This window comes from Apodemus sylvaticus, chromosome 2, assembly GCF_947179515.1.
Source record: "Apodemus sylvaticus chromosome 2, mApoSyl1.1, whole genome shotgun sequence".
NCBI classification, from domain to species: domain Eukaryota; kingdom Metazoa; phylum Chordata; class Mammalia; order Rodentia; family Muridae; genus Apodemus; species Apodemus sylvaticus.
This window is the reverse complement of record NC_067473.1, coordinates 7,040,376-7,112,464: the sequence shown is the minus strand read 5'-3', so window position 1 is coordinate 7,112,464 and position 72,089 is coordinate 7,040,376.

Genomic DNA, 72,089 nt, shown 5'->3' with positions numbered 1-72,089 from the left:
CAAGTTTGGGAGCAGAAAATAAGCATGCCTGACACTGAGATTTGGAATAGAGGGTTGTCCTTCTTAACACTGATGAAGGATGTTTATACACACACATGTTCACACACACACACACACACACACACACACACACACACAGAGGCATGACAGTGTCTCCCAACATGTAGCACCTCAACATTTGCTGACCTTTTTCCATACCATGCAGCACCGTGACCTTTGCTATCCTATTAGCGCTCTTTCTCTTTTCTATGGAGACACCCAATAACAGTCAACTTGGAAAAGGGAGGTTTTGTTGGGCTCATAGTTTCTTGGCAGGGAAAGGATGAGAGCATGTGGTGGGATTGTGAAGTTGGAGATAGGGATGCAGAGAAAGAAGTTTTGGGCAGATGGGGGGGGTTGGGTCTAACCTAGGGACCATAAACATTATGACCCTACTTTTGCCAGCTAGGCAAAATGTCCAAAAGGTCCTACAACCCTCCAAAACAGAGCCTCACACTGAGGACCAAGTGTCCTGAGCCAATGGGAGACCATTTTCACCCAAGTTTTAATGATAAATCTTGCTCTTTTGTTTTAAGAATTGAGTAGTTCTTTCCTTTGCCTTCTAGAGAGGTGGGAGGGGTTCATGTCTTCAGCCACAGCAGCTTGATGCATCCAGAACCTGCTCACCAAATGCTAGCTGTGTTTATCACTGTCTTGGTAACAACAGGACAACTTTAGTGATCTGACACTTTAAAACTCAAGGAGAAAAAATACTCAAAAAAATTAAAGAAAAAGAGCAAAATTTATTTTAAATGCCTTCCTTGGGGATGGGCTTCTTCCTTAGCGCTATATTGCTTAACCATATCTCTAATTTCAGGCCTTGATGGTGCAGTTGTATTTACATTTCCAAATATGAGAATGTTTACAGAACTCCTTTAACTATAATGAAAGATGAAGTGGTAAGGTTATTTCTTATGTGGATGTGTGTGTAAAAAAGAGATTGCCTGTACATGGGATATGTTCTTCTAGCTGAGTTCTTCTGGCCTCAGTGGGAGAGGAAGTGCCTAGCCTCACAGAGACTTGAAGTGCCAGGGTGGAGGGGATACCTGGGGGTCCCCACCCACTCAGGGGAGAAAGGGAGGAATAGAGGGAAGGATGTGGGGGGGTTGACAGTGAGTGGAATATACGGTGAATAAAAAATGAAATTAAAAAAATTAAAGAGAGTGGGAAGGGAGAGAGGGAGACAACGTGACAGATAGAGGGAGAAGACAGGGAGAAGTAGAGAGACAGAGAGACACACAGAGAGAACTAAATAAGGGATTTCATCTTTTAACTTTAACTTACAAAATAGATAGGCTCTTATTCCTTCTCATATGTCGCTCATATTGGCCTGAATGTTTTAAACTATACATAGAAGATAAAATTTTTGCGTCTTTTGATATTATGTGCAATCTATACTACCTATTGCTTCTGTTCACAATGGCAAAATCATAGTTCCTCCCCTGTGATGGATGCAGTGGCCTCAGGGTGTTTGCCCGTGTATGGCTCGAGATTTTCTGCACTGTCATTTGAGCATCTTGTTAAAACACCTGGTTCTGGCATGTGGTGGAATTGGCATTTTGGAAGTTTATTCTAGATGAAATTTTGACCTAGTGTTCTTTATACTGTGTTTAGAAAACTAGTTCCAAACTGGCACGACGCTTCAGAAGTAAAGAAAGCTGGTGTTGTAGAAAGGCCCAGATTGAGAGCAGATTGAAGGCTGTGAAATCAGGTGTGTGCCAGGCCTGCCTTTACCCTAACAGTCTCCACCTTGGATGTATTTTGCAAATATTTCTTTCCTTAAGTATAGTACAGTCTTTGAAAAATTCTTCTAGTTTAATTTCCAAGGAAGGTTAAAACACTCCCATTGGTGTTCGGTTTAGGATTCAGTTTCTTCTGCAGCATAACTGTATCATTTTATCCACCTTCTAGATGCAGATCCTTGTGTTTTATTTGTAATCTCCACCCACCCCCACATGACACAATGTATGGCTATAAGGTATGGAAGGAGACTTGGAGGAAGGGAGGGAGCAGCCATATCGTGGTCTTTACTAGCTTCAAGGAGATCAGTCTAGTTCCCAGATCAAACCACTGAAAACTAAAGTTAGCCTTGTGGATTCGTATATCATTCTGCCTAAATCTAATCTGAACCTTCTCATCATCCACTCTACACTAAACTGTCCAAGTAAGCAGGTCTCCCAAGAAACTGACAGGTAAACACAGTCAAAGAGCTTCCCTTTACCTCACCAAGCTGTGCTATTTCTTTAAGCTATTCATGAAAAATAGAGTGCTAATGTCAAGGCATTTATTAGTGTATCTGGAGCACTCTGCTTGCTTAAAACTATTTTCTCACAGTATAGTTTTAATGGCCACATAGTCTGAAAGGTGTAAGTCATGTACCTTAAACAGGCTTTGTGCTGCCGTAGCCTGACTCCCTCTCTGTGCACGTCAGTTCCTATTAGAGCTCCTTTTTACAGTATGTGTAAAGCATCTGCTCGCTCCCTATTTAAGGTTCTAAGTATACCAGTGATTGATGTGGAACCAGAATTTATGAACTCTATTTCAAATTCAAATCATCTAGTTCTTCAAGTACTTAACATTTTTATATGCAGGGTCAAAAAATTAAATAACCCAATTGCTTCACCTCAAGCAGCCACAACGGGTAAAGCCACACGCCTCAGGCTTTGCTAGTGGTGAGCATCAGGAATTAGAAACATCACTCTGAGTCCTATCTGTCTCCTGAAAATATGGACACCAGCATTATGTAGGATATGTTAAGATAGAATTCACCTAATTAAAATGTTGCTCCAATCATTCAGATGATGCCTCTGAATCACAAAGTATTGCGCCAGGAATATAATAAAATTCCCCTTGTTCACTTAGCTTCTAAAGGTAATTTAGAAACTTAGAATCATAGTCACAACGTCCAGTCTTTGCATAATAATGCTTTCCTGCAGTAGTTTGGTAGGTGCCCACTCAAAATTACTCTTGAAGGCACACACCAAACCTAGTGATGTGGCCCCATTTGGCTAAACCCTCCTCCACTTAGGAAGACAAAAAAATGCATGTATTGACATTCAATCCTAGAATAATCACTAGTTAAGCTATTTTGCCATGCCTCCAAACACATGTTATCATCCAAGCACTTTTTTTAAAATTTATATCCTCTCCCACTTTTATACAGAGTTGAGAATAACTGCATATTCCTGATGACTTGGGCTACTATGAAGTAAGCCTTTTCTTTACAGGTCTGACAATGTAACACATTCTCCCAATGACAAGTTGTAAGTATAAATGGTTGAGATACTAGTGATCTTCCTGTTAGATACATTGTTCTTACTGTTGGTTCTAGAATTTTTACTTAATCAGACACACAGTGAACTCCTACACTTGATCTTAGCCAAAAGGCCGAGAAGCGATACGTGAGCTCCTTATTATACAAAAATGGCCATGTCAAGCCAAAGTCAAGGCTTTGGCTTTCTCCCAGTGTTTTTGTTCTGTAATAGTAAGACAGCAGTGCATCACAGTTGACTTGAAGATTGCAATTCTGTTTGTATATGGATACACTTGTGGGGAAAATCAGCCAGGAGAAATGTAGGTAATTTCTGAAGGCCAGCCCTTGACTGGAAGAGGGGTGATAAATGTGAACATGTGCTTCCTCAAAGCAAATCACAGCTGCGGGGGGCTTGAACTCTTCTCGAGTGGAAGGGTAAACCAAGAGGAAATGGCCCAAGGGTCCCCAGGCTGAGGAGGCTGTCGTTCTTTACAACTGTGATGGAATGTAATCACAGTCATCTAGAAAACATGATTTTTTAAAAACAAAACAAATATGAAATAATATGGAAAAGATCCAAGTTTAAGATGTTCTTTTAAAACTCCTCTGTACAGGAAGCAGTCTTTATCCTGTCTACTGTCATGTTGGAGTAACGGATTCTTTATTGACTACTGAGTGGAAATCGACATGCTGGGGCTAGAGCACAATAAGGAGAGCAGTATGTCTCTGTATGACTCTTTCCTCGTTGCTTAGAGCTGTGGAATGTTTGCCTACGACAATCTTTCTGAGCCGCAATAAGTTAATGGTGGGGCCAGAGGACCAGAGAAGACATTGCGTGGAAATTGTACACAAAGCATTTGCATATATGAATTTCTCTAATGAACTGTGCTTACCTTCATCTTTGAAAAAGAACTAGCATTCAGAAGTGTTTAAAAAATCATTTCCTGATTGGTGAATTGATTTCATCAAATAATGGGCTATTTTATTTAGATAAAAAATAACAGTGATCTTAGGTTAAAGATCAGTCAGTATTCCAGGTCTGTTTTACAATGGCATTTTCATACTTACTAGGACTGAACATTTTCTTAACTTATAGAGTTCTATACCAAATATAAACTTCTGAGGATGTGAATCTTTTATATCAGACAGCTACTTTGCAGTTAAACTGGTTATAGACAAATTTGGACATAGATTTTCAAGCTGACTCTACTAAATTCAAAAGACTTATGCTTAGAAAGAAAGCTGTTATGTAAGATCAGACTTTTAAATTGCTGATCAATTCTATAGACAAATAATTATTAAAACCTATTAATATTCATGTCATCATTTTTATTTAGATAATCATTAACAAACTGATTATTAGTCATTTATTGATGTATTAATGTATTATTTTATTGCACATATTAAATTATTATGTCTTTTCTATCTTGTATATGTGTATACACACACACATATATATAATTATATATATATGAAGTTGTAGTCACCTTACTTGATAGCACAATATTAAAGAACAAAACATTTAAAATGAACATAAATAAAAACAGGATTAAATGCTTCCCATCATAATCTTCTACTATTCATTTATAAAAAGACAATACACTTTGATATTTTCTTTTCAGATCAGATTCCTTTTCTTATTTTTTTCTAACTTTCTCCACTTAAGACATGCAGGCTCTTTGTAGTAAGGCTATTTGTTAAGTGTATTGAAGGATGAAAGTGTCTTCAACCAATGGCCTCTGGCTTAGATTTTTATTTTTTGCTTTTTCTATTTCGAAGCTCACCTCAAGAAAGTCTGCTTTTTAATGAGGTGCTGTCTAAATATACATCTTCTCCTATGTTTATTTCAAATGCTACATTACTAATGAAAGGAACTGAGTATGTATAGATTGGCCCTCTGGGCTGTAATCCATTCTAATCAAGTATCTTCATTGGCTTTATTTTCAAACAACAGAAATCAGACTGTCTTTAAGACACTGAAAGATAAATGAAGAAGCTTAAGCTGCTGGACCTAAGATGAGAAGTCTGGGGTTTGCTTTAGAATAGAAAGCTACCTGGTTTGAGGTACCCTACAATAGTGGTAATAATAGAAATATTTAACATTTTATATATATATATATATATATATATATATATTACATTCTGCATCTGTACTGACTGCTGTGTTTCCCTCTGGCTTCATGACTACTAAGAATTTGAAATAAACTCACATTACCTGGTGAGAGAATAGCATTTTGCAGATATTTGATTAAGAAAAATGAATAATTAAAATTAGTTTGACTTCTATTTTATATTTTAATAAGGTAACATAACTACTTAAAGTTAAATTTCTGAGGCCAACTCTCTGTCATCACTTTGGCCTCCGTTCTTGCAACTATCTCAGGAAACACATATTTTTAATACTTTTGCTTTGTAGAAAGAAACTCATAATCATGGAGATAAAATAACTTAGGTTATCTCTGATATATTTATGACGCAACTGAGTTCTACCCTTTCCCTGCTGTCTCTACTACTTCTGGTGGTTGCCTTGTGACTTCTTTTGTCACTAGTGAAGCAATGTGATCGAATATGCTGCCACTAACACTATGTCCTCCTCCCCCTTCTTTTCTTCCTCTCTTCTTCTCCCTCCTTCTTTCCCTCCTCTTTCTCCTCCCGCTTCTCTCTTTCTCCTCCTTCAGTCTTAGTTTTTGATGGTAATATAGCAACTTAAATTTTAATGTTAAGTATTTATGTCTCTAGTGGCTGAAATGTATAGTCCGAAAGACATGTGCATCCTCACATTACGAGCGAGGGAATTACAGACTGTGCCTAGTACACTCAGCATCTTTTAGTCTATGTGTTACTATACAAGAATTTTATTGAAATTCAGTTAATAGAATTTTATCTATCCTGATATCATTAAGTTATTCTTGAAAATTTATTGAATGATGATGTATCTTTATTTTTTAACATACAGTTTCTACTGAAGCTCTTTATTTGAAAGATTCTTATGGCCATCTTGCAAAAAGCAATATACAGATTCAATGCAATCCCCATCAAAATCCCAACTCAGTTCTTCATAGAGTTAGAAGGAGCAATTCTCAAATTCATCTGGAATAACAAAAAACCCAGGATAGCTAAAACATCATTGTTTTAAGTGGTAGGAGGTTTGTAGAAATGCACATAATTTTCATGTAGAGCAAAATGGAAAAATTCATAGTCTTACCTTTAAAAAGCTTTATGCTCTCACTGCTAAAATTTGTACTTTTATCCTAAAATGCAATTCTTCAATACCATGGTGCTTACTGCTGTCTCTCGTCAGCAGATGACAATTTACAACATGTAACCTCTATCCTAACGTTTACATTCTTACTTTTAAATACTTTGTCATTTTTCTACTTTGTCCAAGGAGACTACAGGTATAGTAGTTATAAAAACTATTTTATAAGTATAAACGTTTATATTTTATATTTTGTTCATATTTATATAACTATAAAAGTGAGCACAATCATATTACCAAGTAGTATAGAGATTGTACAAGAGTCTACATAAGAATATGCACCAAGCTCACCCACTGGTGACTGCATGTAGAAAAAATAACATAAATTACTATGTCTTTCTGTATTCTCAGCACAAAGCAGCATACTTCTGACATGAGGTCCATCCCTCATCATGTGTTAGTTCTTTGGTAGACACCTACTGTGTGCCACTGAGTGTCCTGTAGTTCGGTTGATTCTGGTGGAGATAAGAATCAGCACAGATGCTATGTTTACTGAACAGTCCCCTATTTTTGTTCCTCTCCACTTCAAATTCCAGTGATAAGCAGTAACCAACCAGCTTACCCACCTCTATCCAATCTGCTAGGAAGCAGACGCTCATATACCTTCCTTGGATCTCATCATTTGCTTCTCTCAGGAAAGCGCCTTATTCACAATTACTCATTATAAAAGTATTCTTCAATGAAAGATACAACTCAGAAGTACCAGGATGGAAAATACAAATACACCAAGATGTGGAGGCTCAGAGCTTGCTTGTACAGACATCTGGGGACAATGACCTCCTACCTTCCAAGGGTTCAACACACGAATGCTCTCCAGTTTACAACTCAATGTCCATTTGGTTGACTTAACCACAAATTATTATCTTGATACAGGAGTTATCCTCTTTGCAAAGATTTAATAATTTGTTGATTCTTCAAGAAACCAGTTCACATCCAGGAGCTCACCTGATATCACCTTGGGGTGGGGGAAGGGCATTCCTATTACCTACAAAGTTCAGGAGCAACAAAAGTTGGGGGAAACTTGCCACAAAGACTAGATATTGGAACAAATAATGTACTTAACACCCCAACACTCAGGAAAGCACAGCATTTTAGGTACCAGACTGGGAGCAGAGATTGAATATGTATTTCCTATTAAACCACGTCATCACAGTGAAAATCTGCTACATCATGCATTTTGGGTTTCTCTTGTTTACTATGCCAGCTTGAGTGCGCTGAACAAATTTCACAGAAGATGCTTTATCTGTAATCATAATTTTTAAAATACTTTTCTAAAAGTTATAATTTTAAAAAGTTGTTCCACCTACAGAACATTTTTCATTAAACAGCATTCTCAATTATGAGAAGATGCATTATCTGACCAATATACATGTATATATGCTATCAACTTATGGAATTGATTCATAGGGATTTTCATTACTGAAGTAATTTGTGTATAAAATAAATCAAAATATATTTTAAATGAAATGATAATGAAATCACAACACACCAAAATTTCGGAATTCAGTTAAAGTCCTAGCGTCATATATCCACATGATGTATACACACACACATATATATCCATTTGATGTATGCATATATATATATATCCACATGATGTATACATACATACATATATACATATGTGTGTTGAATGTATATGACATTTATATGCCATATTATATATTAACTTATATATAAAATATTTATATATTATATATGCATATGTATGTACTAGAAAGGAAGAAAGGGTTTGAAAAATCTGTGATTCTCTAGATTCAGAAACAAAAACACCATATGATGTCTCTTATATGTGAATCTTGGCTTCTATACTTTAGTTTTGTGTGTTTGGCTTGGTGCATCTCTGGATGCCAATAAGCTAGAAAGGCATCTTGGGAGGGAGGACTTACTTAGGGGAAGGAGGATAGTAAAATATACATATAGATAGTAGCGAAAGGGAATGCTGGGGGTGAAAGATTTCAGCAGTGAAGGAGTGGGAGGATGAGGGAGGAGAGGAAACCGAGAAGGTCAGCCATGACAGGGGTGGATGAAGAAGTAGTGAAACCCAACCACCTGGTAGCTCAGTTTAAAAATATTAAAGAGAATTAAAAGGGAGATGCTCAGCATGCCTAGATAAAACTTGCCCTAGAGCAGTGAGTTACTGGATAGAGATTCCACTGCCTGGGGGCAGTCTCCAGACACCCCAAACAGAACCATTTCTTGCCATCCTTTTGGGTTGTTTACTCACCAAAACCAGTTGTAAAGACCACAGTGCTTGTGCTTGATAGTTTTATGTCAACCTTACACAAACTGAAGTCATTTAAGTGGAGGAAACCTCAATTTAAAATATGCTTTCCTAAAATCTGGCAGCAGGCAAGCCTATAAGGCATTTTCTTAATTAGTGATTGATGGGGAGAGCCCACCCTTTTGTGGACGGTGCCATCACTGGGCTGATGGTCCTAGGTTCTGTAAGAAAGGAAATTGAACAAATCACAAAGAGCAAGCCAATAAGCAGCACCCTCCATGGCCTCTGCATCAGCCTTCAGGTTCTTGCCCTGATTGAGTTCCTGTCCTGACTTCTTCCAGTGATGGGCTATAATCTGGAAGTGTAAACAGAATACACTCTTTTCTTCCCAATGAGCTTTTAGTCATGATTACTTCATCACAGCAAAGGAAACCCTACCTAAACAGTGCTGAAGAGATTACAGACCTTGGCTATAAGATGTAAAGAAGTTTTCCCATGGAGTAAACATTATTTCTAAGGAATACTGGCTATCTGCTTGCAGGATGTATGTATATATTATTGAAAATGACAGGCAAGACAATACATAATCCTTTATGTCCAAAAGTTTACTCATGCCTTGCTCATTCTCACCCTCTCTCTCTTTCTCTCTATAATACCCACATATTAAATATATGTAAGCCATAGCATTGGTAATAACATTGGCTAGAGGTACTATGTAGTGCCATCGGACTCTCGGACATCTCTTGTAATGACTTTATATATTTATCTCTCTTTATTGTCCTTGGCAGCCCTCACTCATTTCTTCTATGACTTTGAGTAGTCTACTTATCTCCTGAAGTGAAAACTGTGCAGTATTTGTGCTTCCGTAACTGACCCAGTTCATTTAGTGTAATAACATCTGGGTTCTCTTACATTGTTATCAATGGTGGGGTTTCCTTCTTCCTTACAGCCAAATCATGTTCTTTTGGATGTACATCCACCATGGATAGAGTTTTTGTATTTTAGTTACTAGAAGTGATGTTATGGTATATGTAGGAAAGCAGACATCCCTTCAAGATCATCATTTCTATTCCTGGGGGCATACATCCAGTAGTAATTGCTGGATCAAATGTAAATTCTCTTTTAAAAAGAATTTACATTCTTTTTTTTATGTAGCAGATGTAATATTTAACATTCTAGTCTCAACAAAAGTCCTGGCTTTTTAATGTGTTCTCCCATCCTTGATGTTTTCTCAAATATTATTATTAGTCTAACCAGTATGAGGGCACACATGGGCGCATGTGCACATAAGCACTGAACTTTTTATTGGAGTTTCCTTAATGACTAACAATCTTTTGGAGGTCTTTTGCAATTAAATTATAATTATAAAAGTGTTATTTACATATTTTGGATATTAATTCCATATTTATTTAAATTCTCCTAAGAAAAGTGTAGCTTCACTGCAATTCTCCAGTTTAGTCTTTATTTCAGCATCCCAAGTGAAAGGGGTCCTCTAGCCAATGTCAGCACTCACATCTGGCTAGCAGTAACATGGAGGTATCGAAACATATTTGTTGTTGTTGTCTGGATGTTTGTTTGAATGAATAATAAATGGACTGATATGTTACATTTGTAATTTAATGGAGTGGAAAATTTACAGAGGCAATGAAAAGGCACATAACTTCTAGAAGAGAGTATCTACAAAAAGGTAGACCTCTAAAGTTTTATCAACTGTTATAAAAGTGGGGCAATTAGTATCTAAGACTCCAGATTAGTGGCCCACTGGGTAGAATCTGGGTTTTGAGGTTGATAATTCTCTGAATGTTTCTTCAACCAGATGGTTCTGCAGATGATGTACCATCTGACCAGACAACACTTAGTTATATCATTTAATTCTGTGTTTATTAAAGCTTGTTCTTTCTGGCAACATGCTGTATCTTTCTGAAGCCTTTCCTTGGCAAACTGCTCAGATTTGCATAGTGGTTGATTTTTAAAGTATGTCACTAGGATTTCCAGAAAGCACTCCAGCTTCTCCAGGCCTGTGGAGAGAGCCAAGCATTGGGCATCTGTTGCTTTGCCCCATCCATAAACACATCCATAAACACAGCTGGTTTTGATCTGGAAAACTATGCCTGAATTGCTTTGGCACTCAAAGGTAGTAAGGATCATCAATAACCTTGCAGAGAGCAGCTGAGTCCTGGATCTCCTTGACTTGTCTCAGGTGAGTGGCAATAATCTATGCCTGACAATTGATAATCATGTCAGGATTACATTTCCAGAAAACATGGTGTTGTACTGATTTCAGATGAGGTAGGATAGTGTGATTGATGGAAGCTTGGAAAATTTTGTGGTCTTGTGACCCACTGAAGAGGATAGAAAATAGACAAGATAGAGCCCTAGGTCTTTTTTCAACATGTACATGAGGTCATTATTACATATTATTACCATTCCCTAGCACATCGTGCATATTAACATTGGGAAGCACAGGTTAGACTGAATGGAGTGTCAGAAAATGAAGAAGTTAATGAGCATTATTCTCAGTACATAGATGCTTGGCTGTCAGGATCTGTGTTTGTCTGTAAACTCTGATTTTTCTTTTGCTATTAGACATATTTATTTTTTTACACGAAAATTCTTCCCATTACCACTGCCACATCTACCAACAAAGATAAAGGACACACTTCAGAAATATCCAGAGTTAAAAAGAGTTCTCTAACAGAAATCTCAGAAGACTTTAAGACAAAGAGACAAAGGCAAGACAAGTGGCTCAGATACTGTGTGTCACTAACAGGGACTCACAGTTACAAAACTTATCCTCCTAGAGCGTCTGAGTCTGGATGCCTGGAACAGGGTTAAGACAAGGGGTCTGTGATCCCCATTTCCATTTCAGAGGAAAGCTGTGTAACAATATTTTCTATAGGCTTAGGCTTTTCAAAAGCTACTTTAATAACACTTCTCAAACATTTCGCCTCCCCCCCCCACCGCCCGTTTGCAGCCCACCATCCAAAGGTAGGGGAGAAAGGATGGCAAATAGGACAACGGGATGTGGACCTGTTTAGAAGTAGTTCTTTGGGCTGATTCCAATTTCTGTTGTCAGAATACCAGCAGTCCAGTTCAAAGAGTGTCACCAAATAGGAATCAGCACCAGTGGTGTGATCCAGCAGAAACATCCAGGCCTCTGCCTGATTGGCATGAGTCAGTGAGCATGAGTGACCAGAGTCAGCCGGAATCCCAGGAGAAGTTCTCTGCTGTGCCTTTCTCAACAAAGCAAAAATCAGTGAAGATGCAGAACAGTGAAGCATTGCATGGCTGGCTAAGCAAGCACATCTTCCCTGCCTTTGGGGCCCTACTTATCCTCTCTCCAAACATTACATGGCCTCTCATGGATCTTGCTACAACAAAATGTCACATGAGTCTGTATCACATGACATGACCAGAAATTTCTCCTTCAATTTTCTAAATGCTGGTGGCTTACACTTCCTGCATGTCACCCTTGGAAGTAAGCCTGAAGATGTTTTGCAGGGGTCATAAAAATCCGAACGGTGACATTTATTTTAGATGCTGACAGTAATGGAGGAACACATAAAGAACAAGACAGAAACTCTAGTAATAAAGGGATTATTTATTGTAGCACCATCATAGACTTACTGAACCGAGACGGAGAGTAATGATACAGAATTCATCTCCTAACGTCGGTTGATCTTCACTGCACACTGTAGATTACTATATGCCACTGCCATGTGGCATGCAGGTAGATATTCTAAAACTCGATTCCATCTGGGAATTTGCCTTCCCAGATGTGGAATAACTCAAGAGTAAAGCAAGACTTGTATCACCTAAGGGGTCATTTGCAAGCAGGAGAGCAGCTGTCACATGTCTGCAGTGTCACTTGGCTATTCACTGAAGGTGTCCAAGCATGGTGACTCTAACTAGAGGCATATTCCCCTGGAAAGCAAGCAATAGCACACAGTAGGTGTGTGTGTGTGTGTGTGTGTGTGTGTGTGTACACGCGTGTGCACACATGTGTTTGTTGTCAGAAGGTTAATATACATGCCAGTTGAGCAAGCATGATGCTGTGGGTTGCTCTGAAGTCCCTTAGGCACATGTCAGAAGCTACTCTTCTGTTTTCGTTTTTTATTTTATTTATTTTTTTTATTTTTATTTTTTATTTTTTTTATTTTTTTTGGTTTTTCGAGACAGGGTTTCTCTGTGTGGTCCTGTCCTGGAACTCACTCTGTAGTCCAGGCTGGCCTCGAACTCAGAAATCTGCCTGCCTCTGCCTCCCAAGTGCTGGGTAATATTACAGGCGTGTGCCGCCGCCACCACCACCTGGCTACTCTTCTGTTTTTAGAGAAGTTTGCATATGGCTTATGTTTAAAGGAATTTAACAATGCTCTATAGAGTTTTAATGTTTTCCGCTGTGTTGCTGCCTGCCTACACTGCTTTTCTCCAATAATTCTAAGCCATTATTTCTGAGTTGCAGCAGCTGTGTTTATTGGGCTACAAATATGTAATGGCAGATCCTAATTTGAGATACTCTGAAACTTGGTTTGTGGATAATGTGGTAACATTTTGAAGGCATATTTGTCATAAGTGTGATAAAAATCTCTGTTCATTTGAATATAGTCTATTGTTAGCCATGAGTTTTATAGCATAGTCTATTTTGTGGTTGCTTCTGATGGCTGTTTTTCCTGTCTTTAATGCTTTGTCACTCAAACATGCAAAGATGTTTGTTTGCAGTTGTCTTATATGTGTATTTATTTTCAATTGCATGCAAATGTTTTATAGGAGTCAAACATGGGTTATTGTTTTGTGAGACTTAAAATAGTCAAGTTTCCAAGTCCTTGTGTCTGACATATATTTAGGAGCATGCATTCTAAAATCTGAGTCAGCCATACTTCCCTTCTTATCATATGATGAGCCATTTCACTTTCGCTTTCCTCGTCGTTTTTGGTTGTTTGCTTATTTGTTTTGGGATAGTATCTTTCTGTTATGTAACCTGCCTGTCCTGGAACTTGCTATGCAGAGCAGACTGGCATTGAGGTCACAGAGATCCTCCTGCGTCTGTGCTGGGATTAAAGGTGTAGGCTGCTGCATCCAGCACTCTTCTTGGCATAACAATATATTAAGAACATCTGCTCCTGGGGCTTTTGTGAAGTAAGGAAGTAATCCACTTATTGATGAGCCTGGGATGCAGTTCATGTTCAGTTGACTTTTATCATCCAATCTTTTTAGATATGTGAAGTCTGGAAAGGTAGTGTGTAGGAACATGGTTAACTCTCTCTTGTCTAATTACTGGATTTATGTAAAAAAAGGATAAGTGTACGTACAGATCTCTAGGCAGGTGCCTTCTTTTTTTCAATTACAACCAGCAAACTTGTGTCTAGACCAAGTTGAAGACCAGGCATTGGAAGTTCCTCTTACTCTTTCTAATATGTTTCTAAGGGGCCTTACACAGTGTGAAGCAGCTTCAGATCAGTGACAGCAGGCCAAGGCAGGGGAAGCAGGGCCACTTTCTGCACTTTGAGTCAACCTACGTGTCTTGACACAGAAGCATAAAACAGGACAGTTCATCTTCAGAAGTGTCAGAAGACACTGTTCTCATAGGAAGGCTTTTTGGTCAATGCCTTCTGAGGGACACAGAATTATTGTACAAAGCAGACACTTGTTTGAAAAAGAATGCCTCATAGATCAGTTTCTATGAGTTGTTCCTAGAGATCCTTGGGAAATAGCCCAAAACAAATGAGAAAAATATCTTTGAATTTTAGAATTCATTTTCAGTAGAAACTGACTTGAGTTTAATTGACTTGAGGAGTAAGTTCCCCATGTAATATGGAGGTAGATTCTCTGTGGGCTGAGAGGGTAAGTTCCCTGTGTGAGTTTTGCCCTTTGTGCATTTGGAATAGTGATTTACAGGATGAACTGGTATCTCAAGAGGCAAGGGGCAGGTAGAAAGCCAAAGATCCAAATGTTCCCGAAAATGATGCTTCCAGATCCTGCACAGTTGTGCATGTTCTCTCTGTCTTTATGAACCCCCCATCCAGGAAGTCTTCATCATAATCCATCTAGGTCATAACCACTGTTAGGACTGTAACACACACACACACACACACACACACACACACATACACACACGAAAAGAAAAGACTCCATCACCTACTGTCAGTCCCAAAGCAATATGCCCACTCTGATTAATTCAGTGAATTCTTTAAGGGGATTTTCAGAAACTCAGAAAACACTGCTGTGGCAGGCACAGTATTAAAGCCTGTGGCTAATTCACCTTTGATCCTGACTGAAGCCTTGCATCTTTTTTTCTATTCTATTATATGACCAAAGAGCAGATTATTTACTCAGAAGAAATGGGTACTATCTCTGAAAGTTGTGATGTTACATTATTCCTATTTAAAAAGAAAAAGTTATAACTATTCTTTGTCAGGATCATGAGAGGGGCTTAAAACACTTTACTTGTTGGTCAGCAAAAACATGTGAGGAGGCAAAGTTGTCCCTGAGAACCAGAGATTCCTTGTGGGTTGGTCTGCCAGTGCTTTTCACCACTGCTGACATTCCTTAGGGCTTTGTCCATGTGCTTCAAGTTGTACTAAGCTCTCAATAGTGTTCAGCAGAAGTGGCTACTCCTTATTCTGAAACAGGTATTACACCAAAGGCAGAAGAAGGTCCTTATATTTAGACTTCTGTGTTCCCTAAAGAGATTGTTCCCCAAAGTCCTCATCTTAGGCATTTAACTATTTCCTGTTCTCTTTGAACATTTAAATTATTTATTAAAATGTTATTTTATGTATTGTGTGTGTCTGTATCTATTGATTTAAATATACAGAAAATAAAACTATCTGAAAGCAAATGACCAGGAGTTTTATTTTTACTGGTTAGTTTTTTGTCAAAGAGGTTTGCAAAAACTAGAGAGACCCTCAGGTGAGGAACTGTCCCCATCAGAACTGGCCTCGTGGGACCTTCTCTTTATTGATGTTGGAGGACAGTCTGCTGTGAGCTGTGCCAGTTCTAGGCAGATGGTTCTGGATTGTATGAGAAATAGAAGGATTAAGCCAGTGAGTCATATTCCTCGAGTCTCTGGCCTCTGCTTTGTTTCCTATCTGCATGTTTACCTTGGCTTCCCTTGATGATAAACTATATAACCTGTAAGCTAATTAAACACTCTTCTATCCAAGTACCTGTTGGTCATTGTGTTTATCACAGCAACAGAAACAGAACTAGAGCATGCACTGTGTTAATTTGGACCGTGTGCCTTAGCACGCCTGACTCCATGTTAGAGGAACAAGGTACCATTCTCACCTAAGAGCCCAGCACATTCTGACCTAGGAGCCCTTACACCTTGCCAAAACAAGAACAAAGACCTAATCCATCATAACCCATAGTTCTGGGAAAGTCTCTAAATGTTCTAACTTAGCTTTTTAGCATCTGTAGCTCTGCTTACTGCTAACTGTTCTTGCTAATTGATGTGTGTCAACAGGATGTGTTTTTTGTGCATAAAAAGCCAAGAACAGTAAGTTACATGACTCGGGTAACTTTCTTGTATAGCATGCTGGCCAGCAAATAAAGACTTTCCATTGGCTCTAAGAGTCCACGTGTTCTCTGAAGGAGTTGCCTTTCAACAATCAAATTTTGTCAGCTTCCTTTCTCAAATATGTTATTTTTAATTTCTCTCCACTTACATAGGAAATCTTTCTTTTATGCAGTTTAAGTGAAACTAAGGTTTATTGTTAGACTTCCAAATACATTTAATGGAAAAGAATATCATTTTGAACTAAACAGTTATATGTTCAAGCTATGCTTCCCTCTTCAAACCATGTGGACACCTTCCATCTTCAACACCAGGAACATTAGAATCATGGTTTTAGCTGGTAGGCTCTGTCTTTATTTAAGGCGTGTTGATGACAGAGAAACACAGGAACACCGTTTCCTCCTTCAGCCTTTCTTCTGCATATTGCTTGCTCATTCTTGTCTGCTGTGCTAGAGTTAGAAATAACCAGAGCCAAGTTTCAAGGCCTTACCCAGTAGCAGGTTCATCTCGTTCCTTGGCAGGCACAGACAGTACTTTATACGATGACACTATAATTACCCAGTTTTGGTAAACACACATTATTTTGCCAGTGCAGAAAAATGGCTCCTTCAGCACCATTACATTGCAGTTCATCAAGTAAATAGTCATTTAGCCATTTTCATGAAAAATGTGTGTTATTTTGTTGATAGCGTGTCAATCCACTGCATTCAGCTAATTCCCTGTACTCCTTTGTAAGTGTTCTGCAGCCTCTTTTGGAAAGCCATTTCTGTACTGTATAGAAAATGTTCAATGCTCTATTTCCATGTGAAACTCAGTTGGTGTGATTGTTTTTATAGATATTTCTATTATGAACAGTCTCTCAGCATTGGAGCTAGCGGGAAACAGCACATAAACTATTAAACTGAATAGGCTTTGATGGAAACCAAAATGCTCGATTGTCTTTTAAAAATGGAGTGAAATGATTTTATGCTTAGGTTCTGGCAATATTTTTGTTTGATCATTTAAATGTGAAATAAGTTACTGACAAAATTATAAGACCCATTGAAAACGATGCTCTTAGTCTGTCCTCAGCGTCTGTAATCGGGTATGTACTCAGTACCAATGGAATTGTCTCACAAAGGTGCTCTTTGGATTAAAGCTAAGATGGTGTTTTTACATATCTTTTAAAAGGACTAATCTCCTCCAGGATGGTATTACAATTGAGGGTATTTGCTGTATCTCCCCAGAAGCAAGTGCCCAGAAGTTGACTCCTAATTCAAAGATAGAATTCCACGGAAACTTCTGTAAAGAATGCATGCTTGTTTGTTCTTATAGCGATGGATGAGGCAGAGATCTCTAACAAAGCATTACATTAGCATGTAGACGGAGTCACCACCCTCTGCCACACTGGGCCTTGATGGAAAATGTCACGTTGGTTTTGTTTCTTACCCTGGTGACACGGTGTGTATGGATGAGGGTACAATCTAAATATGTTTAATGAATCTCAGTAGGACATGAAAAGTGGTAAATTAACTGCTTCATATATATGAATTCAGGTAGCTTGTAAATCTTTTTGGCTGTAAGAGTTTGTCCTTGCCTATTTAAATATCTAAAATACCTATTGCATCCTGTGTTGCTAATCCATGTGTTGTTTACTCACAGCAGAAGCCTGGGCTGGAGAATCACTTCTCTCTGTAGCTTTCCCATCATCCTTTGAGGAGATGATTGCTCCAAACTCTACTTCCCTTCTCCAATGTCTTCTGCTAGCCTCCTATTTTTGCATACAAGTGGAAAAGAAATTTCCATCTTGTATCATCCACTTGTTGGACCATCAGAGATGTCAGCCCAAATTCTATGGTTTAGTGACACATGAGGGGGCTAATTGCCTATAGCATTCCAGCTGAGTTGTTTGGAAACAAACCTTCTGGGTTTATTTTCATAGTTTTCTGTCCCCATTTACATTAAAGTAGGCAAAAGAAAGCAGAGAAAAAATCCTTTCATGATAGATACTATAAGGCAGCTCATTATCCTCTGTGTGTGAGTGCATGTATATTGGCAGGCGCATATCAACCAGTTACAGATTGATTAAGCACAATTATTCTGTCAAGTGTACAATATATGGAAGCAATGCTGTGGTGAACATGTGTTGCTGTTGTGTGTTGTGTGTTTGGGGGTTTTGTTTGTTTGTTTCTTTGTTTTCTCCCACAACAACCTTTTCTTCTGGCTCTTAGAGTATTATATGTAAGAACTCAAACAACACAAAGAATGTTTAAGGAAGATAAAAGTGGTTAACACGTAAGTAGTATGTGGTCAAGAACAAGTAAGTAAAATAAACTCACCACTGGCACCCATCCCCCACCTCCCTCACTGTGCTGTGTTTCACTAGAGATGGCATGTGAATGCACGGTTTACAGTGGTATGTGTGATGTTTCCATGAGTGGGATCTGTCAAAGCAAGGCAGCAACTCCTGTCTGTCTGTCTGTCTGTCTGTCTGTCTTGTCTCTCCTCCAGATTTCCCTTCTTTCCTACATGCCTCTCTTTCTCCCTCCCTTTCCCACATTCTCCCTCTTTATTTTTTTAAAATCAGTTTTAAAAGTTTCACTGTATGTCAAGGAACATTTAAATTGTTTTCAAAAGTGATGGTGCTGAACAGTGAAAACTCTCACCTAATACTTTGGTTCATTTCTTCCCCTTATTTCATGAGAACACTTTCTAGACATGAAGAGACGCTTTCATTGAGTAGCTGTTTGCTGCTTCGCTTTCCTGTGGTGCTGTTGTTTACAAGAGTCAACATTTCCACGTGTCAAGCATCCATTTATATCTTTGCCCTTTAATAATATTTTGAGACTTACTCTTTTTATTTGTGTTTTAGTGAATTTTCATATTTATACTTTTTCTCCTTTGTAAAAGTTCTTTATACAGTCTATATCATCCCTATATCTGTTACATGTATTTCATGCTTTTAATGTTTTAAAATATATAGCGATTGTTGGATTCTTGATTTGAGACTTAGGTATTATGTAAAAGAAAATTGCTAGTAGACCAGTTGAACAGCAAGGTAGATGTTATTGAAGGACACCGTATTGAGGCAGACATTAGAATCAACTTGAAAAATATTTTTAAAAGCAGAACATGTTAAGCACGGGCAAGACCTGGAAAAGCCAAGCGGGGCATTGCGGGGGAGGGAGTGTTCAGTCTGAGTTGGAAGAGGGAAGGACATCAGTGTTCACTAATTGGTGCTTACTAAAATTAGGTCCCCACCCCTTGCTGTGTCCTGAGGTCACCAGGGTACTACCTTCTGATAACATTTCAATGGAATGGTGGTCGGGTCTCGAAGAAAGGCATTCCTAGATGTAGAACATTTACATCTCAAAAGAGCTCAAAAGAACATAGAATTTCTAGTTTTCTCAAGTAATAAAATGGCTATTTAGAAGGGCTGGAGAGATGGCTCAGCAGTTAAGAGGGATATGTTTCAATTCCCATCACCCACAGTGCATTTCCTGACTATCCAAAGCCCTCTCATAGTCTCCGAGGGTTCCAGGTGTGCGCTTGGTGCACAGATACACATGCGGGCAAAACACTAATACACATAAATAAAATGAAAAAAGAAAAAATAACAGGGAGGTTTAGGGATCTACGGTTAGGAAGAAAAAAGGACAGAGAGGCGTGCTAGACTGTCTTAGTGTCTCCAAAATCGAAGTCATTCTCAGGACCATGGAAGCTCATCAAAGAGAGAGACAGGGGAGGCCAAGAGGCGGGAGTGTGCAGAGTCTTAAGTCTGGGATTGATGTCACATGCTAACTGTGCTGCTGACGTGAAAGGAACAGGAAAAGGGTGGAGTGTATGTCACATAGGTAAGGACGGCAACCTTCATCTCCCTAAACCTGCCACCGGGTCAAGTGGTGAATAAGCTGACAGCCCAAGTATACACTGTCTTGGTGTTATTGGTCCTTGCTTACAAGATACGAGGATTAACATAGCACTGGCCACTCTGAATCAGAGATCCGCTAGTCCTTACATGATAATACACCCTCACCTGTCAAATGGCAGTGTAAGGAAGAGCCACATCTGAGTTCTGATTCCAGCTTGGCAGTTTATTAGTATACGAGAGAGAAACAATTTAACTTGCACTTTGGACCACTGGTCTCCCCTGTAAATCATGGATAGTAACTCCATTTAGCATTACTGGGTCAACTTAGTAAGATGGTGTATGCTAAGTATCCAGCTCAAATCTTTCACATAGAGGAAGCCCATTCTGTGTTCTTTCTCCTTCCAATCTTGAATAAACACAGCTGATCAGCTCTGCTTAAAAAGCAGGAGGAGCTGAATCTCACTGTTGCAAAGTCCTTGGAAATCCCAGTCTGTGTTCCTGGGGTCACACTGTCTGATTAGCTGTGATCAGTGAGCTAGTCTCCTCACTTTGCCTTTGACATGTGCTTTAGCCCTCCCAAGTATTTTTCCTCCGAGGTGCATTTAATTTTCATGTGCAAGTGAGATGCTGATCAAGGTATTTTACTTCATCACCAGCACCAGCATTGATTTATACACAGTCCTGCCTGGTCCCCAAAAGTCATGAAATGATTGTCTTGAGTCTGGAACACTCAAATTAGTTGTTGCACAATCAATTGAAACCTTTTTGGGTCTGACAGAGAATATACATATGGCATATGTTTCCCAACTGAACAGAATCTAAAAAGCATGAGTCAGGAAGGATTTCCACTTTCAATTCTCTCTATTTTTTTATTATTTTAAAGCAATTTTCAAATATAAATAAATTTTGATTATATTCTTCTCTCCCCCCCCAAGTAAATTCAGATCCTCTGGTTTTTATATATTTAATAAATGCCCTCTGAAGTTACTGAGAACTGGCAGCTCAAGACAATGACAAAGTACATTCCTTGTATAACCGTACAAATATTAAGAGTATTTGTAAGAAAAAATATTCAAAATGTCAGAGCAAGCTCTAGTTTCATAAATCATGGCAAGCAATTATCCAATTAGTAATTATTATACACGTTAAGTATTCATATGTTAATCTATTTAACTGATGATATAGCTTGCTTCTTTTCTCCCCGCTTCCTCCTCCCCACGTCCCTTTCACTGTGCAGCACAGCAGGAGGATGGGATGCAGGCGCTGCTCTTCTTTTCTGTGCTCATCAACATGAGCGTGGTCTGCTTTCTTTGGTTTGACTAGTAATGCCTTGCATAGGGAAATAAAGTGTTTCTGTAACTTTAACACCACAGGGATGATGAAAGAGTACTGCTAATATGTGAAACACTTACCTTTGAAGCTGTTTTGACACAGTGTGAAGTTTTATGATTTGAGGACTCAAAACTTGTGCACAGGCAGCCCTTTAACAGACTCTAATGCTCATTCCTTGCCATTCCCTGGGGAAATGGATCTGTGTATGGTTCTGCCCAGAGCTGGGCAAGAACAGCCATTTCTCTTTCTCTCTGTCTTCCCTGGAGCAAATTATAGAAAGGGTGAATCAAAATCTGGGAAATATGCACTTGTAGGCGGAGCTACCAGATGAGTTATAAGAATTGTGAGAGAAGACATTTTCTCAGGGTCCCCTTGGGTAGCCTGCCATTCATCCTTTTTCCTTTTCTTTTTTATTAGATATTTTCTTTATTTATGTTTCAAATGTTATCCCCTTTCCTGGTTTCCCCTCTGAAAACCCCCTATCACATCCCCCCTTACCAACCCATGGTCTCCTGCTTTCCTGCCCTGGCATTCCCCTACACTGGGGCACTGAGCCTTCTCAGGACCAAGGGCCTCTCATCCCTTTGATGGCCAGCAAGGCCATCCTCTGCTACATATGCAGTTGGAGCCATGGTTCCTCAATGTGCACTTTGGCTGGTGGTTTAGTCCCTGGGAGCTCTTGGGGTACTAGTTGGTTCATATTGTTGTTCCTCCCGTGGGGCTGCAAACTCCTTCAATCCTGGGCTCCTCTCTCTAGCTCCTCCATTGGGGACCTTGTACTCTGTCCAATGGTTGGCTGAGAGCACCCACCTCTGTATTTGTCAGGTAATGACAGAGCCTCTCAGGAGACAGCTATATCAGACTCGTGTCAGCAAGTGCTTGTTGGCATCCACAGTAGTGTCTGGGTTTGGTGACTGTATATGGGATGAATTCCCAGGTGGGGCAGTCTCTGGATGGTCTTTCCTTCCTTCAGTCTCTGTATCTCTTCCCATGGGTATTTTTTTTTTAAATAAAAGATGCTTAAGAATTTTGAACCAAGAAAGAGACACCTTAAATTAGTGAGAGTACTCAGTGATTTCAAGGTACCTTTCAATATGTAAACAGTATTGCGGAACAGGAGTGAGTGTTGCCAAGACTCAGTTAAAAAAAGGTGCATTGTTTTGTGCAGACTTTGAATATTCTAAGCCTGTTTTCACCCTTTGTACCCAGCTCAGTTTAACGATGTTTCTTTGTTTGTTTGTTTTAACACTGCATGCTGGTCCTAGTCTATCTTCCCAGTCAGGTTATCTTCTGTAAAGTACCGACACCCAACACTCAGACTGTATTTCTCAAATCTCATTGTCACTGGGCTCCCCATCAAACTCTGCTGATGAGAAAGCAAGTGTTGTTGGAGGATTGAGTGGTAAAGAGATGGAGACATCCAGTTTCTGAGAGATCACCATCAATGTACTCACAGCAACAACACTGTCAGCCTTAGCCAGGGAGAAAATGACCTGGCCAGCAGAGATTTTAGAAACAGGTTCCTGGAATATGACTCACCTAGCCAGGCATGACAACAATCTATACGCTACAGTTTCTGCTCCTTCACTCGAGGACAGCAAGAGTCTCCTGCAGTTACTCGCCATTACTTTATCTCATTCTCTGGCATCTTAATCACTTCCAACCCCCATACAGCCAATCCTTCACTAGCTCTTATTTTAGTGCCCAGAGTGGTTTGTTTTCCGATGAGTTGCTAATGCAATATATTTACCCCCGCAATTAAATATCATTCAATACATGATAATGTGTTTTGTGTGAATTTACCTGAAACAGCAGATTTCAACAGTAAACAAAATTAAGGTGTTAGGCATGGGACTTCATCTTAAGTCTTCTTCAGAGAAGTCAATATAATGAGAGAGAAGTTCAGGGACACTGGACTGAGATCAAAATTCTTGGCACAATCTGTAACCATGGATAATCTAGCATTCTGCTGTGGAAGATGTGGAAGGCAGGAAGAGAGTGCATGTGTTGTTTTTATGCCTGGCCCTACTCCACCCTCTTCTCGGCTGTGTCCGACACCCCTGGTGGACTAGAAAGCCAGCTGAGGGTGAAGGAACACTTAGACACAGGTGACAGTGAGGCGACGAGGGGACTAAGTGGCTAGATGCATTTCTTCTTGGTTTCCATTTGTTTTGTATTTGTTTCTGAATTTCACTATTAATTAATAGTGAAATCTTGCCTTTGAACAAAAGGTACTCCTTTAGCATACTATTTTCCAGGACAGTGTTAACCATAAAAAATTATCTTTATTATTTGACCAGATTAGAGAAAAAAAATTGTGCCAATGACATTTTACTAATATCTGAAATTTTACATTTCTTTAACTATAAGAAAAGCAAGATTGTTGGGCTATGTCGAGACATTTCTGATTTTGGTCTTTTAAGTATGTGGCTTTTGGAGATCTGCCGGTGGCCAGGGATACTTCTGAAACAAAATGGGAAATCGGGAAAGGTAAATGTGCTGTTATTGCAGTCTTCACCCTCCTCCAGGACAGGACCTTTCAGCACTGGGAACAAGGAAGTGGCTTTCTGCATGCCTCAGACACTGTGCATTCTTGCTTCCACTAGAAGTCTCCAGGTAGCCTGAGGATAGATCCCACAGCTAGCACATGGTCATTGCAGCGCCACAGCCTCGCGCATTTAGGTGCACCCCCACTTTGCTGTCAGCCATGCTCAGCCACAGTCAGTCATGGCTCAGGTTCCAGATTAACCCAATGGAAACAAACCAGTGTGTGTTTTGAAGAGTGTGTTTATTTACTTCACTGGACCAAGGCTTTCTGGATAAACATAATAGATGTTTGAACTAATTGTAATCCTAGCCTGTGGATTAAAGGGGATTTGAGTTGGAGTTGAAATCTGTTGGTGAGAATCAAGTGGAGGCAATTGCAGAAGTCTACACATGGCATTTGCCCAGATTCAGCAGCAGTGGGAGCTTAGGTTTTGATTCCATGTGTTTCTCAGGAACTGTATTTCTGATGCTTCCTTTCAATTCTCCCTGTCACTTTCGACCTCTGTCCAACATCTTCCTCACTGCAGTAACCATGTGTATTGGCTGGTTTTATGTGTCAACTTGACACAGGCTGGAGTTATCCCAGAGAAAGGAGCTTCAGCTGGGGAAGTGCCTCCATGAGATCCAGCTGTGGGGCATTTTCTCAATTAGTGATCAAGGGGGAGGGCCCCTTGTGGGTGGTTCCACCTTTGGGCTGGTGCTCTTGGGTTCTATAAAAGAACAGACTGAGCAAGCCAGGGGAAGCAAGCCAGCAAGAAACATCCCTCCATGACCTCTGCATCAGCTCCTGCCTTCCTGACCTGCTTGAGTTCCAGTCCTGGCTTCCTTTGTAAGCTCAATAAACCCTTTCCTCCCCAACTTGCTTCTTGGTCATGATGTTTGTGCAGGAATAGAAACCCTGACTAAGACACCATGATTCTCCAAGTATCTGCTTCCTCTCAGCCTCCCATTGCTGTTCCTCTCTCCCAGCATGCCCCTCCAAAGATTTTATTCTTAGACTTGTACCTGCTAAGGTCAATAGCAGTGCCTAACAGGCAGGGCAAGGACAGGGGCCTTGACTTTATGAGTTCCTGTGTTAATAAATACTACTTAAATAAAGGAGAGGGGGCCCATCTGCATCTCAATCAGTGTGACAGGGGAAGAAGGATTGTAAGACCCAGAGAGGTCAAGGACACCAAATCCACAGAATCAACTAATCTAGACTCTCGGGGACTCACAGAAATGGAACTGACAACCAGAGAACCTTCATGGGGCTGACCTAGGCCCTCTGCAAATATGTCATGGTTGTGTGGCTTGGTCTTCTTGTGGGACTCCTAACGGTGGGAATGGGTATTGTCTCTGACTCCTTTCCTTGTTTTTGGAACCCTTTCCCTCCTACTGGGTTGCCTCATCCAGCCTTCTTATGAGGAGAGGTGCCTACTCTTATTGCAACTTGATATGCCAAGTTTGATTGACATCCCTGAGAGGCCTGCTCTTTTCTGAAGGAAAATGGAGAAGAGATAGAGGGAGGGGACTGGGGAGGTAGGAGAGAGGGCAGCAGCAGCACTGGGTATTGAGAAGTGCAACTGGATGGCAGAGAGTAGAAAATTTAGTTTAACCATACAGTGCCATGGGCTAGCCAGCACTGTTAGTTCTTCTAGTGGCAATAATGCCTAATCATCTCTCAAGGGTACTGAAGAAAAAGTAAATATGGTATGTAAATGCACTTTATATACTGTAAAGTTCTATAAAACTTGAGTTATAAGAGCTTATTTCTGTTTAGGGAAACAATGGGAAATTGATTCTGGGGGATTATTCGTTTAGTTATCCACGCACTAGACTTTGTTGCATAACAAATAGAGCATGTTCTATTATTTGGCAAACTGTGTATAGCTGCATATCCAATTTAATAATCACGCTTGGGTTGATTTCTCCACATCCAATCAAGAAATTAGATACATATGGACAAAACTACATTTGGGAATAGATTGAGAACAGAGATTGGCAGTGTCTGAAAATTTGCTTCAAAGTATTCGTGTAAGCACAGAGGACATTGTTACTTTCTTTGCTCCTCCTCTCCTTTCTTCCTTCCTTGCTCTTTCTTCCCAAGATGATTCCCATCTTGTTCACTGCTCGTGCTGACCCAGAGGTTTCCTTAGTGTCTGGGGATTTTGCCTTCCCATGATATTAGTAATACAGGTTAGGCTCTCTCTCTCTCTCTCTCTGTGTGTGTGTGTGTGTGTGTGTGTGTGTGTGTGTGTCTGTCTGTCTGTCTGTCTCTCCCTCTCTCTCGTGGGCACATGTGTGAGTGTGGTACTGTGCACACATATGTATATACAAGCATGTAGAGGACAGAGGTTGACATCTGCATCCATCATCCTCCATCACTTTCCATCTTTCTCATTGAGGCAGGAGCTGTCAGTTAAACCTAGAGCCCACCCACATGGTTGTCTCACTAACTGACTTGCTCTCCTCTCACTCCCTTCCAGACTGGACTTACAGGTGACCGGCCACACACAGCCAGCATTTAAGTGGATCCTGGGGATCTTTTACTCTTGTCCTCACATTCACACGACAACTGTGTTAACCAGGAACCCTCCTCCCAGCCCCTGGGATAGGTTCTTACCAACTCTCACTCAGAGAAAAACATGTACCTGTCAGTCTTCAATGTATGCTAGGCATTCGAAGCAGAAAATGTATTCCTAATAATAGATGCTCACTGTGACTTGTGTCCCTTTTTTCTACCCCAGCTGGCTGTTAGCCTTTGAAACTAGTGAGTGGACACTGTAAAGTGGGATCCAGTTCCTGAGATCATAGCTACTTATCTTCATAGCCAATTAAGTGTGTACGTGTATTTCAGTGGCAGCCAGAATGCCGGTTACTGGGGTCCTCAGAACACTGCTCTTGATTTTCCATTCTCACACCTATGGGGTAAGCATGACAGCCACTGCCAACCGCTGGCAATCTCAGCTCTGAACGCTGGCTGGTTCTCAGAGACAGAGGTGGAGAATAACTAGATGCATCATTTGCACCCCAGTGAAGAATAGCAAGGATGTGAAGATCTGCTCCTGGGCCGGGAGCTCTACAGACATGTTTCAGCAAGAAGCGGTTTCCATGGAGAACGACAAATTTCCCAAGTTGTGAAACTGTTTCTACCTTTAACCATTGAGGTGCTTCCTGGGGAACGGAGCTTTGATTCTCTCAGTTCGAGTGTCAATCCTTCCATAGGAGTCTCCACCTTAACTGGTCCACATCAAACCTTTGCCCTGTGGACATGTGGGCTGTGTGATGCAACTCGGCAATGAAGTAAATAATGGTCACTTCAGGGCTCGCTGGTTTTGTTTTGAAATAACAGCTGCAAATTATTGCCAAGGCTGTCTGGAGTCAGTACAGATTGTCGTGAATGAGCAGAAACACAGACTTCTGTCCTTCCCAGCTCATTGGAAGTTCTTTTATGCATGTAGGAGGAGGGTTGGTCTATCTTAGCTCTCTGTCACATTTTATGTAAAAGGCCCATAAAAAATCAACACATTTTAGGATGTGGCTTTGAAGTACTGGCCAGGGACTCCTTTCTGGACTAGTTTCCCAGTAGATATTAATTGAGAGTTGTATCAAGCTAGACTTTATTTATGGTTTTTCCCCTTAATTAAAGCTTCCTTCTAAAAGGAAAGCCTATTGTGCCATTCTTAATTTTATTTAGCAGATTTAGCAAGCATGCTGTAAATCTATTCCAGGACACAAGGGTAGCTAACTAAAATTTGTGCACGTGTGAGTACATGCACACACACATACACACTATTTTGTTTAAACCACTAAAATTCAGCTCCTAGGAATATTTGGGACTCAGGAAAACGCCCCTTTGCAAGTTATATTTGGTAGTGGTCAAACTCAGTTTTCCCAAACAAGCAACAAAGTTTATTGATGATTTCCAGAAGTCCACAGGGATGGGGAGTCACTCATATTAAACAAACAAACAAACAAACAAACAAACCTTGGATCAAAGTAGCAGTTGGCATGGCTGCACAGAGTCCATGTTTCTTAACTTTCAGAGCACATGTGAAGCAAAACTACTGTCTAATTGTGAGATGAGTTGTGTATTAATATCTAGACATAATCTAGCATTCCTTCTGAGTGCAATTAAAGCAAATTTCAGAGAAGGGAGAGGAAATAGATGGTGGCATTTGGATTGCCACACTCAGAGAACACCAAAATGCCAGGCAGGTCCTTTGTGACGCTCCACTGTGTGCTTGGAACACACCCTGCCTGGTGCTTCATCCCGAAGGAAAGACTAGTTAGGCATATTGAGGTTGCAGGATGAATCAACGGGGACACATGGCAGCATTGGGGTGCTGTTCTCTGAGTTCATTTTTCTCTTCATTCATTAGTACCTGGCCCCGCGGTTTCCAAAGGGAAAAGGAAATCCGTTAAATAGCCTTACACAGAATTGGCTTTTCTTGATAATTTCATTCTTCTTTCTTGTGGGATAATTCTGAGTTTGAGGAAATGAGCTATTTCACAAGAAGAGGTTAATCTCCATTCATCCGCTTATCCTCAGTAACTACTCATTCTTCAGGAGCTCACGTCCCATGGGGTCCCATTCCCATTCCGAGGGTAACAGGATTTTAAGGTATTTGTAAGATCTCGATTCAAACAGAACTTGGCTGAGAAAAAGCTTGTGTCTACTGCCCCGTTCCTGGACCAGGATCAGAAGCTGCAACACCAATAACTCTACGAATACAAACATAACTCATGGACTCTGCAAACCACCACACTTCTCCATGCTGTGCAGTGGGGTAACTGGGAGATAAGGAACATAGGAGAATAAACCAGTTATGGCTCGGGAGAGCCAATAGAAAACTGGATCCAGACACACTGGCCTCTGGTCTGTGTTCCCAAACATTGCTGAAGTCTGTCCCAGACACAAGCAGCTATGTCTACCCTTCTTGTCACTGATGGTTTGTCTTCCTTAACTCCTTTGATTTCTACATCTCTTCCCTTTTAATCCATCTCTGATTTCTATAGTTCAAATAAGACATCGTCTTGCAATCTACATACCACAGTGAGGACACAGGCTTCTAGTATAGTTGACTGGGTAGTTATTTCAGTATGTTTCCTTATTGAATTTACCACAGTTTTCCACAAGTGACTGAAACACCGTTTTCCTGAAAAGATAATTTGTGTTTTAAGAAGACAATGCTTCCTTAAAAATATGAGATTCCCATGATGTTTCTCATTTTTCATACTGCTAAGGCATGAACAAGACAAATAGTTCTTTCTGTAAAATGTGCCATGTGGCTTTAATGTACTTCCTATATGTTTCCACTGATGGCTACCTAAACTGCAGAAGTCAGGAGCGACATTTGCAATTCAGTTCAAAGTAGCCCTCAGGCAATCAGAGTAGCTATTGATGATGGCTAGACAGAGTTGTGAAACAGGAAGGTGGAGGTAGATACATGGGAGTATATATTCTGTTTCCTCCATTGAAACAAAGCAAAATGGCTTCCTTTCTGTTGTCCCCTGCCGTGCCCTCTGCAGCTGTGACTGAATATTAACAGTGAGCTAGTCACGGTCCTGAGAAATCTTTCATTTAAGTCTCATTGACAATGTGAGAAGGATTTTACAATCAACACATTATACATGAAGAAACATTTTAGGGAGCTTGTCCTAGCTTTTGTAGGGCAAACTCAGTTCAAAGCAGGAACAGCCACCTTGAAGTCTGTGGTGTTGACAACTGTGAAATAGCTTACAGAAACCTCTGCTATGTGGTCTTGAACAAGTTACGTAACCTGTCTGTGCCTCATCTTTCCTGCATCTTAGTTTAACTAATTAAATCAGGAAAAGGCAGTAGGCAGCTTTGCACTTAACAGTTTCTGTTTGAATTTTTACCTCAAGATGGAATTCTATTAATACAAGTATAAATACTGTGGTTGAGAAGTTGGATCATAAACACTTTGATCAACTATTTCAGCTTAATATAAAATTTTCCTTACTCAAGTGAGTTAAAAAATCCTAGTCACTGTGATTAAAACAATAGGCGTATGTTTACGTTATCCTCAGGTCCCAGCCACCTCCCACCCCTGTGAATTCTATATACTTTTAGTAAACAAAGGTGAGGAATGGAGAAAGCCGCATTTTAAAGAATAAATACAATCTCCATTTCCATCAAAGAGATATTGTGAAGTATTATCCCCAAGACTCCTTTATTCCATTTTTAAAATACTCTTTAACAACTCTATGTGCTCTATGAAATATTAGAAATGTGGCAGAGGATAAAAGAGGGCAACAGGAGGTGATGTGGCTGAAGTGTTGTTTCCAGGCAGGAGAACGCCACAATGAACCCCATCACTTGGAATAATTTATATATATTAATAGTCATGCCCACAAAAGTGAATGTGAAGTCAGGTGACACCTTCCTGTTACCCAGAGATCACCCGTTGCCTCTCCTCTTGTATTTTTATACATCATGTATGTGTGAGCATTTGTAAATATTTATATTGAATTAATCCACATGTTGCCCTTTTGCATTCATTATTATGTAGCCTTTACTTCAACTAGTAATTTTCTTTCAATTTAGATAAAATTTTATCTTCCCTAAAAGTCCATATTCTTATTTCTCTAGCTGACTAGTGTTTCTCTGTACATAGCATATTGAAATTAGCATCTTTGTGTATCCTTATCACTCCATAAGTTCCTTTTCCCTTGACATAATCCCTTTTTTAAAAAAAACAATTCAATTTCTTGGGCCTGGAGTGATGGCTTAGGTGCTGATAACAGCACTGTTCTTGTAAAGGCCTGAGCTTGGTCCTGACTACTTCACTGGTGCTGGCTCTCAACCGACTGCAAGCCAGTTCCTGGGCCCTGATAGCTTCTTCTTACCCATTTGGTGCCAAGCATGAGGTGGTACACATGAATTCATGCAGGCAAAACACTCATACACATAAAATAAAGATAAATATTTTTTAAATGCAATTTCAGAAGAGGCCACAGCTCTGTGTAAAAATGCTTGCATTGCATCAATCAGCATCACAAAAGAAGGACAAAAAACAATGTTCCATTCTAAAATGCTACTGCCTAGTCCATGACTGAGAAGTTCCAAACTTAAACAAGCACAATCCAGTGAGAAAGTACAGAAACCTCCTGCGTTAGACCTTCCAGAAGACTGAAACCAAACATTAATCTTTAAAGTGTTCCTCAGCCCTGGAGTGTGTGACACTAAGATTGCATTATTTGTGGAACTAGAAGGAAATAGGGCCTCTCTGTCTGCCCATCAACTGTGAACTTAAGCTCTGAAATTGATCAGTGTGACTTGGCCTTCGGCCCCTCCTCTCTTATGGGATCTTGAGCAAGTTCCATGGCCACTGGGTCTCTGATTGTTTCCAGGCTGTAATAATTAGAGTAAGATAGTTTCCATCTCATGTTGTGAGAGTTAGATGTAGTGACATATGCAATAGTAAAGTAGGATCTGGCACATTACCTGATTTTAGAATGAATTTCCTTTAAAAAATGGAGTCGGACAAACTGCAAAGTACCGGTCTACAAATGTTCTTTGACATTTTCTTTTCATTATGAACTACAATCCAAGTAACAATTAAAACACCTGCTTGGGGGTGAGTTTATGTCACTGCAGGACACACACCCCTGTACTGTGTAGGTGTGTGCACACTTGATGTGTGCGGGTACATGCACACTTAGTATTAGCTTATTCATGGGTATGAGGTGTGTGCTACTGATTTTCACGTTCCATCCCAGCCTTTGAAGTTGCCATTACCGCCAAGCAGGAAACACCCCAAGCAAGGGTCAGGGCCAGGGCCAGGGTCAAGGCCAGGGCCAGGGTCAGGGCCAGGGCCAGGGTCAGGGTCAGGGTCAGGGTCAGGGTCAGGGTCAGGGCCAGGGCCAGGGCCAGGGTCAGGGCCACAGGTCTGTTCTGCAGAATCATGAGAGCAAGCCCTAAATTCTCCTGCCTCTACGGTATTAAAAAAAAACAAAAACAAAAACAAAAAAACAAACAAACAAAAAAAACTAGCCAGCAACCAGTGTAGTTCTACCTCTGCCTGCTGGGAGACAGAGGGCTAAGTCATCCCTAGGCGCTAACACTTTATCTGTTTCTAAAGAACATCAAAGACATTTGGAAGTGTGTGTGTTTGTGTGTGTGTGTGTGTGTGTGTGTGTGTGTGTGTGTGTTTGTATGTGTGTGTGTGTGTGTGTGTGTGTGTGTGTATTTATGAAAATACAGTTTTGGACCCAGGGTAAATCAGAAGATTAAGGAAGTAGTATCCTTCTCCTCAAAGATCTCAGAGCTCCAGCATGGTAAGGCTGGTTTCAGGGTGGAAGAGAGATGTTTTCTTCTTATCAAAGAATGAGTAGGATGTGCATTCCAAGATAAAGCCAGAGGAGAGACGGGAGGCCAGGGATGTAGTAAACATTGTGTAGATTATCCAGAAGCACATGGGATGAAGTACTGGTCTTCAGAACAAAAAAAAGAGAGAGAGAGATGCACAATCAGTATTCCTGCAAGACTCTTTTTTTAACATAATATTTTTAATGTCAAATTTTTATTATTTGGGAATTTCACAAAATGCACCCCAGTTACTGCTACTTTCAAGGTCCACCCCATATCCGTATGGCTTCCCCTCACACACAAAAAAAGATTGAAATGTCAAATTTGTGGTGTCTACACAGCCACTGGAGCATGGTCAAACTCCCATTGACCAGCCCCTTAAAGAAAAGTGAATCCTTCCCCATCCCTACCCCTGCCAGTGGCCTCCTGTTGTGGAGAGGTACACTTCAGGCTTCTTATCATGACTTTTAAGAGCCCTCTTCAATGGCTTGCTAAGTCGTTGCTTTGGGGGGAAGGGAAGAGGAACACATAAGCTTTCTATGTCTCTCAACTGTGAGTCTGCAGTCATCAGGACCTCTGCAGAAGAAGTTTCCTTATTCTTTGCAGTCAACAGGAGCAAAGATCATGGTCTTCCACATGCCATCTGTCTTCAGCATGGACCAAGGGAATCCACCTGGCCACCGTGCCTCATATCTCAGCACGGTCTCTGGTGGCAGTGCAGATAACAGGCATCAACACAGTCCTCTGCAACAGCATGGGACAGGGACACCATCACAGCCCTCAGTGGCAGCTCATGCCACAGACCTCAGTATGGTGTCCCGTGGCAGCACAGAAATCAGCATGGCTGCTGGCCTTACTACAACTATGGACCCAAATATGGGCCTTGTTAGCAGCACTGAGCATGGGTATCTGATTAGCATTTGGTGGTGACACAGGACACATGGGCCATTGACCATGAACCCAGACATGGCTCCCAGTGGCAGCAGGGACCACAGACGTCATCATGGCCTCAGGTGGTGCTCAGGTCACAGATATGTACAGGGTTCGGAATTCCTCCACAGCTCCATTCCTCCATCACAAATTCATTTATCATTGGAAACTGCAGCAACACCCAGTATCCCTTTTTGCCCATACAGCTCTACACACAAATACTCATTGCCATGTGTCTTTGGTCTGGCTCAAGGCCTCTGTTCTCTCAAGCACCACACACACCGGATCATTGTGAAGACGTCTCGGATCACTGTCATGCTTCAGGTTTATGTCTTCAGATCTGGTTCTGCAGTTCCTGCTCCTCCTTGCAGTCCAGCAGCTAGTAGATGGAGTTGGTGTTGGGTTGACTGACTTAAAACACTGGATCTGGGCCTGGATGGCAGTAGAGTTGGTCCAGCTGATCTTCCCGAGGCAGTGGCCTCTTCCTGGCAGCTGCCCCTCAGTGGCACGTGCCGGCCCACCAGCATAGAGTCAAACAGTTCTCTGAGGCAGGAGTGAGAATTAATGATGGGAAAGGCAGAAAAAAGATACAGAGACAAGAGACAGATTTGGGAGGGCTGTCCAGTGAATACTGTGTCCCTGAGTTTATTTCTCATAGCCTTTTTGTACCCCACAGTGCTGTGGAAAGTGAAATCACAGGCTAGCAGAAGCAGCAGCTGACATACACAGGCTATCTGTTCCCATCTGGAGGGCTCCCTGTTCCTTCCACCAAAGTTAGTAGAACGTTCAGCCCATCACCCGGAGCCTCAAGTGTATCTCCTCTTCCTGTTCCATGTGTCAGCACGCCAGGAAATCTGCCTGCTCACAGAACATTCTGTCAGGCGAGCAACCCCTGGTCTGTTTTGACCTGCCTAACAGGCAGACTTTCATAGAAGCAGGCAAAATGGCTCCTGACAGTGGCAGGCTTAAGATTTGTGTTATTTATGTAGTGAGTCATGTGATCTTCTGCAATGTTTTTTTGTGTGTGTGTGATGAGGCAAGACAATGGGGAATTCATTTACCAATAGTCTTCTCTAAGAATTCTTAAAAGAAAAAAGTCCCACTCTGAGACTCTATCAGCATACATTTTGTTGCCTTTAAGTTCTTTTTTTGTTTTTGTTTTTGTTTTTGTTTTTATTTTTGTTTTTTTTGAGACAGGGTTTCTCCGCATAACCCTGGCTGTCCTGGAACTCACTCTGTAGACCAGGTTGGTCTTGAACTCAGAAATCCTCCTGCCTCTGCCTCCCAGGGTGCTGGGATTACAGGCGTGCGCCACCACCGCCCGGCTGCCTTTAAGTTCTTAATACATGTAGCAATTCATTGTTTTTTATATTAAGCATTATTACCAAATTTTTATTCTCTAATTAATGATATACAGTCATGAGGGTAATGGCATAGATAGAATATAAACCCATTAGCATCAAAGCAAACCATTAAATATTTCTCATTATCTGTCTCTTAAATATTCTCATATTATTGCTTAAAGACTTTGGTTCTTTGATACAATAAAGTTTATGTCAGACAAAGTAGCAAGATGATTGCCAAAGACTGGCAGAGGAGAATGGTGTGACTGACTACACAGTTGTCATTCAGGAAGGAAGCACAGAATTTCAGACATAAGTTTTATAATGTCTAAGTATCAGTCGCATTGTTGTGGGTGTGTTTAACACCACTCACCTGTACTCTTGGAAATGGCTGAAATGCTAATTTATTTATTTATTTATCTATCTATTTATTTATTTATTTATTTTTATAATTAAAACTAAACTTGGGCTGGAGAGATGGCTGCTCTTCCAGGGGCCCCAGGTTCAATTCCCAATACTCCCATATTGGCTCACAGCTATCTGTAACTCCTGTTTCAGGGTATCCAATGCCTTTTTCTGACCTTCATGGGCACCAGGCACACACATGGTACACAGGGACATATGCAGGCAAACACACACATACACACAACAACCCCCATACACACACAAGTAATAATTTTAAAACTCATAAAAGGACATGCCTTATGGGGAAAGTTTTCTTGTCAAGTATAGCTGTGAAAATTTCTGCTGATGATTCCATCTTGGGACTGCTGGCTCACAAAAGGTTTGAGAATCCTTGAAATAAACAAAACTCTTTACCTTTACTCAGCACTTAATGCCCAAAAGTAATAGTAACAGATTAAGATATAAAGATTCATTTCCCCATCTAGACCATTAGCAGGGACTGTTGAGAGTCTGTCCCCTGCTCTTTCTTAAACAGAGCATGAAGTTCATCAATGTTAACCCCCCAATCTCCAGTAAACAGCTTTTAACAGGCTTTGTTGCTGACATGGTATATCTCAGAAGTCATATACCTTCAATCCTTGCTTATGAGGCTTAGGGAAACTCATCTGCCAGCACTTGATTCTTCTTGAAACACTTTTTAGCTGTTGTCCCGATCATTCTTCATGGTCTTGTGTCTGGATACCACTATCTAAAATTGACGTACTCAAAGAATATACTTTATCAGATATATAAAAATGAAATAACCTCACAATCTCATCATACATAGTCTTTTTATAATTTAGAGATTCCACTTAATAAATGCAAAACAGCAAAAAGTAAAATAAAGTAACTGGCAAGCTATCCTTATGCAAAAAGATTGGAAAACAGCCTTCAGGCAAAGTCAACTGTTGCTTTTGTTCCTCACACTTTCGCTTATAGAAGACCCAAATATTGTTGGGGGGAGGAGATGGAAAATTATGAATGACTCCTTCTAGAATGACTGACTTCCACAAGGCCAATGTGTCAGTACTTCTTGTTATTACTAAATGATGGAGGATAGAGACATTTTAACTCAAATCTTTCTTTAAATAAGTTAGACTTTCCCTAATAGTACACTTCATAGATACACAGAACTCAAGTAATATTAACTGCTTTGAGCTTTGTACTTGAGGTGTCCAACTTTTTGACTCTGGGATGAGATGTAATCTACAGAATTCATGTTCAAGAGTCATGCAATCAGCTTACCAAAATAGTCACAAGATGTTTTAAATGTTTTAAATCAGTTCACAGTTTTGCATTACAGCTAACCCTGGCTTCACACAGCTAGCAGGCCTCAGAGTAGACATGCCTGATGCAGTTATTTGATAAATTTCAATTGATCTGTGTTGAAATTTTTATTGTGATGTCATTGTCTATGGAAAACAGTAGATAGAAAGTTTCACTATTAATTCCTTCAGTAACTATTTACCAAGAGTTTGGTACATGCCAGACACTGTGCATAATGGCCATCAACTATGAGCAAATCCAATACATTATCCACTTTGATGCATTCCACCATTGCCAAGGGGAAGATAATCTTGGATCAAATCATAGGAATAAGTTGATGGCGGTGAAGACTGGTGGCAAAGAACATCAGACTACAAGTGTCAACATTACACTAGACTCAAAGAGGGCTTCTCACAGGAAGCAGGACTCAACTGAGAGGGAGAAGGAGCGATGACGTGTGGAAAGAGTAGTTAAATCCCTGGGGTGTTGTCTATATTTGAAATGAGTTAGAAGAATCAGCATAGATTCTTTTAATTATCAGCATATTAAATGTGCCTTTTTTTTTCCTGCCGTTCTGTTTCTATTCTTGGTTTTTTTTTTTTGTTTGTTTGTTTTGTTTTTCACAGTGGAGCTATGTAGTATTGAGTTTGGGCTATAAGGCTTTGTGCTCCCGGCAGGTCATGTGCTTCCAGCCACCCGCCCAAAGATTCTTTGGATCTGTGAAGGAAAGATACACATTAGCTTGTTTTTGAAATGCCTTAACTACTCAAAGGCTGGGCAGTTCTAATCCTCCCATGGCTAGCATACTTTTCCCTCTGGTACTCCTGGCTTAACACCTTCTAAATCTACCTTTAACTTTGCTGCCCTGTTTCTTTCTGTGAGGCCCATTGGTCTATGCTACCCAAGATGCTTCCGGGAAGTCCTTCTGGAGACCACTTTCCCTTCCCAACTATATTTGGGATGGTCTTCCCTCTGCAGCTCTAATTCTGATCCCTCTCTCTCCCCTGAGTCATAGCAATTCTGCATCTCCTCCTTTCTCTTGTGTCCTCGTCTGCACAACTCTAAGGGTCCTGCCCCATCCCCATCTGCCCAGCCGTTGGCCTCTGGCATTTTTATTGATAGATCAAAAACCAATTGGGGACAAAGACCTTCAGCATTCGGACATGCAGTTTTCTGATTGATTCAAAGCATTTGAACCAATCTCCAACAAAGATGTAATATTTTATAAAAAAAAAATCTATAAATCAAAAGAACTTCTATTAGCTTGTCCCATAAGAACATTCTGTGAATCTTCTAATGTCTTAAGAGTATAATGTCTAGTAAAATTTCTGATTGGCTAAGAGGTATTTCCCACTTCTACAGAATACTCGGACAGGTGGTCCGAGACTTACAGGGCTTTAGACACCCAGGACTCGTATGTGCCACAGCTACTGAATGAGAGGGCCGGTCCTCCCGTCTCCACTCCATTTACCACTCACTTAGACACATAAAACATTAATTAGGAACAGAGTCCAGCCTTCCAAAGACAACACTGCAGCAAGTAGGGAGGAGAACACTCAAGGCAGCCCAGCACGTCTGTGTGCAACTGTGCTCAGCAGTTCCTCTTTGTACTTGTTTTATATCACCCTCTCCCCAAGGTGAGGATCCCAGGGAGCAGGGAGCAATATCTTCTATGTGGTCCTTTACAAGTATTCCTGCTCTGTTCTGTTGTATCTTAAGTCAGATAAACACGTTTCAGACAGGCACCAGCTGCACATCCAGCTCTCAACTATTAGGTCTTAACTCCAATGAAGAGATGAAACACCCCAGGGTATACAAGACTGTCCTGTTAAGACAGGGAGTACTGTCTGCAGGGATAATAGCAGCAGGACAATGCTGTCTCCGAACACAAGGTAGAGGGTGACAATATGGTCAGATAGTCTTTCTGAGGGTGTTTGAAATAACTGTCAAAACTACATATGTGCTCTGTGACAAGAGAGTTTCTTCCTTCAAGCTTGAGTGGAACCTGATCCGAGAAAACCCAGCTTTGATTAGTCTGTCTCTGGCTCACATAATGGAAACTGACATCAGGCCTCAAGAAACCCCCAGCAAGGACTCTTATGTGAAAGGGGGTGGGGGAAAGATGTAGTTCAGTATCCTTAAATGTACTCACTGTGAACCCATCATAGAAGTGTAGAATGCAAGACTCACAGTTTATTAAGCAGTTGTTTCTCCCAACACTGTCTCTCTGAAGGTCATCCATAGGATCAAAGGGAGGTTCTTTTGTTTTTTAAATTTTCTTTGTTCTTTGTTTACATTCTAAATGATTTCCCCTTTTGTAGTTTCCCCCCTCCCCATAAGTCCCATAAGCTCTCTTCCCTCTGCCCATTTCCCGATCAAACCCCTCCCACTTCTCTGTCCTGGTAATTCCCTGCTTTGCTGCATCAAGCCTTTCTAGGGCTTTCCAGGGCTTTCCAGGGACCTCTCCTTCCTTCTTCTTGGGAATCATTTGATATGTTAATTGTGTCTTGGGTATTCAGAGCTTCTGAGCTAATCTCCACTTATCAGTGATTGCATTCCATGTGTATTCCATGTGAATGAGTTACCTCACTTGGGATGATATTTTGCAGTTCCAACCATTTGTCTAAGAATTTCATGAATTCTTTGTTTTTAATTGCTGAGTAGTATTCCATTGTGTAAATATACCACATTTTCTGTATCCATTCCTCCACTGAGGGACATCTTGGTTCTTTCCAGGTTCTGGCTATTATAAATAAGGCTTTTATGAACATAGTGGAGCATATGTCCTTTTTGCATGCTGGGGAATCCTCTGGGTATATGCCCAGGAGTGGTATAGCAGGGTCTTCTGGAAGTGTCATGCCCAGTTTTCTGAGGAACCACCAGACTGATTTCCAGAGTGCTTGTACCAGCTTGCAATCCCACCAGGTGTTGGTGAGGATGTGGAGAAAGAGGAACACTCCTCCAAAGGGAGGTTCTTAATCCTTCTATCTCTACACTGCTGACTGCATTATCATGAGATGTTGAGAGAATGTATGGGGTACCTCCTCTTCTCCTGCTGACATTAAATAGCCCCAAGGGAGAAATGTGTTCATTCCCTAGACTTCCACAGACTGAGGGATGGTGGCATCTTTATGAGGTCCTCAAGATAACTGGAGACTACCACTCAGCAGAGACTATAGGATGCCAGCACCTCTTGCTTATTGCTTTTCTGGGTGGTCTCTTTGTCTTGTCTTTACCCCTGCCGTCTACCATGAGATCTCTGCGGAGCTTGGCCAAGACCAGCACCTTCTCCTTGAATCGCACAAGTCTGGACACCTTTTCTTTATAACGTTATTCAGCTCCCAGTGTTTTACTAAATAATGAAAGTGGTCTACTATGTATTGCTAGGGAATACTGTACATATACGGATACTCTCTGTCTGTGGCACAGGATTCCACACACCCCCTGAAAGGTTTTCTTAGATGTGCCTTTGGTCTTCATAATTTATATGTGAGATTGGTAAAATAGTTTTCATTATTTTTAGCAAAATAGAAGAGGGTAACTTTAAGATGAAAGCCATCATGTTTTAAGCTCCATGTATTTCTTACAGTTTTATACTAAATCAGATGGTTGAAAACAGATGTTATGGATTCCATCAAGCATTTTTGCAGGGACAGAGAGAAAAAGAGTTGTACAGTAGCTACATTAGGGCTTTGGGGGACTACAGACCCCATTGTGAGTCTTACTGCTGTGCAAACTGTGATTAGTCACCTAACCTCTGGGTATTCTTCACTGTCAAAAAACAATCCTCCGTATTTCATGGACCCATCCTTACACACGGAAGTTAACACATATCCTGACTGAGCTCCATGTCTCCCATCTTCCCCCCTCAGATCTGCTCAACACTGAGAATGCTCTGAGTGCTGACCAAGCTTGTCAAGACACTTTCTGATTTCAAGACTTTGTTGATCTTGGGCTGAAGAATGTAGATGGTGTTTAAGGTTTTCATTCTCTTTCCGGTTTCATATCTCTTACCCCTGAAGTTCTAAACACACAGAGTTGCTTACATGTCTTTAGCACGCCTGGATAATCCCTTCTTGCTTCTAAGGACCCTCCATTTATGAAGGGTCCTCATGAACACTCTACCCGAGTGTTTGCCTTTTTCCACATTTTTTCTTAGACTTTCCCACCAAATGACAGGAACACTATCTCATAATTAAATCTGTCCCCAGTGGTAGGTTCTGTGTCTGACATAGCAATGCCCATTATGCACTGAAAAATAAATGAAAGATTGGGGTTCCAGTTGCAGACTTGCCTTTTACCAATCAATGATCTTTGTTACACAGTAAACTGCTCCCACATCAGGATAGTTCTGCTAATGGTTTTGTCGATAATTGTAAAGCCCAGGTTTTGTGGACCTTAGTTGTCAGGAGAGAACACTTCCGCTGGTCACATTCTTCTCTTGTGGGGAGAAAATTCTAGGCTCTTGTGCATGCTTCTTTCTATAAAGTAGTAGATGCTATTACTAGAGAAAGAAGAGTGTACACAGAAAAATGAGAATATCTGGAAACTGAGAATTAAAAAAGAAGGTGATGAAATAAAGAGGAATCTTATTCAGAATCTTTTATTCACCATTGGTAGAAGTGTAAACTAGTATAGCCATTATGGAAATCAACATTGAAGTTTCTTTAAAAATAAAATACTAAGGTTATAGCCCTGGTATGACCCATCTTACACCACTGTTGGCCATATACTCAAAGGACTCTATGTCTTCTCACAGAGATATGTGAGAGATATGTGGACAGCCATGTCTATTGCTGCTGTATGTGTGCTAGCAAGGAAATAACAACCATCCTAGATGTCTATCAAAGGAAGAATAGATAAAGAAAATAAGGTCCTTTTGGTTCATCTGTAAAGAAAAGTGAAATTATGAATTTATGTGGCCCAAACTTGAAAAGAAAAAAACCCTGCATATTCTTTATCATATGCAGATCCTAATGTGTAATGTAAAAATGTATGTGTGTGTATGTGTGTGTATGTGTGTGTGTGTGTGTGTGTGTGTGTGTGTTAAAAAGTGAAAAGAAACTAAGAGAATAAAAATAGTTCATGGTAAAGGACAAAAATGGTAGCCAAAAGGATACATGGGACAAGAAGGAGGAGGAGGAAGACAAGGAAGAGGAGAAAGAAGAGGAGAAAGAGGAGGAGGAGGAGGAGAGGAAGGAGGAGAAGGAAGAGGGGGAGGAGGAGGAGGGGGAGGAGGAGGAGGAAGAGGGGGGAGGAGGAGGAGGAGGAGAGGAAGGAGGAGAAGGAAGAGGGGGAGAAGGAAGAGGGGGAGGAGGAGAAGGAAGAGGGGGGAGGAGGAGGAAGAAGGGGGAGGAGGAGGAGGAAGAGGGGGGAGGAGGAGGAGGAAGAGGGGAGGAGGAGAAGGAGAAGAAGAAGGAAAAGGAGAAGAAGAGGAGGAGGAGGAAGAGGAGAAGGAGGAGGTGGAGGAGGAGGGGGAGAATTACAAAGAGGGAAGGGTTGAGGAGGGAGGAGGGTCTACTTAAACATATACTGTTTGAAAATACCCTAATGTTATCTAATATCTTCTGTGACAATAGAAAAGTGGATGATGGAGCTTTGGGACGTGCTGAAGAACCCAGAGCAGTTGAGGAAACATTCTGAAGGACAATATTGCTGTACAAGACGGAAAGGGGAACCTTTTAAGCTTCTGTCAGACACCTGAGAGCATATCTGAGTGATAATAAAAGGCATTGCTAGTGCAGCTGTCTTAGGAAGGATATAGGCTCTAGGACTCAATGGTGGGTGTTGCAGACCAGGTATACACATGTGTAGTGGTGGCCACAGGATCTGAATGGTACCTCTGCCCCCACTCCCTGTCAATCCAGATGAGTTTACTGCTAATGGTTCACAGCTATACTTTCCTCTGGTGAATGACCCTTGGTGAAGGTGAATTATCTTGCCTGGGTGATACTACTTTATTCACTAAAGGGTGTGGCTGGCCTGTGAGAGACAGACAGCTGGTTGACTCAGGAATGCAGAAGCCCAGATCCTTTTCCTTGAGGTGAAATAATTCACTGGTGCTTGCACTACACAAGCTCTGCTGGTGATTATGCTGAGGTCAGATTTCAGGTAAATGATCTTGGCTTAGCTCTTTGCCCTACCACTTTCCCCTCCCCCCACATCCCTGCCAAGCTTTTCTCTTCCTCCATAAATCTCTTGCAAAATCACTTCTCCTGGACTCCCCCTCCAGGGAACGCCTGGACTCTAGGAACCCAGTCTAAGACTCTCTGGGAGCCTGGGAGCCTCCTGTGGTATCAGATGTTCCTGATCAAGGCGATGGCGATGACTGTTGCTCATCATTTGCTTCCCAGATAGAACTGCTTTCCAGCCATCGCTTTTACCCTGAACAGCTTTTCCATGATATAGTAGGGAAGACTCTTCCCTGAGTCTGTCTTTCAGGATCTTAGTGTATAGTCCTTGTGATCCTCCATCTTTTGGTGTTCATAGTAGTCAGTGAGTCAGGCATTTGTCACCAACAGAGCTAAAAGAAGACACTCACTGTCTGTGCCTGCTCCTGTTGTTTTTCTCCCTGCCTCCTCTTCCTCCTCACATTCCAAAGCAGCAGTTGCTTATATCTCATGAACGTTGAACAGCTTTAGACTCCAAAAGGCAACTGGCAAGCCACAGTGTGCCATATGCCACATTTACCCACTGCAGGTGTTCTGCCTCTTGACTGGCAGCTCGCAGGCTGGCTGTAGTCCAGTTTAAGAATGAGAGAAGATCCTGGAAACTGTGCTCAGCCTCCATGAGGGCAAGTCTGCATCTGGGTTTAGTTTATAGAATGGTGGTTAGCATCTACACACATGTGATTATGGGAAATGCGTTGTTTGTTGAACTTTGGGTCCTCACTAAAGACATACTCATGGGACAGGGCTGCTTAGGACCCCACTTTTGCAGAGTTGAGTATGATTGAAGAATTGAGGTACTGACTTGAAAATAGATGTCAGTGAACAGATCCTATGAAGAGGTTTTCAGTGTGATTTGCTCTTTAAAGTACCATATTAGGGTACAAGTGCAGTGATAGATCAAGGTGCAGGATCCTGTCACTTCTTGTCACCCTTGCTTTGTTCTATAGCATCAGTCTGTGTCTCTTAGACGTCCCTTAGTACATCCCTTAGACATCCTGTTCTTCTCAAGCTGAGATGGGAAAATATTCTCAACAATGAGTGATGACAAATCAACTGTTGATGAACCAACAGTTTGGGGTGCTGGGCTTAAACAGGAGAGATATAAATCAATATGATGATAACACTCACCATACATTTTATGATCAGCTCTAATTTCCTTTACTGTCTCAATTAAAGCATGGAATTTTCAAATTGATCTTCTATAAGCTTTTAAAAGTATCTTTTTTATTAATTTTATATTTAAACTGTGATGTAAAAGTAAACAAATGTAGTTTTGACACATTTTGAAATATTTATGTTTTTGTAAAATGTTGAGTATTTTAGGCATGTGTCATTTCTATGCATAATACATTTATACACTTGACACTCTCTTTCCTTGGCTGCCACCTAAGCATGCTGCCTCCCACAAGGATGGCTTGTCTCCCTGGTGGCTGTGAAATACATGCCTAGTTCCTCTCTGGATCTTGGGATTAACCTGGTCAGCCTACAGCCATCCCTACCTCCACTGTTGCAAATGGACCTTTCAACACCCAAAAATGTGTCTTCCTCAAGGCTGCTGGGGCCTCCCTCAACTGAGTTCCGGAAATGTGTCTCCCACACTGCTGCTGGGCCCTCCCACAGCTGAGTTCTTGCCATAGAGAGCTGCATTTGGATCCTTTCCAGTTCCTCCGTGCAACCCATGATTTGGGAGATGCTTACAAATATTTTGAAAATTTTCTCCCCAGTTTTACCCCTTTCCCCCAAAAGTGCGCTTTGAGTGGTTTCCAAGGAAAGTGGTAAGGCTGAGTTAAATATAAAACCATGAATATATCAAAATCCCTTGTTGGTCCTTAGGGAGCAATTCTCTTTTCAGGGTTTCCATTTACCTTAGGGAGCAATAAGCTGTTTGAGATGAAAAAGTCAACGAGGCAGACACGTCACTTTTCATCTGGTGCACTGCAGTTACAGTCCTAGGATGCTTCTTAGCTGGGGCTGTAGTTATGCAATTCCCCTTTCTTTCCCTTTCCCTTTACACCATCTCCAGAGCCTAGGAAATTAAAGGCACTGCACTCGAATTCTATGATTCTTTGCCCTCCTTGTGAAAGTGTACATAGTCATAAGAAGTCTGGACAAACCAGCAGCTAGCTAGAGTATCTCAGCAGGCAGCAGGTGAGGTCTGGAGGTATTGTGGTATGAGAGTCACACCTGCAGTGACATCTACATTAAGAGAACTGGGCATTTGATACAGTTCTCCGCAGACAATAAAGTCAGTCAGAACTTGGTGAGATCGAGATTCTGACACTAAGAATGAATGGGAAACAGTGGGAAAACAGCAAAAGAAACTGTTCTGGGGTTTTTGTCATTTTTTTTTTTAGCAAAGGGGATGAGTTTGGGGTGCAGGGCAGCACTCATGGTCACTCAGCCGGTGAAGTGACAGCACTCCACACTCACTAACTGAGCTTCTGCCTAGGTAACTGCTTTACTGCATCTTAACTCCTTTCTAAATAGGGGCACTGCATTCGAATTTACAGAGTCCTGAGGACTCCTATTGCAGATACTGTGTATATAGCTCAGGAAAAGGCCAAAGGAAGCCATATTCCTGTTTTATATTTGTGTTAAATACACAAATGACCTATCTGTTCTTCCCATTCTCAATACTTAGGGTAACATAGTATGCCTTTATTTAATACATTAATGTACATGTTACCACTATAGCTCTGTAGTAATGTTGTTACTACAGAGCAATATTGATAAAAAAAAAAAAACTGCATGGTATTGGTACAATGTCAGGCAAGTGGGTCAATGGAATAGGATTGAAGACCCAGAAATGAACCCACATACCTATGGTCACTTGATCTTCAACAAAGGAGCTGAAGGCATCCAGTGGAAAAAAGATAGGAGCTGAAGGCATCCAGTGGAAAAAAGATAGCCTTTTCAACAAATGGTGCTGGTTAAACTGGAGGTCAGCATGCAGAAGAATGCGAATTGATCCATTCTTATCTCCTTGTACTAAGATCAACTCCAAGTGGATCAAGGACTTCCACATAAAACCTGACACACTGAAACTAATAGAAAAGAAATTCGGTAAGACCTTTGAGGACATGGGCACAGGGGAAAAGTTCCTGAACAGAACACTAATAGCTTACACTCTAAGATCAATAATTGACAAATGGACCTCATAAAATTACAAAGTTTCTGTAAGGCAAACTTTTTGCCCTTCAAAAGGACAAAACGTCAACCAACAGATTGGGAAAAGATCTACACCAACCCTAAATCTGACAGAGGGCTAATATCTAATATATACAAAGAACTCAAGAAGGTATAACCCAGAGAACCAAATAACCCTATTAAAAAGTGAGGTACGGAGCTAAACAAAGAATTTTCACATGAAGAACTTTGGATGGCTGAGAAGCACCTTAAGAAATGTTCAACATCATTAATCATTAGGGAAATGCAAATCAAAACAACTCTGAGATTTCACCTCACACCAGTCAGAATGGCTAAGGTCAAAAAATCAGGAGACAGCAGGTGTTGGCGGGGATGTGGAGAAAGTGGAACACTTCCACTGCTGGTGGGATTGCAAGATGGTGCAAATCAGTCTGGCAGTTCCTCAGAAATCTGGGCATGACACTTCCAGAGGACCCTGCTATACCACTCCTGGGCATATACCCAGAGGATTCCCCGGCATGCAATAAAGACACATGCTCTACTATGTTCATAGCAGCCCTATTTGTAGTAGCCAGAAGCTGGAAAGAAACCAGGTGTCCCTCAACGGAGGAATGGATACAAAAAAAAAAAAAGTGATATATTTACACAATGGAGTACTATTCAGCCATTAGAAACAATGAATTCATGAAATTCTTATACAAATGGATGGAGCTGGAGAACATCATACTAAGTGAGGTAACCCAGTCTCAAAAGATCAATCATGGTATGCACTCATTGATAAGTGGATAGTAGCCTAGAAATTTTGAATACCCAAGATATAATCCACATATTAAATGATGTCCAAGAAGAACGGAGGAGTGGCCCCTGGTTCTGGAAAGACTCAGTGTAGCAGTATAGGGGAATTCCAGAACAGGGAAGTGGGAAGGGGTAGACGGGGGACCAGGGGGAGGGAAGAGGGCTTATGGGACTTTCAGGGAGTGGGGGAGCCAGAAAAGGGGAAATCGTTTGAAATGTAAATAAAGAATATATCAAATAAAAAAAAGAAAAAAAGAGAAAAATACAAGGAATCTTACTTTCTTCAGATTTACATGAAAATTGGCTTAGTGTCCTTGATGAAGAATTCCTGCTTGGAAAAATTTCAGCTATATGAAGGTAATGACACAGTATACACTTGGGGAAATTCCCAAAGATAGAAGCAATGCATTTTGGAGGTACATAGGCTTGTCTTTATAGGATTATAAGCTGGAATGATGTCCCAAGGCAAGAGGTTTCCTTTGCTAAGACATGTATAGTCACTTTATAAACAGGTGCATTTCCCACGCAAGTGTGTTGTACCATGTCTGTAATCCCACCACTTGAGAGTCTTCTACATTATAATGGTCATGGTGTGGAAGACAGCTTATGCTACACAGTTGTGTGCAAGTCAGATTAGAACACTGGTTTGAATTCCTGAGTGAGACAAGTAAAAAGTATGTAAGTATAATACCTGTGGGTTATTTGTATCCTAATATTATTACCATAGTATTGTGAATATTGAACATTTAAATATATATATCATTAATTAGAACATGAAGCTATTACTGAGTTCTTCTTCCTCAACTATAACTACCTAGAGAAGCCTGGGTCAGGTATAGCTTTGACTTCTTTGGATCATTTCCCTGTATCATACATCATAGAATGATTTCTTAAGTACCAGGACTTTGAGCTCCCATTTCTACCCAGGACTCCAGGATCTCTGCTTTATCTATAGCAGAAGGTTTTATACCTGCATTGTGTAGGGTCACTAGTGTGCCTTCTGCTCCTTGTGTTCCAGAGTGTCACAAGAGTGTTGCATGGATTCATAATAAATTGGATATTAAATGTGAAAAAAATGTACATGTTACCAGAAAGACATGGCAGGGTCCAAGAAATTAATCTTTAACTCTTCCAATTCTCTTTTTGAAGTGGCCTGAAACACAGGCTACCCAACTCTAGGTTCTGAAATAGATGCTGGACCCATTGGTGACCATTCACAGACGGTAACAGTAGCAAGACTGGCAATACTCCCCCAGCCACGACAAATCTATGTGCTATGTCCTTCAGGTTCTCGGGATAATGAGAAGACAAGGATGCTCTGGGAGGGGATAAGCTAATATTTATTCTCCGTGTGACTTGATACAAGCAGCTATGTCACTTTTCCTCCCTGTCACAGCTGCCTCTGTCACCTCCCCAGTCCATGCCTCTCTAACTGTGGTCCACTGAAGGTCTGCCGTAGCTGCTCAGGAGAATATGTTGTACATGCCGACCATCCAAAAGGACCATATGAGGACCACACATGGCCTCCAGCTAGGTCTCTATGCCTGCCTTATTACCATGCCCTTATGATGCAGTTTTGTACTTAATTTTCAAGTAGTTTCTGGAGTTTTATCATTAATTTAACTTTTTACCTTAGTATCAATCATTCTAGATTCTGTTTTTATTAGATTATGTTCCTTCTTGTTTAACTATTATCCCCATACCGACACTTAACAAAGACACACAAAGTGTGTCCTGAAAAAAAATTTAAAAATCTCTAATGAACATAGATTTTATTCATATATAGTGAACAAAAATCTCAGTAAACATAGCATCTACAAAAATTCTTAACAGAATGTTAGCAAATCAAATCCAAAGGCATGTGAAAAAGCTCTCTCGTTATATGACTAAGTTTACCCGTGGGGATGCTCAGGTCCAGAAAAGCAGGCTCCAGGGGCCCGGACACATAGCCTCACACAATCCATGAATCTGGGGGATAGCAGAGAGTTTCTGTTGGATCACACAGTCTTACTCATTTTCAGCAGTGGTAAGAGTGAGGATTTTTGTCAGTACTTTATTTCCCTACAGAATACACAGTTTGGGGAATATTAAATGGGCAATGAGCACTTCTGATCAAGAGTTGGGGAGCTGCATTATGTAGGTGTGTATGATGCTCTCACCATGACAGATTCTACGTGAAGTTCCATGTGCACCTCCTTCCTGTGTTCCTTTGTTTACTGTTAGAACTGAAGAGACATGTGCATCACCTTAGGTGACAGGCCAAGTAATTTTTCATGTTAAAAACACAATTATAGTTGCTGTTGAGCTCTGAGCACCAAGCAACAGGCCTCTCATTCTCTCGTGGTGAGTAGGAAAATGTCAAGAAAGTGCTAGATGCTGAAGTGCAAATCAAATCACAGTAGGTAAAGATCTATTGGACAGATTCACTGGGGTCTCTTCCTAGCCTGCTCCTTGCTGTAACTGCTAGGCAATGGGGTAGGGAGAAAGCACACAAAATAAACTTCCAAAACACAGAATTGTAATCCTTTACATTCGAAATTGATTTCCAGTGTAGGGATCTTTTATTTGCCCTTGCATTCTTCAAATTAAATATTTAAAGTATCTCCAACACAAGATTTCCTATCCAAACTTTAAAACACAGAATCAAACAGAAATCAAAATACATGCTTACCAATTAGAGTTGGTCTTATGTTGCCTAATTTAGAACCCTTGGTTTCATCACATCACACTTTTATCACAAATATCATCACTGAAGTGTCATAAAAAAGTAGATTTCCATTTCAAGAAAATGTGTGTATGCATTAATGTGGGCACACACCATGTACATGTGTGCATGTGTATGTGTGTGTTCATGTGTGCACACCACATGTCATGTACATGTGTGCATGTGTATGTATGCATCCATGTGAGCACACACCATGTACATGTGTGCATGTGTATGTATGCATCTATGTGAGCACACACCAGGTACATGTGTGCATGTGTATGTGTGCATTCATGTGTGCACACCACCTGCCATGTACATATATGCATGTGTATGTGTGTGTTCATGTGTACACACACCATGTACATGTGTATTTGTACATTCTTTCCTATACGAGTGTTAGAAAGTCTGTGTGGAGAATTTGGGTTGACTGTTTTTCCTTTGAAGCATGTACAGATTTTACTAATGGTTAATTTATTTTAAAATTGTTCAAGGAGTCTCCATTCTAGGATAATTCTGAACAGTGGATAAGAACCTTGGGATTGCTTGAATAACAATGCTTTTGTGAATTGAGATTATTTACTATTTCATGAAATGATTGCTCTTCTTTTCATATTTTTAAGAAGTTAGCAAAAGTCAGTATCAGTATCCTGATTTTGGCTGTTCTTCTTCCTGTCAGATACTGGCACTCTTTTTTCTCTGAGTTACAAGTTTATGCTTCTCAACTGTGCTCAGTGTGAAGCCAGACATCCAAGAATATTTGGGTGAGCTAACACAGTGTTCATCAAATAAGCGTCATACTGCCTGAACCGTTGATCTCCCTACCAATCTGGAAGGAGGAAATCCAGACCTGTTCCCCAAATGGTGCTGATGGCAGTCCGGAGTCGTCACTGTTTCCTCATGTCAATCTTAAATGCACATGTTCTGTTTGGCTATTTTATGATCTGGCAAAGTCATCACCTGCTTCATCCTACCTTTTGCCTTCCTTTTCCCTTCTGAATGCTGTTGAATCACAATGCGTATTGGAACCCCCCAAAGAAAGAAAGAAAGAAAGAAAGAGAGAGAGAGAGAGAGAGAGAGAGAGAGAGAAAGAAAGAAAAAAAGAAAGGAAGGAAGGAAGGAAGGAAGGAAGGAAGGAAGGAAATGAAAAAAGAAAAAACCAGAATATTTGAGCAGCACAAATTGTTCTTGATTTGAAAACAGGAGGACAAAAGATACACAAAGCTGGGCGAAAGGGAATGGGGGTACACCTGGAAGAGTTGTGAGGTGGAGGGTAAACCCCGGTCTGTAAAATCCTCAAAGAGGATTTAATAAAATAAGATTTAATAAAAATATAACGCACTCATGCACACAATGACTTCTAATTCTCTTCATCCTCACCCACCTGCCAACTGCTCCCAGGTCTGCCCACTCCACAGCCCCTCCTGCTTTACTGTCCTTTGTTGTTTGCTCCAAGGAAGAGACTCACCCCCTTCAGTTTCTTACTGAGTAGTTTTAGGGAGAGAGGTTTGTTTCTAGTTGGTCATCTCAAATGGACTCAGAGTGTTATTGGGGTCTAGGTTAGGCCTGGGACAGGCTGAGTACACGCATGTACCCTGCCCAACAGCACTAGACAATGCCTTCTACTGTTCTGTTCACTGTGCTGCCATCTGGAGCCTTGTGCAGGAGAGCCTAATAAATACTGTATAATAATAAATATTCAAGGCATATGCAGGAGCTTTATGTAAATTCAACAAAAAAATCTATTCTGTTTCCACATTCATTTGTAACTACCATGCCTACTAAATATGAGAGTGCTAAGATTCTCTCTCTCTCTCTCTCTCTCTTTCTCTCTCTCTCTCTCTCTCTGCCTCAAAAGAGTATGTAGATGTTCCTTTGTTTCTTCTCATTGTACCCTTGATGTGAGTTGTTTGAAGGCTTTTTGGCATCCATCGCCATCCCTCGCACACCCCTTATTCCACCGGATTCCCCTCCTGCATCTCTACAGAAGCAGTAGGAACAAATCTCTCAGGTCCTGGGACTTTCTCTTTAAAAAGAAACAAAACAAAACAAAACAAAAATCAACAGCAACAAAATCACATTATATCCTTATTTATTTAAGTTTGTAAAGAATAGTAATTGTACACTGCTTTTCTGGTTCCATCCATTTGCCTGCAAATTTCATGATGTCAACATCATGAACAACAGCTGAGTAGTACTCCATTGTGTAAATGAACCACATTTTCTTTAATCTGTTCTCTGCTTGAGGAATATCTAGGTTGTTTCTAGTTTCTGGCTATTGTGAATAATGCTGCTATGAACATAGTGGAGCAAGTCTCCTTGTGGTGGGATGGAGGATCCTTTGAGTATATGCCCAGGAGTGGTATAGCTGGGTCTTGATGATTTTTAATCCTGTCTTATTTAGCCACCATGACACCATGGAACCCAGAGGTGGTTAATTAACTTTTTGAGAATCATTCTCATCCCCCTACCCTTTCTACAAACTGTGACCCCCCCCATGCAAAGGGTTCTACTTTCATTGTTGTTTTTCTTCCATCTTCTTTTTCTCCTTTACCCCAATCTTCAAGTGTAGGTTGTCCCTGGTGTTTTCTCTTTGTCCTAGTAGGTCCTTTTGTGAAATGCTACATGGCATCAGTGCCTCATGACATCAGTGCCAGTGGCTTCTCCTGTGATGTGCTCCTCACCTAAGTGCCTCTCTCATTGTTTCTGCTTACTGTTTCCCCCAGGGATCCTTCCAAACTTCACCACTGAATCCAGGGCCAAATCAGCCTTTCGCTCACACACTCCCAGCTTGGTCCTAGGGCTACTGACGGTCTCTACTTCCTGCACCGTGGAATCACCGTGGAATCACCGTGGAATCAGAAGCGTTAGTGTGTAACCGTTTCTCCCTCCCTTCATGCCAGTGTTGTCAATTTAACTTCTGCAGCAATTCTCATAATTCTCCTTTATTCTTTGCTCCCTCCACTACTGTCTGGATTTAGGTTCTCACTATGTGTTTCCTGGATGGCAAAAACAGAAACTTTATTTTCTTATATCTTTTTGTCATTCTATAGATGTGTACTAGCTAATAAGGAGATATTGAGATGTAGGATAAATGTCAAATGCACAACTAGCATTGGATACTTAATACTAAAATAATTTAAATATCTCATTAATAACTTCACATCATTTACATGTAGGAACATTCATATAAATTGATTTTATTTTGTGATGCTTGGATCATTTTAGTTAATTATGGGTCTTTGAATGCATTCCTATTAGGTAGCAGCATTGGTACAGAGCCTGGAGAAGTTTTCTGCTTTTTCAGTGGCAAGAACAGTTTCTCGTTACCATGAGACAGTACCGACCACAGAAGCAATGATTAACATAAATTATTGTTAAATGTTTCCAGTGTATACATCCTTTAATCTCAAACCCAAATCTATTAGTTCCACCTTCCATGGCCTGGACTCTCTCATACTAACCTATCTATAGCAAGAGGCAGAAACTAAGATCGCAAGTGTCTTTCAAATGCCACTTTGTACTTTTCCCTGTCCTGTGGAGTTTCTATGATCTGTGAGCCTCCTTGGAGATGTCTAAACCCCTTGCTCTTCTGGCCATTTCTCTCCCTTTCTCAATATATGTTGTGCGCTCTCTCTCTCTCTCTCTCTCTATATATATATATATACATATATATATATTATATATATATATATAATATATATATATATAATAAGATAATTAACTCAAATAACCCAGGATTTTAACAAAGCCCTTCTGGTCCCTAGATTTATGTTTGCTAGCCTGTACTGGTTTAATTTGGTTGTCCTAAGTAAACCTAACAGTACATTTCATTGTTACCAGATGCTAGCAAGGCCACTCTTCCTGTGCCTAGCATAAGGGGTGTATACAGGTTGCGAGGGAAAACCATTTATGAAGAGAGAAAAGAAAAACTTAATCTAAACTCTTGTAAATTCTAGAGCACAAACTGATTCTCAATTGTCTCCATATGAAATGAAATAGTCAAAGTAAAGAACAATGTCTTTGCCTCTGCTCCTTCTTCCCACCCAAGCATTTCCAATCTCCCTAGTGCCTGATTCTGCATTGAAGTACCTGATTGTGACAGGTGACTTGCAAGGGGGCTGAGATGCTGGTGATGCTATAGTGAAGTGATTGTTGGGATTGTTGGTAGGTTTCAACCCCCAAAACAAAATTTCCATTTGAACATTTTCCACGTAAACAAAAATACTCACACACATACACACAAATAGATTGAGAAGATACATATTTTAAAAGTATTCCTAGTTACCTATAAAGTGGTTTTAACCCCCAAATAAAATTTCCTTTCAAACATCATTAACCAAAGACATACAGGAGTGCATTACGTTAGCACATACAAGGACAGAATAACAATAAATCCACTGGAAGCCTTATCAGATGTCTTTGTCTTCCTCTGTGAAAGCTGGCAGACCTGCCACTTTTAGTAAACAGCCTATGATATGCATTTTTGGTGTGGGGGTGAAATCTCATTTCTCTTGTTCTGCTGTTGCTATGGTTACCATGGTACAGAATTCCTGCACACACCAATAAATAAGAAAAGAGAGGAAAGCAGACTGCAACCAGAAATTTAAATATCTAACACACCCCTTCCAAACTGTAGGGACCTTTAAAAGAAATTGCCTAACATATATGGTCAGGAGCCTTTGGCACCCATATCCCAGGAACACCCTTCAGTCTGAGATCCAGCATCACTAAGGAAGAAGAGACTACAGTGTCTGTTGTGACCACAAAATCCCAAGTTACAAGACTTCCAGTCTGCCATAGACTGACATGCAAAACATACAAGAAACTGGGGTCCAAAGGTGTTAGTTTGGGGTATGGAAGAAATCACAGGAATGGAGGTAGGGCTAATGTAGTCCCCCAGAACACAAAGGAGTTGGAAGTGGACCTCAGTCTTTCTTCATGAACTTCACTCGTTGTATACAGGAACAGTGGTTAATGAGACATTCTCTTCTCTTAGTAATGACCATGAATAGAAATGCCACATCTTAAGATGAAAATCGGTCCATAGCTCATTTTGAAGATACAAGTTGAAACATTAATGTAAAATTTTAAGATACAAAGCTATATACTTCTCATCTTCCTTTGATAAAGAATTCCATAAACATTCAAAGAACTTTCTTCCACAAAGAACTAATACCTTTGTGGAAGAAATAGATAATAGATCTAAGTTTTAGATAGAAAAATTTCCAACTAATGTTATTCATTTATGCTCAATAAAAGCAAGGCTTGGCAGAAATTTTCTTTCAAAAATGTCATACACAAATTTACCTTGTTCTTCCTCATGAGGGAGGGCAGGAGTGTCATCCTATCTACTTTATAATGAACAAAATAGATGAATAAAGCAAGAGGTTGGTAATCTAGCCTTAACTCTGCCATCAGCTCGGTGAGTAATGTCAGGAAAAACTACTTCACCCATATTTACCTGTTTTCTTATTTGCAGATGAGCCACACTTCTGTTATCCTGCAAAAGTTTTCATTGTAAAATTGGGGAACTGATAACATTGTGTCTCGGAGTGAAAAGTTTAACACACTGCCAACCTTACATTGCTTGCACTTTTGTTAGTATTTGTTCCTAAGGAAGGAATGTTTAAGGTTGTAATGAAACAGCTGAGATCTTATCAAGAAAGTAACCTTAGAACATCAGGAATGTCCCACTACTAGTAGGCTTCAGTGACCCTTACTTTGGGCCTTTGGAGAGTGGACTTCAAGAAGAAATGAATGTATTTTGCATTAGTTTTTGGTATAGTAATATTGTGTGATTAATTACAGTGTTTTCCCTTCCCAAGGAGGTCTGGTGAGTACTATAAGATGAACTAGCTCAACATTAGTTTCCTTCTATTGGGAGGTTTAAATCATTAAACTAATGATCTAATCCATATTTCTATGAAGCTAACAAAATGCATGCAGTTAAAGTTCCACTTAATCCCCAAATGATGTAGACCTTGATAAATGCCCTTATAAGATTCCATTATTTTTTAGTAAAGAGAAAGAAAATTCTGTGAGAATTAAAAATAAAAATAAAAATTAGGCCAGCAGATTAAACAGATATTTTACAACTTTGATTTTTCCAGATGCAGTGACTGCGTTAAACAGGGCTTGATTCACAAAGCTGGCAGCCGTAAGGGGACGGATCAATGTGTGTGTTGATTATATGTCACCTTCTGATTGCATTGCTATTACAGTTCAAGAAGAATTGGAAATGGGGGGTAGATATGGAAACTTCATAAGCCTTTATTTAAAGTGGGTAATAGCTCTTTTGAGATCTAGAGCCGGTTGAGAAGGACAGAGAGCTTTGGAGACTGTTTAATCAGCCTGCTGATTTTATCAGTATCCCCAAGGTCAACACTTCACAACCCACACAAACAAACTTAAAAGAAAAAAAAATGTCTTACTTTGTAATTTTTTTCAAGATTGCTAACTATTCTCTTTCACCAAGCTGAAAATGTGAGTATTTCAACTTTATGAAAATAATCCCCAAAGGTGGGGCTGAGAGACAGAGAGACAGAGAGACAGAGAGACAGAGAGAGCAATAACTTCACTAGTGAGGGACTTCTATACCTACAAGACATAAGCTGCCCATGGGTGGTGCAGTATCTATATCCATGATCTTTGTCTTCCTTTTTCTCTGAGTTACTTCTAACTTTTTTTCTTTTTTTAAAGGATTTTTTAGATATGCAATTCTATTGATAATTTTTGTCTTTTTACATTTTTTATTAGATATTTTACTTATTTACATTTCAAATGTTGTCTCCTTTCCTCGTGTCCCCTCTGGAAACCCCCTATCCTATCCACCTCCCTCTGCTCACCAACCCACCCATTCCCGCTTCCCTGTCCTGGCATTCTCCTACACTGGGGCAATGAGTATTTACAGAACCAAGGGTTCATTGATGTCCAACAAGGCCATCTTCTGCTACATATGTGGTTGGAGACATGGGTCCCTCCATGTGTACTCTTTGGTTGGTGGTTTAATCCCTGGGAACCCTGGGGGTACTGGTTGGTTCATATTGTTGTTCCTCCTATGGGACTGCAAACCCCTTCAGCTCCTGGGGTCCTTTCTCTAGCTCCTTCATTGGGGACCCTGTACTCAGTCCAGTGGTTGGCTAAGAGGGTCCCCCTCTGTATTTGTCAGGCACTGGCAGAGCCTCTCAAGAGACAGCTGTATCAGACTCCTGTCAGCAAGCCCGTGTTGGCATCCACAATAGTGTCTGGGTTTGGTAACTGTATAGGGGATGGATCCCTAGGGGAAGTAGTCTCTGGATGGCATTTTGTTCAGGCTCTGCTCCACACCTTGTCTCTGTACCTCCTCCCATGGCTATTTTGATCCCCCTTCTAAGAAGGATTGAAGTATCCACACTATGGTCTTCCTTCTTCTTGAGCTTCATGTGGTCTGTGAATTGTATCTTGGAGATTCCAAGCTTCTGAGATAATACCCATTTATTAGTGGGTGCATACCATGTGTGTGCTTTTGTGATTGTGTTACCTACTCAGGATGATATTTTCTATTTCCATGCATTTGCCTAAGAATGTCATGAATTCATTGTTTTTAATAGCTGAGTAGTACTCCAGTGTGTAAATGTACCATATTTTCTGTATCCATTCCTCTGTTGAGGGACATCTGGGTTCTTTCCAGCTTCTGGCTATTATAAATAAGGCTGCTATGAATATAGTAGAGTCTGTGCCCTTATTACATGTTGGAGCATCTTCTGGGTATATGGCCAGGAGCGGCATAGCAGGGTCCTCAGGTAGTACAATGTCCAATTTTCTGAGGAACTGCTAAACTGATTTCCAGAGTGGTTTTACCAGCTTGCAATTCCACCAGCAATGGAAGAGTATTCTTCTTTCTTCACATCTCACCAGCATCTGCTGTCACCAGAATCTTAGCCATTCTGACTGGTTTGAGGTGGAATCTTGGGGTTTTTTTGATTTGCATTTCCCTGATGACTAAAAATGTTGAACGTTTCTTTAGTTACTTCTCAGCCATTCAATATTCTTCAGTTGAGAATTCTTTGTTTAACTCTGTATCCCACTTTTTAATAGGGTTATTTGATTCTCTGGAGTCTAACTTCTTGAGTTCTTTGTATGTATTGGGAATTAGCCCTCTATCAGATGTAAAATTGGTAAAGATCTTTTCCCAGTCTGTTGGTTGCCATTTTGTCCTATTGACAGTGTCCTTTGCCTTACAGAAGCTTTGCAATTTTATGAGGTCCCATTTGTCAATTCTTGATCTTAGAGCATAAGATATTGCTGTTCTGTTCAGGAAATTTTCCCCTGTGCCCATGTGCTTGAGGCTCTTCCCTACTTTCCTTTCTATTAGTTTCAGTGTGTCTGGTTTTATGTGGAGGTCCTAAATCCACTTGGACTTGAGCTTTGCACAAGGGGATAAGCATGGGTTGATTTGCATTCTTCTACCTGCTAATCGCCAGTTGAACCAGCACCCTAACTTTTTTTTCTTACCTAGGCCACTGTAATTAATGACTCCCTTGACCCTCTATCTCATATCTTTTCTTTTCTGTTGCTTCCACTCCCTACAGAAGACTGAATTTTCCAAACACAAATCAGACCACTCACCATCTAAAATTCTTGTGACAGCCCTCCCTTGTGTTCAAATGTGATCTGTGCCCTTCTTTCATGTCTCACAGCTTCCTCCACAAGTAATGTCCTGACTGAACTTTCAAGTGTCTTGTCATCTGTCAAAAGTCACTTGCTTCTGAGATGCTCTTTACCCTGGCGCATGCCCCTCTATGTGTCTAGTTAGCACAGTCTGTCTACAGCTATTCTTTATATTTCAACACTGAACTAACCACATCTCTAACATGAATATAACCCCATAGTTCATTACAGACTCTGGTGGAAAAAATGTTCAATAAACATTTATTGAATGAAGAAATAAAAAACAAAGGGAGGAATAAGTTACATGGTTTGTTGTATCAATTTGAATTTCAAATATTATTCCTTGCTTATCATAGGCATCTTTTACAGGCTCCTTACAATATGGTAAACCAAGACCATGCATTATTTAGTGCTGCTTTCCTTTCAACATTTGTTCTACTACTTTGAAAACTATTAAGGTGGATGAAATTTCAAAACCAGTCAGTTGAATTGCCACAGTCACTTGGGAGCTATTAGTGTTCTGCACAAATGCTAACACAATTTAAACTGTAGGTAAATCTTTTTAGTTTTAAAGTTTAGAGCAAATAAAATGTTAATAAAAGCCGATGTTCCACCTAACTACATACTTTGTGTGTGTTTTTATATTGAACTGCAGAACTGGGGACACACCTATATCTCCCAAGCACTCACACCTATTTTGTGTGGTTCTAGTAGACTGTATCAGAGTTGATCATCATGAAGAACTCTAGATTCAAAAGTTTTGGGTCACTTGAATTGACATAGTCTGTGTTTCAATCATGGTAAAAATAATAATAAATAAGAGAGAATTGTAGAAATGGCATGTTCCAATTCAAAATAGAGAGAAAAGAATAAAACCCTAAATAAAATATATTCTACTGAAATTATGGTGATATTCTCCTATTCAGCTGAATCTATCAGAGTTGGTTTGATGTGTGTGTGTATGTGTGTGTGTTGCATGGTGACCTAATACCTTTTTCTGCATATAATAACTAGATTTATGAACAGTAAATCAATTAGCTCAATTGTAGTCTTCTGGAAATCAAATTAACTAAGAGAAACTTCAGAACAGATTGTAGTCCACTTATGGTAAATGCATTTGGACAAAAGGGTTTAAATCAGGTTCCTAAAGGTATGTATAAAAATGATTTAGTGAAAATACGCATGAACCATCAAACATTATTCACATATGCAATTACTGAGATTTTATCAAAATTAATCAAAAATTAATTCTGAACTCTCCAGGTCCAACAAACTGCATGAGTCTGTCCACCACATGGCATATGCTTTCTACATTATACAATGATACAAGATGCAGTCAACTTGTTAACATCTGAAATAGATAAATTTGCTGTTATTGTCCTACGTTTTGGGATTGAAAAGGAATTACATTTCTTCCTAAATGAGTTAGAAAACACTGTGTGGTGCTTTGCTTCTAAAGGAAGCAGAAAGGGTAAAGGAAAATAATGATGAACACAGAAATCATGTCTGTTGTATGTATTTCCATGTATATTGGCTAAGCCATCTGAACACTGAACACATAAACAGCTATAAGTTCTAATACTGGAAACACTTAAATGCAATTCTGTTTGTTGTCCAAGTGTGTGTGTGTGTGTGTGTAAAACACAGAAAAATGGTTCTAACTTGTGGAAGTAGTTATAAATAACACACATACCTATACCACACACACACACACATACACACACTTCTCACCCATACTTTGGGGTATTTGCTCGTTTGTTTGTTTGTTTTGTTTTAAAGTTTCCTATAATGGCATCTACTTACTTTATAAGATACAAGAAAACAAACAAAAAGACAAAGGAAAAAAAACATTTTCATTGGCTGCGGCCAATGTTCTGGTGTATCCTGCTTATTTTAACCATTGCCCCATTTATGGTTTTCAGCTTACATCCACCTAACATTAACACTCGTGTATGCTCATTCTTTTTTGTTCGACTCTCGTTTTGCTTCTATCTAGCTGATAATGGACAATAACCAGTCCACACTTGAACAGTCCATCCTGCATTTGAAGACAGTAATCAAATCATTTACTCTTAGCCTTTCTTTTTTCTCTCCAGACCAACTAGACTCCATTCCTTTCATCTTTTGTCATGAGCCTACTTTTTATTCCTTTCGTCTTTACTTAATGTCCCCCTCTGAAGAGTTGCTTCTTTCTTTCTGTAGAATTGGCATTGCATTGACCACATGGGTGACAGTCATGGGAAAATGTGGCTAAGCGTACAGATTACACAGGACAGAGTTACTTGTGGCACTTACCTCTGGAAGAGCAGTGTATATTTTGGTTGATCATTGTCAATTGTTTATTTCCCCTTATGTTTATGAACAGTTACACCTTCTTAAGGTTTTCTACTTTTTACCAAAACTTTCTTCATAGATTTTGCTTCAGTGTTTACTGTCTGATGTTAGACTTTTGCATAAATGTTTTTGCATTTATATGCTTATCCTCAGAGCTTTTAATTGCATTTTTGATAGAAAGTTTTCTCAAAAAATTATCAAAGTCATTTGAATTCCATCAGTGGTGTGAAAATCAAGGGTAATCCCTCCTGATTGGAAATTCTCTGCAGGGCTGGTAAGAGTATTGCTGATTCTGGGTCATGAATGTTGTTAATGAATACTGTATGCTAGGAGCTTATTCTGATAAATATGATACCACTTCTTCCTTTAGGTGATTTAGCTGTCTGCTGACATGTCAGCCAGCGCTAAGCACCTAACTGATGAAACTTTTTGCATACGGTATTAACAAAATGCCTAGAACTCGAGGTAAATTACTTTGGTCAGTATAATTTTGTTTTATTGTGTGGCAATGGCATAGGAATAAATATGAAAAGATGCAGCATGATGTAAATTCTACTCATATTTACCACAGAGGATGTTTCTTCAGCATTGACAATTACGTCATATGGTGTTGGCCCCAAAAATCAGCATTTAGAAATGAAGCTGTAGAGGAAATGTAACCAGTGGAATATTTGTCCCCTAACTGTCTGATTATGTTCACTCATGGACAGTGGAAAACATTGTACTTGGTCTGAGCGTCTTGAAAAGCCAGCCTATTCAAATGAGATAGAGGAATGTAAACCTTTCACGCACCTGATGCTGAAGAGCAAATTAGAAGAAAATGATGATAATTCCAAAGTTCAACCCTGTGCTCTCTTCAGGTATGTGGAGCCTGAAGGTAATGCAAGAGTAGAGAGTGAAAAGTTGGAACTGGTAGAGATGGAGGGTGGTGAGCTGGAGGTGAACTCCCAGAGATGAAGACAGAATCATTGCATTGTTGCTGGTTTGTTTCATGGGAGAAATTGTTAGAGTGTGGATGGCTGTGGTGCTTTGTTTGAGAGGGAAAAAAATTAACTCATTGGGATTATCACAATCAGTTAATTACCATATACATGAAGTATGTTTATATATCAAATGAGATAGGCACATGGTGATAAATGATGATTGTGTTAGAACTTACTCAGATATGAACAAATACAATTAATGGAATTACTCACTGCTAAAGTTGCAAACACATGCATTTGCAATGCAAAAGCTATGCCTTCTCAGGTATATGGTTAAGAGTCTGTAAACTGACTCTGTTCCATTTCCAAGCACTATGGTTATAGAGCAGAAGCTACACAGTGAAAGGTCATCTTGAACTCTCTCTTCCTTTAGGGTCATGTCTAAAATGGCCTTGATTACTCACAATACTCTTTGGAAAGGAATGCAATCAGTTCACTGAGTAGCCCAAGAACTGACTTCATAAGGAAGGTTTTCTTTCCTCTAGTGCTTCAGTAAGGGCAGCACATCTCACTCATTGTTCCATTACTGAGTTGCTCAGTCTGCAGGAGGTGGTTGAGATGCCTCTGGAAAGTCTTGCTCCAGCTCTCAGGTCCCTAGGTGTTCTCATGTCCTGGATGTGTATATGTATATATGTGTTCCTACTTCTTTATGTAGCTGTCAATTTCTAGATCTCTGCCAGTCGAGTGTGGCCAAATCCCAGAATTTATGTTTCACTCACTGTTGTATACTCCAAGCTTGACTCCAATTGGTGCTCATTAGACACATATGATCTTAGTTGGGCCTCAGCTCAACCCTAAAAAGCATGCATCAAAAATTACAGCCCTAGTTGTATAGTGAAGAAAATGAGGTTCTCAAAGTTTCTGGGTTTTGCACAGGGTGAAAGAACTGTCACTGGAAACATTTGGTCATAGAAATCAAGGGAAATAAAATATTAACAGAAGCAACCAAATAATTTCAACAGCAGTAGTCATTTTGATTTCGCTAAAAGAAACAGGCTAAAAGAAATGACCTGTGATCTGTGAGAGAGTTGTCAGCAGCAGATTGAGGAATGAAAGACATTTAGAGAAAACCTAGCAGAGAAGTCATAGAAACAGATAACTAATTGCCAAAAAGTACAGCTAATTAACTGACAAAGTATTCGATTGGACGGCACCAAAATGTGGATGATCATTCAAACAGTGTGCAAAGAGAACAATAATTAAACAAAAGAGAGGATATTAACTAGAGAAGGGAGGGGTCAGGGTGTGAAGAACAGCAGCTGGGAGGGGCTGCCAGGGTGGGGGAAGTGATGCAATTGTATTCCAGTTAAAAATATAGTCATAGCTGACCCGGCAGAGTGAAGGATCCGGTCCAGAGACCTCTGGCGGGAGCTTCCAGTCGCCACCTCTGGATCAGGAGCAGCATGGGCCACGCACCCCATCCCCAAGCAGTGCAGAGGGCCAGCAGTGCATCCAGAAGCCGGTTGCAGGGAGGCAGTTTGCATGGGTAAGTCCTGCATTGACAACAAGACCAACTAACACCAGTGAGATCTAGATGGCAAAAGGCAAATGTAGGAACTATACTAACAAAAATCAAGGCAATATGGCAGCATCTGAACCCAATTCTCCATTAACAGCAAGTCCTGGATACCCCAACACACCAGAAAAACAAGATTTAGATTTAAAATCACTGGTCATGATGCTGTTACAAGAACACATGAAGGACATAAATAAATCTCTTAAAGAAATTCAGGAGAAAAATGATTAAAAGCTAGAAGCCCTTACAAGGGAAACACAAAAATCACTTAAAGAAATTCAGGAGAATATGGGTCAAACGATAGTAGCTAATAAGGAGGAAATGCAAAAATCCCTTAAAGAAATACAGGAGAACTTGGGTCAACAGGCAGAAGTCATGAAAGAGGAAACACAAAAATCTCTCAAAGAATTACAGGAAAACACAAACAAGCAAGTGAAGGAACTGAGCAAAACCATCCAGGATCTAAAAACAGAAGTAGAAACAACTAAGAAATCACAAAGGGAGACAACTTTGGAGATAGAAAACCTTGGGAAGAAATCAGGGGCCATAGATGCAAATATCAACAACAGACTACAAGAGATAGAAGAAAGAATCTCAGATGCCGAAGATACCATAGAAACCATGGACTCAATGGTCAAAGAAAATGCAAAATGCAAAAAGCTTGTAACCCAAAACATACAGGAAATCCAGGACACAATGAGAAAGCCAAACCTAAGGATTATAGGCATAGATGAGAGCAAAGATTTACAACTTAAAGGGCCAGCAAATATCTTCAATAAAATTATGGAAGAAAACTTCCCTAATCTAAAGAGAGAGATGCCCATGACTATACAAGAAGCCTACAGAACTCCAAACAGACTGGACTAGAACAGAAATATATCCCATCACATAATAATCAAAACCCCAAATATACTAAACAAAGAAAGAATATTAAAGGCAATAAGAGAAAGAGGCCAAGTAACATATAAAGGAAGACCTATTAAAATCACACCACACTTCTCACCAGAGACTATGAAAACTAGAAGATCCTGGACAGATCTCATGCAGACTCTAAGAGAACACAAATGCCAGCCAAAACTACTATACCCAGCAAAACTCTCAATCACCATAGATGGAGAAACCAAGATATTCCATGACAAAACCAAGTTCACCCAATATCTTACCACAAACCCAGCCCTATAAAGGATAATAGGAGGAAAACACCAATACAAGCAGGGAAACTTCACCCTGGAAAATGCAAGATAGTAACCTTCTTTCATCAAACCCAAAAGAAGATAACCAATCAAATTTAAAAGATAACATCAAAAATGACAGGAAGTAATAATCACTATTCCTTAATATCTCTTAACATCAATGGACTCAATTCCCCAATAAAAAGACATTGACTAACAGACTGGATACGTAAACAGGATCCTACATTTTGCTGCATACAGGAAACACACCTCAGTGTCAAAGACAAACACTACCTTAGAGTAAAAGGCTGGAAGACAATTTTACAAGCAAATGGTCTCAGGAAACAAGCCAAAGTAGCCATTCTAATATCAGATAAAATTGACTTTCAACCTAAAGTCATCAAAAGAGACACTGAGGGACACTTCTAGCTGGTCAAAGAAAAAACACAGCAAAAAGAACTCTCAATCCTGAACATCTATGCTCCAAATGCAAAGGCACCCTCATTTATAAAAGAAACTTTTCTAAAGCTTAAAGCACACATTGCACCTAACACAGTAATTGTGGGTGACTTCAACACTGCACTTTCCTCAATGGACCGATCAGGAAAACAGAAACTAAAAAGTGACACAGTGAAACTAATTGAAGCTTTGGACCAATTAGATTTAACAGATAAATATAGAACATTTCACCCTATAGCAAAATAATATACATTTTTCTCAGCACCTCATGGTACCTTCTCCAAAACTGACCATATAATTGATCACAAGACAGACCTCAACAAAAATAAGAAAATCAAAATAATCCCATGCCTCCTATCAGATCACTATGGAGTAAAAGTGGTCTTCAATAGCAACAAAAACAACAGAAAGCTCACATACACATGGAAACTGAACAATACTCTACTCAATGATACCTTGGTCAAGGAAGAAATAAAGAAAGAAATCAAAGACTTTTTAGAATTTAATGAAAATGAAGATACAACATATCCAAATCTATGGGACACAATGAAAGCAGTGCTAAGAGGAAAACTTATAGCCCTGAGTGCCTCCAAAAAGAAAATGGAGAGAGCATACACTAGCAGCTTAAAGACACACCTGAAAGTCGTGGAGAAAAAGAAGCAAATTCACCCAGGAGGAGTAGAAGGCAGGAAATCATCAAACTCAGGGCTGAAATCAATCAAGTAGAAACTAAGACAACCATACAAAGAATCAACAAAACCAGGAGCTGGTTCTTTGAAAAAATCAACAAGATAGATTAACCCTTAGCCAGACTAACCAAAGGGCACAGAGACAGTATCCAGATTAACAAAATTAGAAATGAAAGGGGAGATATAACAACAGAAACTGAGGAAATTCTAAAAGTTGTAAGATCTTACTACCATAGCCTATACTCAACACAACTGGAGAATCTGGAGGAAATGGACAAATTCCTAGACAGATACCAAACACCAAAATTAAATCAGGATCAAATAGATCATCTAAATAGTCCCATAACCCCTAAAGAAATAAAAGAGGTCATAGAAAGTCTCCCAACCAAAAAAAGCACAGGACCAGATGGCTTCAGTGCAGAGTTCTATCAGACCTTCATAGAAGACCTAACACTCTTCCAACTGTTCCACAAAATAGAAACAGAAGGAACACTACACAACTCATTCTATGAAGCTACAATTACACTGATACCAAAACCACACAAAGATCCAACAAAGAGAACTTCAAGTCAATTTCCCTTATGAATATCTATGCAAAAATACTCAATAAAATTCTTGCCCACCGAATCCAAGAACACATCAAAATGATCATCCACCACGATCAAGTGGGCTTTATCCCAGGGATGCAGGGATGGTTCAATATAAGGAAATCCATCAATGCAATCCAGTACATAAACAAACTCAAAGAAAAAAACCATATGATCATTTCATTAGATGCGGAAAAAGCATTTGACAAAATTCAGCATCCTTTCATGTTAAGTCTTGGAAAGAACAGGAATTCAAGGCCCATACCTAAACATAGTTAAAGCAATATACAGCAAACCTGTAGCCAATATCAACCTAAATGGAGAGAAACTTAAAGCAATCCCACTAAAATCAGGGACTAGACAAGGCTGTCCTCTCTCTCCATATCTTTTCAATATAGTACTTGAAGTTCTAGCTAGAGCAATTAGACAACATAAGGAGGTCAAAGGGATACAAATTAGAAAGGAAGAAGTAAAATTATCACTATTTGCAGATGACATGATAATATACTTAAGTGACCAAAAAAAAAAAAAAAAAAACCCACCAGAGAACTCCTACAGCTAATAAACAACGTCAGCAAAGTGGCAGGTTATAAAATCAACTCAAGCAAATCAGTTGCCTTCCTATACTCAAAGGATAAGAAGGCTGATAAAGAAATTAGGGAAATGACATCCTTCACAATAGCCACAAACAATATAAAATATCTTGGTGTGACTCTAACCAAAGAAGTGAAAGATCTATAGGACTAGAACTTCAGGTCTCTGAAGAAGAAATCGAAGAACACCTCTGAAAATGGAAAAATCTGCCATGCTCGTGGATCGGCAGGATTAATATAGTTAAAATGGCCATCTTGCCAAAAGCAATATACAGATTCAATGCAATCCCCATCAAAATCCCAACTCAGTTCTTCACAGAGTTAGAAAAAGCAATTCTCAAATTTATCTGGAATAACAAAAAACCCAGTATAGCTAAAACTATTCTCAACAGTAAAAGAAATTCTGGGGGAATTAGTATCCCAGACCTCAAGCAATACTACAGAGCAATAGTGTTAAAAAATGCATGGTATTGGCACAGGGACAGGCAAGTGGACCAATGGAATAGAATTGAAAACCTAGAAATGAATCCACACACCTATGGTCACTTGATCTTATGACAAAGGAGCTGAAAAGATCCAGTGGAATAAAAGATAGCCTTTTCAACAAATGGTGCTGGTTCAACTGGAGGTCAGCATGCAGGAGAATGCGAATTGATCCGTTCTTATCTCCTTGTACTAAGCTCAACTCCAAGTGGATCAAGGACCTCTACATAAAACCTGACACACTGAAACTAATAGAAAAAAAACTGGGAAAAACCCTTGAGGACATAGGCACAGGGGAAAAGTTCCTGAACAGAACACCAATAGTTTATGCTCTAAGATCAAGAATTGTAATTTTATGGGATCTCATAAAATTACAAAGTTTCTGTAAGGCAAAGGATATGTCAACAGGACAAAACGGCAACCTACAAACTGGGAAAAGATCATCACCACTCCTACATTGGATAGAGGGCTAATATCCAATATATACCAAGAACTCAAGAAGTTAGACCCCACGGAACAAAATGACCCTATTAAAAAATGGGGTACAAACCTAAACAAAGAATTTTCACCTGAAGAAATTCGGATGGCTGTGAAGCACCTTAAGAAATGCTCAACATCATTAGCCATTAGGGAAATGCAAATCAAAACAACCCTGAGATTTTACCTCACACCAGTCAGAATGGCTAAGGTTGAAAACTCAGGAGACAGCAGGTGTTGGTGAAGATGTGGAGAAAGAGGAGCACTCCTTCACTGCTGGTGGGATTGTAAGATGGTACAACCACTATGGGAATCAGTCTGGCGGTTCCTAAGAAAACTGGACATGACACTTCCAGAGGACCCTGCTATACCGCTCCTGGGCATATACCCAGAGGATTCCCCAGCATGCAATAAGGATACATGCTCCACTATGTTCATAGCAGCCTTATTTATAATAGCCAGAAGCTGGAAAGAACCCAGATATCCCTCAATGGAGGAATGGATACAGAAAATGTGGTATATTTACACAATGGAGTACTATTCAGCCATTCAAAACAATGAATTCATGAATTTTTAAGGCAAATGGAAGGAACTGGAAAATATCATCCTAAGCAAGGTAATGCAATCACAAAAGAATACACATGGAATGCAATCATTGATAAGTGGATATTAATTAGCCCTGAAGCTCTGAATACTGAAGATACAATTAGCATATTAAATGATTCCCATGAAGAAGGAAGAAGAGGGCCCTAATCCTGGAAAGGCTTGATCCAGCATTGTAGGGGAGTACCAGGACAGAGAAAAGGGAGGGGGAAAGATAGGAGAATGGATGGAGAGAAGAGGACTTATGAGACATATGGGGAGGGGGGAACTGGGAAAGGGGAAAGCTTTTAGAATGTAAACAAAGTATATAGAAAATAAATAAATTAAAAAACATAGTCATAAATAAGAAAACATTCTTTTCTTTCAAGAGGGAAACACTATACATTCACAGCATGTTGCCCATTTCTACTTCTAGAAAGACAGAATAAATGTGTTTCCCTGTTAATCCTCAGCATTGTGTACAGAAAAAAAAAAAACCATAATCTAACTTTGATTAAGGAGGAAAGAAGGCAGACAGGTAGGGGAATTCCTGCCTTAAAGTACAAAATTTAAGTAATCCCCTCTATTTTCCCAAACTTGAACCTAAGAAGGCTAGATGTATGAAAATGTTCATGGGCATAGACAAAACTACAGAACAAGAATCAGTTTCCTCCAGCCAATTGGTCAGGCATGAATAGTAGTAATTGATAATTATTCTACTCTCAGAACAAATACTACTACTACTAGAATGTGGGCACCTCCTTCCTCATGCCAGCAGCTGTCATGTAAGAAGAGTATTCCTACGCTGTCTTCTACTGATGGCATCTAGAGACCATATGAGGAACCTAGACTTCATCCCAATCTGTATAGATGAAGTTGAAGTACTCTTTCCCCACTAGTGTGCAGTCGGAGAGGTCTACTATATATTCATAAGGTAGAGGTGAGTGAAGATAAAAGCCAATCCCATGCAATTGTGTCTGTTTGGCTTTATTTGAGTGGCATCCTTCAAATGACAAAGCCATAAACTAGAGAACAGATTAGTAATTGCCAAAGATAAAGATGCAGAATGGGGACTTATGGCTATTGAAGGACCATGTGGTATATTCTTGGACTGATAGAGATGATCTTGCATGCATTCATGTCCGTATCTGAGATGTAATATTGTACTACAGCTATGCAAAATGTTACGTTCAAGTGAACCTGGATGTAAGGGATTTCTTGGTTATTTCTTCCAACTACATATGCAGTGATCTAAATATAACTTTTCTACTTAAAACACACAACCTATAAGAAATGGAAAGAATTAAGACAAGTAGGGAGAATTACAATGTTACTTTACATTGAAGAGCTCTTCCTAGTGTCCCTGCGGTTTTAATTCCAATCCTGCTGATATAGAGACAGAAGGGCGCAGAGGTGATCCTTATCACACGGTGAGTTCCGATGCCTCAACTGGAGGCAATAACTAAAGATAGAGTGTGCCAACCTCAAATACAATTTATCTCTTCACTCGCAAATTCGCCTTGGGGAAGCCATCAGCACAGACTAACACTTCTTCTTAGCTGTATGTATGTCAGGGGAATCTTAAACAAATACTAGTGTTGGGATTCCTCCCTTATAGATTCTGATTGGTCTTGGGTGTCTAAAGGTCTCCAAGTAATTGCAAACTGCATCCAGTTGAGGACCACTGACAAGACAATGAACCATAGCCTGTTTGACTCTAACTTGTGGCTATATGCAATGTATTTTTTAAGATACAAAAAAAGGTTCATTTCTCTATGTTAGTGACAAGGTTGTTAAGTATATGTTGGTTTGAAAACTTGGTGTTGTTAGTCCCCCTAAAAACTTCCCTGCCTCATAACCTCTTAAGCTTCTCAAGATTACACATTGCCCTGCTTTTTAAAACAACCACCACCCTCCTAAGTAGATCTTCCTCTGTGGCTTCCACTCCAGCTCCTTTCTCTCTCATTTTCTATCCCTGCCTTCTCTGCTTCCTCGGCCCCTCCTCTCTCCATCTTCTCTTTTCCATTCCTTAGGTCCTCTTTTGTCTTCCATTACTTAGGATTTACCCTTCAGATCCCATTCACTCGTCATCTCCCTAAAGAAGTCATTTTCTTGTGAATGTCTCCTCCCTTATATGAGTCAATTCTGTCTTATCGCTACTCCATAGGTGTCTGCTTCTCCCTCAAGTCTGAATTCTATGAAGACTAAAATCTCATTTGTTTTATTTTATTCACACTCCCAAGTGTGGTGCTGGGAAAAATAGCAATCTCTAGCAGAATTTGGGAACATTTAGAACTAAAGATATGTGACATGGTAAAAGCACAGGTCTAGCTGTGACCCTTCTGAAGAATGCTGTGGTGGTTTAAATATGCTTGGCCCAGGGATTGGCACTCTTAGAAGATGTGGCCCTGTTGTAGAAAGTGTGTCACTGTGGGGGTGGGCTTTAAAGCTCTACTCAGTGCAGAAGAGACAGTCTGCTCCTGGCCTCCTGGGATGAAAATGTAGAACTGTCAGTTCTCAAACCACCACAAGTGGAGAAAGTAAGTTGCTAATGAGGCCTTGGGCAAGCCTCCAAGTCTTTATAGAATGTGTACAACTTGGGAAATGAATGAGAATTGGAGTCACTTGGGAAACCTTTAGAAACGCTGATGACTAGGACATAAGCCATATGTCCTCACTTAACTGGCTTGAAGAGACCCAGACACTTTGAAATTCTCCAGTGTGACTGAAGATGCAAAATCCAAGAGCCATTGGAAGTAGTCCATGATGTCATCAGTCTGCCACAAGGACTAACTTTTTAAAATCTTATATGCGTCCTTTGGAACACTATTCATTTTGATTAGGATCATTTGCACTCAAATACAACCACTCCTATGATAACTTGAGAACTTGTGTATAGGGTGTTGATGGCCCACAATGTCAGTGTTTACATTGGAGGTGGTGTGATGTAAGACTTAGTAAATTGGAAAATAATGGTTGGTACAAAAACAGAGGAGAGGGGAAAAAAAAAACACTCTGCTGATTGTTAACATTCTCACTTTCAAAATAGCATTTAAAAGCATATTTTTCTGCTCAAAATCCCAGAGGGATTAATCTACATCAAAGATGACTCACCCCCTTCCCCCAAGATATCTCATTCTTTAAGTTTCATGGTTGCACTTTTAATATTCAGTATTTAAAACAGTCTGGTTCCAAATGTATTTGTTGTTGTTTTTGGTGATACTGACCCTTAGGTATGAAGGAACTCATCAGATGCTGTGGCTTCTGTCCCCAGCAAAGCAATGCTCTATCCCAAAATGCAAAGAAGAGCTTTATCTATGAGGTGCTGCTTCAGATGTAAAAGCCTGGGGATCCTTCCTCCAGCTCCTCTAATATGTATTATTTTTATTGGCTGCTTTCTGGGTTGTGCCATAGACCTTGTTTTCTTTTATTATTTTGCTGTTTTATGACAGAATCTCATGTATCCCAGGTTGGTCATAAACCTGTATGTAGCCAGTAGATGACCTTGGACTCCTAATCCTCCTGCTTCCGTCTTCAAGTACTAGATTATGAATGCACACTACTATCCCATGTGGCACTGGAATTTGAACACAGGGCTTTGGGCATGCTAAACAAGCACTCTACCAACCAAGCCCAATTCCCAGTCCAAATCTCAGCTTATTAATAACATAATGATGGCTTTGAAATACTTTATTTCATTTTGATTAGAAAAGTTAATTGACATGATAAATATAAACCATATAAAAACAACATTGTGTCCACCTCTTTGTAGCCCCTGAAATTCAATACATTTCCACAGCAGCTCATTTGTAGGGTGCCTGAAAGCTGCATGCCCCAAATGCCAGAACTCTGTAACTAGTGAGCTAGCCAACACACTGCTCAGGGACAAGCTGTATGTGATACAGACTGGTGCACATGAGTCTCTTGCTGTGCTTGAGACACTGATTCTCAGAGGAGAGGCAGGCCATGCTCTCCACTTCTTGAAACCAATACTACCCGAGCCCTTAATGTTGTGGCTTTGTTCCTTATAAGGAACCACCCTGCCTGGTTGCCTCAGTTACTACTATCAGATAGTAGCTCAACACACTTATAATAGACATGGAACAGTTTTATTTGTGAATGGAAGGCAGATCAGTTGCTGACCTAAACTAAAGAAACTTTCTATTCTTCATTTCCAACACACACACACACACCCTGCCACATACACACACCTATACATACAAACACAAAAAAGCACCCACATACAAACAAATACACACACCCTGCCACATATACACACATATACATACAAACACAAAAAGCACCCACATACAAACACACACACACATACCCTGTCACATACATACACATATACATACAAACACACACACACATACACACATACACACACCCTGCCACATACACACACATATACACACAAACACAA